General features: G+C 44.3%; 1 protein-coding gene and 1 pseudogene across 1 annotated transcript; both read left to right on the top strand.

Moving 5' to 3' along the window:
- The first annotated feature begins 1,051 nt into the window (after nucleotides 1–1,051).
- Nucleotides 1,052–11,451, top strand: LOC129378968 (la-related protein 4B-like). The gene is made up of 16 exons (XM_055059477.1): nucleotides 1,052–1,142; nucleotides 1,979–3,913; nucleotides 5,284–5,425; nucleotides 5,502–5,612; nucleotides 5,691–5,739; nucleotides 5,890–6,026; nucleotides 6,126–6,229; nucleotides 6,299–6,409; nucleotides 7,025–7,285; nucleotides 7,369–7,448; nucleotides 8,688–8,900; nucleotides 9,255–9,333; nucleotides 9,402–9,503; nucleotides 9,572–9,660; nucleotides 9,732–9,801; nucleotides 10,592–11,451. The coding sequence occupies exons 2-16, from the start codon at nucleotides 2,609–2,611 to the stop codon at nucleotides 10,718–10,720; spliced, it is 2,982 nt and encodes a 993-aa protein (XP_054915452.1). The 5' UTR covers nucleotides 1,052–1,142; nucleotides 1,979–2,608; the 3' UTR covers nucleotides 10,721–11,451.
- Nucleotides 11,452–12,977: 1,526 nt separating this feature from the next.
- LOC129378940 (disco-interacting protein 2 homolog C-like) lies at nucleotides 12,978–49,717 on the top strand (annotated as a pseudogene).
- The last annotated feature ends 22,372 nt before the right edge of the window (nucleotides 49,718–72,089 follow it).

The following is a 72,089-nucleotide window of genomic DNA, read 5'->3' on the forward strand; positions in this document are numbered from 1 at the left end:
AAACTGGGAATATGTTTTAAAATGTTTGTATGTAAAGGGCAGGGCACAGCAAGTTGGCTGGAAAGTGACGCAGCCGTTAAAAATCAGTTACTGAACTCCAGATTTGTGATCAGTTAAAAGCTTTTACACAGTTCCTGTTACATTTTTAAGGTTTATATGTTACTCAGCCAGCAAGATACTGCAGATTAAATAAAAAAAAAACGTTACAGATCATCTGCGCAAGTTAAATCTTCTGAAACTTGATCTTGGCTTTAGGTCAGTTCTTATGCAGATGTTTTAATGATTTCTATTGCTACTGTGTTTGTATTTTGTTTTTTCCAAACAGGTCTCTTGTCAATGAGTTTTATCTCACTCGTACAACTTGTATGAATAATGGTTAAATAAATCACAATAAATGAAAAAGTATTCCTGTCGCTGGTGGGTCTGGACCACGATCTGGACCATAATGCGGTCCAGATCGTAGTCCTGCAGCACCGGGCCTTTTCTCATTGGCTGGCAAAGAGTAGAGAATCACCCAGCAGGTCTTTATCTCTGCTTGCCAGTTTTCACTTTATCCAAAGATTTTCTGTTTTATAGTGAGCTGGACGTTTTCAGGTTTGGTGCGTTCAATGAAAAAAGAGAAAGGAGCTTCAACTTGGAAAAAAAACTCAAAAAAACTTAATTTCTGACATGTAATCAAATTTAAATTTTCAAACTCAATTTACTTATGTTTGTTTAAAATGATAACTTGATAAACATTACATATTGAATTACTTGTAACAAATTCACTTTTTTTAAGTGTAATTTATTTTTCCAATGGTCTAGAAAACACTGGAAAAAGTTCTCACAGGTATCAACAAGGCTGAGGCCTGGACTTTGACTGGACCATTGCAGCTTGATTCTTCGTGTTTCTTTCTTCTTTTTTTTCGCTATTTTATTGTTGGCCCAACCTGACGTCTCATTTTGAGTTCACATCCATGCTGAGTTAGCTAACTGCTGCTCTGCTCCCCCCAACAGTCTCCGTGGCGACCAGCAGCAGCAGCACTCGTCCCATTGAGCCGACGTCCTCCATGACGTCAGAAGTGAATCCGTTCTACCCAGCTGATCTAGAGGTGCAGCTGACGCTCGGAGAGCTGGTTCCTGGTTATTACTGTGTTTACCAGGTAAATCACCTCAGAGGGCCTGTCGGTGTTCAGAGGGGGGCTACAGACACATGATGCGTTTTCCTTCCAGTGCACTTTTACTCTCTGCTTGTGATTATTAAAGGAAATCTAGCTGTCACTGCAGCTTTCTGTCATGTTTCTAGAGCCGACTGACTCATAATTCAATTTGTTCAAAAAACAAACAAAAAACTCTGACTATGTCAAAAACAACATTTTATCCACACCAATTGCTTTTCATTTCTTTGTTTAAGGTGTATGGTTTTGCATGTTTTGTTAATGTCATGTTTTATCATTTTACATTATTATTGCTATTTCACTAGAAAAACCCATCTAGGGCGAAGTTTTGCACATTAGCTTGTGCTATTAGCATCATGATTCAGGCGTGGGACTGCTGCTTCATTCAAGTTGTCTGTTATTGTGTTTGTCCCTAACAAATAAAGCTAATGAGTAAAATCAAAAATAAAAGAAGGATCCTCTATGGACAGATTATCCTCACACATGGCAGGTTGAGAAGGGAAGGACCTGGAGGGGGGAGGGGGATTTCCTGGAAGAACCCAGCTCAGTGATTGGTGGGCTGTTGGATCATGTGACTCCTCTCTGTCTGTGCCCTAATTCAAACACATAGACCACCTTCCCTGGGTTGAGTGGCAGGGACATGTGAGCCCCTCACTCCGGCTATTCTGGGAAGGCCGGCGGGGGGGCGGGGCCGAAGGGGGAGCGTTCCTGTTCCCGCATGCGGGCCGGCGGCGGCGAGGAGCAGCTGCTGTGTTACTCTCATGTTGTTTGGCTCTTGGTGAGTGCGGCCGTAGCAGACTTGTGTTTTACTCTCCCTCCAGGCCGGAGAAGATGGGCTGCTGCTTTAGTAAGGAGCTCGGCCCCGAGCCGCAGACTGAGAGGAGCGTTCTGTTATCGCCGCCCCTCCAGGACGGGCTCAGCACGCTGACGGAGCAGGTCAGGAGGCAGGCTGAGGCCGTGGCCCACAGCGCCCGCCTGGAGGACCAGGAGCCGGCCAGGGAACAGGATCGGCCCGACCCGGACTGCACCCAGGTGGCTCTGTCTGGCGGTGAGGCAGAACCGCAGCAGCCCCACAAGAGCCCAGAGGCCGTCATCACCACAAATACACGCACAGATATCAGAGCAATGGCTACTGGGACGCGGGAGGCCAGTTCCGGCCGTGGGACGCCTCCCTACATGGAGGTGTCCACCCAGAGTCCGCTCGGCCCGGAGACCCTGGAGACCGCCACGCACCGGGCCGCGGGGTTCAGCGGGGCGCCGGAGCACGGCGAGCAGGGAGGGCCAGAGCCGGGTCCCCAATCGGGCCCCCAGGTCGCAGCAGGACTCCCGCTCAGCGCCGCAGCAACGCACCGCAGCTTCTACAGCATCTGCCCCATCGGAGCCGAGGAGCTGGAGCCCAGCTGGACCCAGACGGCTCTGCCCGGCACACCTGCAGCCAATCAGAGGCCAGCATGTTCAGGGACCATGCCCACGCAGGTATAGCCTGGTCACATGACCTGGAAGTCATATCTGCTGACAAACTGGATCCTGGCTCGGTTCTGGAGAAGGACGGAGTGTTCAATCAAAAGGGTGAGGCCGCCTTGAGCGGCGAGGACCCTCAGGCATCCACAGTGGACAACTATCAGCTGAAGGACTTCGGCGCCACCACAGAAGAAGAAAACATCCGCTTAAGGAAGAAAGAAGCAGAGCAAACCAGGGATGGGTCTGGGTTCAGAGCGGAGCAGGAAGTCCAGAACCGTCCGGGTTCAAAGACCATCGAGGTCCGAATGTTGCTCCAGGAGGAAGATGAGGATGACCTTCCTCTGCTGGAGGGGCCGACCCTCCGACTGCGCCACACAGAGGTCATCTGCAGGGTCATCAATGCTAGAGCGACCCCGACCCGACGTGGTCAGAACGCCACCCCGCTGGCTCCCGGGTCAGACTCCTTCCATCAGGAACCCAAAGAGCCGACAGGAAGCACTAAGGCAGCGCTCTGTGATGAAGCTTTGCAGGGGTCAGAGGTCATCATTCAGAGAAGCCTTGCAGAGGCTGGTGATGCTGCCTCTGGTGTACAGGAACCAGAGGGTTGGAACCGGATTGGACCTCAGAACCATGAAGGTATAAGCCACCATCTCCCCAGTCGCTCTGGGCCGCCACCTTCCTCTCCTGTTTCCTCCTCTTCCTCACACGAGGAGACGCGGTCTGACAGGTTTACTCCAGCGGGTCAGAGACCCCCCCCCAGCCCAGATCGGACCTCTGACTCGTCCTCAGACAGAAACAACATGGAGGAGATGAAGAGTTTACTTCCCGTTGCCCCAGACTGGATGGTTACTGATGCCAGCTGCCAGGAGAGTTCTGGTTCGGTGCCAGTGGACCCGGATCAGATCGATGTCTATGCCTCCACTCCGTCCTACGAGATTCACTTCCTGAACCAGGAAGTCCCAGCCGCTGAGGAAGAGAAGGAGGAAGAGGAAGAGGTGGAGAAGGAGGGCGGGATCAGGGACATGGTGTCGGAGCTGCTGGGAGAACTGGCCGAGGCGTCCATCTGCCGCCTGTACCCACAGCCCTGGATCCGGCTGAGCCCGGACCAGAACACCGACGCTCTGGCCCAGGGCGCGTCGGAGGTGGACAGGACGAAGGGCGAGGAAGAGGAGCAGATCCCGGCCCTGGTGTCAGAGCTGCAGCCCTCCATGGCCCTGCTGGGGGCCTTCCCCTACAGCACGGCGACGCCCCAGGGGCCCTGCGTCTGGGACTGGCACACCACTGGCTCCCAGGCTGTAAGTCTGGCTCCAGCTCTACTGCTCCATGTGTCACACACACACACACACACACACACACACACACACACACACACACACACACACACACACACACTGGGAGGAAAACATCTGGGATGTTCTAGGTTTGACACACAGTTTGAAGATTTTAGGTTTTATTGATAATCCAGGCTGGAGTTAACTTGGAGTCATGGTTTTCATTACATTCAGGTGATTGTGCTGACCTTTGACCCTAACAGCGATGTTTTCTATACTCTGAACCTGAACTGAGCTCTGAGAAGGATCAGTGAGCAGCCATGCTGTGTTTCATGTGTGCATCATAATCTGTCTGGAGCTGTGATGTACAAGTTATGATTTAGCAACTTTTCAATCTGAGGCGTTTTATTGAAAAACAGATTTGGAAGTCTGGAGCAGAGAAGATTCAGAGCAAAATATTAATTGGTAAGAAAAAAAATGATTGAATCGTGAAGGTGAGGAAGGTCTGAGGAGAAAACCAGACCAGGCTCTCGTCTCTCTGTCACATCATTTAGAAGATGATATGACGTTATGAAAACATGTCAGAATACAGCTGCACTTTGCTGATCTACGGTTCTCCTGACGCTTCAGCGCTTTGGGACAATTTGCCAGACAACTGCAAGTCCCACATCAACGATGGTTACATTTTCTGAATTCAGACAAAATGTAGTAATTTTGTCTGAATGTAATAATTTTGCTGATTTTTTTATTTTTTTTTAGGGGTTTCCATTTATTTCATTCTATAAAGTGAAACATTCTTTGGTCAAATTTCAGTTTTAATTAGAATTTAACTAAATTATAGCAGAGTTTAAATGTGACAATCAATCAGGTTTATTTATCCATCACATTTAAAAGCAAATTTCTGTTGATCAAAACTTCTTATGTAATCATGTAGAAACAATAAAATATAAAATAACTAAAATCACAAGATAAAACCATTGAACCAGAGAGTTAATAGCAGCTGAAACACTGCTGATCAGCACACTGGTTTCTGCCTCTGGTTCCCAGTCTGGAACTGGGAATCCTTATCAGTTTCTGGTTTGTGATGCTGTCAAAGTTCTGACTACTAAAGTTGCTCCAACCACTCAACCTGGAAAAAACAAGAAATAAACCTGTTGACTCATTTACCTACTGAAGTCTGAACATGAACAGATTCTGTTTTAACCTGAGTGAACTGAGAACTAGTTAAGGGTTTGATGAACTAGTTAAGCTGTTGTTAATCTGAGAAGTGGCTCAATATGCTGAACCAGAGTCTAAACTGAACTCAGGACATTCATCAGGATATGGATTTGTTTCCTGTCTGCTCACATCACCAGCAACTCTGAACATTCTGAGTTGAATGTTGTTTGTTTCAGGAAGCTGCTGCTGCTCCGTGTCTCAACCCTGAAGCTGAAGTATGGAACGACCCCAACCTGAGCTTCCACATCCCCGACCCAGACTACCAGCAGCTGCAGCAGCCGTGGCTGCAGCTCCCCGACAACCTGAACCACCAGGAAGGTGAGCCCAGGGTCCGACGCCTCACCGCATCACGCCATCCTCTTTACCTCACCTTCCCCTGTTGCCATCCCATCAGGGTTTGTGTCGGAGTTTGAAGGGAACGTGGGCCTGGCGGAGGCCGAGTATCTGACTCAAACGCCTGAAGCTCTGGCGGTGAACGGAGAGACCTCTGATCCTCCGGTTACAGGTAGGAGCTGGATTCACACGCTCTCCAGCAGCAACACTTCTCACATTGTTGGACTGAAAACATCTGTTCTGTTTCCAGATGAGATCCGAGAGGAACTGAGCAGAGCTCTGGAGTCCTGCCTGACCAGGTAACATATGGAACCAGAGCGGCCGGCGCAGCAGAAAGCTCCTTTACCCACCGTGTTTGCTCTCCATGTGTCTCTGAGCACAGAGAAATGTGTGTTTTGCTGTTTTCTGGATCTAATCTCTCCGTCAGCTTCTCCTGCTCTCCTTCTCAGGGATTATCTGAGCAGCGACCTGTACCTGAAGTCCCAGATGGACAACGACCAGTACGTCTCTATCGCCACGCTGGCCAGTCTGGACGGCATCAAGAACCTCACCACAGACCTGGAGCTCATCTCAGACATTCTCAAATGTGGCTCCTTGTTTTGGCTCCCACTAATATATCAATATTTCACTCTAAAAAACTTTAATCACCAGAATAAGCTCTAACATCCTGCTCTCTGGTCGGCAGCCATGCCTCTGGTCCAGGTGGCCCCATGCGGGCAGAAGGTCCGCCCCAGACAGAACCGCTGCGTTGTGATATTGCGAGAGATTCCTGACACCACGCCTGCAGAGGTGAGTCCCGCTGCTCCACCGATCCGCCTGCTGCTCTCTGCAGGCTTTACCACTCTGTATTCCCTGCAGGAGGTGGAGGCTCTGTTCGAAGGAGAGAACCTGCCCAAAGTCCTGAGCTGTGAGGTCGTCAACAACGACAACTGGTTCCTCACTTTTCAGTCAGAGGCTGACGCTCAGCAGGTACAACAGCTCCTGTCGAAGTCTTACTTGAGTTTCAAACCACAAAGCTGCTGGAGAGCTGGTCACCGATCCAGCTATCAAGTAATATTGAAGACATTCAGTTATCTTCCTGTTATGAACTTGAAGTTGTTGTTATCCATTCAGACGTCTGAGCTGCTGACGCTACAGCCTGGACATTTACAGCAAACAAAAGAAACCACTCCGGGAAGAATTACCAAAGGTTTTGCTGTTTGCTTCTCTGTTCGGTTTTTCTTTTAAAAATCAGTTAAACTGATCCAACATTATCACTCTTATTTAAACCTGGGCTTTGACTGGGCCATTCTGACATGAGTCTGCTTTGATCGGCGCTCCAGTCGTCCAGATCTGGTGTTCATCATCAGGTCTCTGCTGTAGTGATTTAGTCATAATCAGAGCTGTTCGTACAACACACCAGAACCAGAACCATACTCCATGTTCACAGAGGTCACCCTGCTGGAAGGTGAACTTTGACCCCAGTCTCAGGTCCTCTGCAGCCTCCAGCAGACCGTCTGCTCCCAGCAGCTTGGCTGTATTTCTGTCAGATCGTAATCCTATCAGTGAGTGGGATGCGACAGAGTAACATGGCCGGTCCTTCAGGCCTACAGGTACCTGAGAGAGGAGGTCCGGGTGTTTAAGGGGAAGCCCATCATGGCCCGGATCAAAGCTAAGACTATGGCCATCGCCTCCTTCGCCCCCAAGAACGGCTACAGGCCCGTCCAGTTGGACCAGTGCAGCAGCCGCTACAGCTCCTACTTCCCCCCCACCACGTTCAACCCGTCGTGCCTCCCTCAGCAGATGTTTGACCAGAACAACGAGGCATGGCCCGCCACCGCGGCCCAGTACCAGGAGAACGTGGAGGTGAGAGCAGAACAGGGTTTCCTGACCCGGACCTGGTTCCTTTTGTGGTTCCACTCAGTCATTAACTCTGATTCTCTCTGCAGCCTGAGCTGCTGATGAACAACCTGATGAACGAGTTTCCAGCAGCTTCTTCCTTCAAGCCGCACGCAGCTCACAGACAGAGGTACGACCACCACCCTGCTGCTGCCGGTCTTAAAGGGCCAGTGTCAAACTAATCCACTTTTATCAGCTCTACATCATCTTATAATGTCACTGTCTCCTTCAAGAGCAAAAGCCTCAATTCACTCATTCATGTTTGAGAAATCCTTTATTCCCCATGGCAACCATTTTACAGCTGGACCTAGCTCCTCCTTCGAGGCGAACCTCACAGAACAGCTCTCTCCCTCTCAGCTCCTTCAGACTAGCCTGCAGCAATTAGCAAACACCTGTTGGAGCTGCTAAGCTCATTGTAGGAGCTATTCGGAGCAATGCTGGTAAAAAAGCTGTTAAAGGGTTAATAGAGGAGCCATGTTCCATGTTCTTCCTGTAGGCAGAGCTTCAGAAATAATATGAGATTCTTAAAGAGACAGAAGCCCAATTTTATGGCCTTAAATTACAATGTTAAATTTCTTTTAAGTGATATTTCATATATAAAGGATTATGACAACTGAAGGTAACATAATCCTGTTTGGACCGTGTCTGAGCCGGTCCCGTCCTGTTTGGACCGTGTCTGAGCCGGTCCAAACCCGGTCCGTCCTGTTTGGACCGGGTCTGAGCCGGCCCCGTCCTGTTTGGACCGTGTCTGAGCCGGTCCAAACCCGGTCCGTCCTGTTTGGACCGTGTCTGAGCCGGTCCCGACCTGTTTGGACCGGGTCTGAGCCGGCCCCGTCCTGTTTGGACCGTGTCTGAGCCGGTCCCGACCTGTTTGGACCGGGTCTGAGCCGGCCCCGTCCTGTTTGGACCGGGTCTGAGCCGGCCCCGTCCTGTTTGGACCGTGTCTGAGCCGGTCCAAACCCGGTCCGTCCTGTTTGGACCGTGTCTGAGCCAGTCCAAACCGGTCCGACCTGTTTGGACCGGGTCTGAGCCGGTCCCGACCTGTTTGGACCGGGTCTGAGCCGGTCTCGTCCTGTTTGGACCGTGTCTGAGCCAGTCCAAACCCGGTCCCGTCGTGTTTGGACCGGGTCTGAGCTGGTCCCGTCCTGTTGGACCGGGTCTGAGCCGGTCCCGACCTGTTGGACCGGGTCTGAGCCAGTCCCGACCTGTTGGACCGGGTCTGAGCCGGTCCCGACCTGTTGGACCGGGTCTGAGCCAGTCCCGACCTGTTTGGACAGGGTCTGAGCCGGTCCCAACCTGTTGGACCGGGTCTGAGCCGGTCCCGACCTGTTTGGACCGGGTTGGGGCTGATTATGGTCTGTACCTGCAGGAGGGGCTCCAGGATGCTGAGCTGTGGCGACCGCTGGCAGACCCACCACTCGGACCTCTACCAGCCGTCGGAGCAGCCGTCTGCAGACCAATACTCCTCTCCCTCCCTGAGGGCCCGGCGGGGCCGGCTGAGGGGCGGCCTGCGCCGGCAGAGCCGGGGCGGAAGAACAGAATCCAACAAACAGGTTCTGGTGCCCCCCTCTGACCGGGGAAGGTAATGTATCTGTTCCTGTTGCAGAAGCACAGCTGCTGTATTCATGCTCAGCAGGCCTTCCTGTTCGCTTTGGTAAATACTAACCAAACCTTAGTAGACAACGTTTTGACTCAGATCGGCTGAATACAAATGCACTCTGCATTTTTCAGATTTTCTTTTTTGTTGTTTTTGTTGGAAGACCTATGCAAAATATTTTCTTCCACTTCACAGTTAATCCATACTTTTTCTTTGTCTTTCATAAAACCCCCAAAACACTGAAGTTTGACGTTAGTAAGCAATAAAACATGGAAAAGTTGAGTTTAGGTTTACGCTCTGCAACATGAGCATAAAACAGGTTTTGTTTTCCTGTCTCAGTTACAGCAGGAGGGGAACCTTCAGCCAGAAGAGGAGAGAGACCGAGAAATCCTTGGAGAGACCCAAACTGAACGCTGAGGTAAGAAAACACAGCAGAGGTCAGACTGTGGAAAGTGAACCACTCCCATTCTGTCTCCTCTTCATCAGCCTCCTCCTCCTCCTCTGGAGCTCAGCCTGTCCAGCTTCCCCCCCCTGTCTACTGCAAATGTTGCCACGGCGACGACACCTGCAGCTAACGACAGCGTCAAGGTAACACACTCTCACACACACCCACACCTGAATCAGTTCCAGTCTGACCTGTGTGTCTGAATCCTCAGAGTCCCACAAAAAGCAGCAGCTCAAACTCCTCGTCCTCATCCTCCTCATCATCACTTCCTCCAGTGGAGCCTCAGCCGGCGTCTCTGCTGTGAGTATCCAGCTGCTGCGGCTCTGCGACCAGAGCGGAGGCTTCACATGCAGCTGTGTTGTTGTGCACAGGAAAGACGGGGACAGCGGAGAGACGACGGTGGAGGACAAACCTGTCCAGCTGCCACTGGAACCAGCAGCAGTAAGACACATTCAGGACTCGGTTTATCACCCGGATCAGCCAGAGGGGAAATGTGGGTCATTACATGGTGCTGGTCTCTGGGTTCAGTTCAACGGGAGAAAAGAACAAAATGTTTCCAATTTTAACAACACAGAGCCTGGCAACAGCAGGCTGTTGCTCCCTGATTAGTCTCTTCAACATGAAACATTTCAACCTTTTATTTAAAACTGTCCCGGGACAAACCATCTCAAATAGTTGCTTTGTTCACCAATATACACTGAATCTCTTTTAAAGAGATTAAACTAATCAGGGATTCAAGATGAAAACCTTTTTCTGTAAATTTGTTGTTGATGTTGGGAGGATTTTATCTGCAGATTTATCGTTTTCTACAAGCGTTCACTGAAGGAACGATGACACTGCATTTTAGGCAATAAACTTCTTTCTTTAAAAGTAATTGAACACTGTTGATTTTCACTTTTTAATGTATTTCTAATATTGCATAAAAGACGTATATGAAAAATTATCAGAATATGCCAATTTCTTTTGTTAAAATAATCAGTTACTAAAATAGTTTTATCCGTTTTCTTTTGTCTGCGGGTTTTAATGCAGCTTATCGGGTCCATTGTGTGATGTCATTAATCGCATCACAGTCCGCTTTATGAAAACGTTGTGGGAAAACCCAGCTGTATTCGAAGTGAATTCATTTGTTGGTTTAAAAACAAACAGTGTTTGGTGTTTGTAAAGATGAATAATTGAAGCATGTCGGTGTTTCCGCCTCCTGACGCCCGGTTCTGTTCTTCACGTCCTTCAGGAGCTGAAGAAGCTGAGCTACGCTGAGATCTGCCAGAAGGCTTCGTCCAACGAGGCGTCGGCGCCGCTGGCTGACCCCGCCCCCTCCGTGGAGTACCAGGCATCCCAACAGCCTCTGCTGCCGCTGTGAGACAAAACCGGTCCGATGGGAATGTGTAGTTGTATAGCTGGCTGTATATTTATTATAAAGATTGATCAGTAAGTAAAGTACCAGCCTTTACAAGCTCAGGATTTTTAATCTTAGAACTATAAAAACTGCTGATGCTGAAGAGAAATTTTTAACACTTTCATTTTTTGGCAGGGAACTGTTAATAATCTGTAAATGTTTTGTAATTCTTTAGTTTTGTTTCTTGTCTTGTTGGGCTCAGAGGAATGAGAGCCAGGCATTATTTTCAGGTTTATTGTATTTGGCCGTCGGCTCTGGACAGGAAGTTCTGTCAGGATTCTGTTTTTTATTCTGAATTTTTAAGTCTGAAGTGGATCCTTCCTGTGTTTACAAGCCCAACAATTAATAACCAGATCTGTAAGCCTTCCTGTATGTTTGAAAGTACTGAATACCAACTCTTTATTGTTGCTCTGACTGTTTTATTTAATTTTAAACATGGATTCAGTTTTATTTGTGTTAAACTGGCCTGTTTTAGTTGTTGACTTATTTAACTTGCTGAGTTTTGACCGCTGAGCGTCCAAGAACAAACTGATTCAACTTGAAGAAATGTTTTTTCTTTTGATTGTAAAGAGACAAATGTTGTTTTCTGATGTGAAGTTTGAATGTAAAGCTGGCACCACTGTGACATATGTTGCTGTGTACAAATGTACAGAATGCTGAACAGAAATATATTAAAGAAGTGCCTTTACAAGGAACATGTTTAGATTTTATTGTATGAAGCTCTGAGTCGTTCAGCCTCTTGCAGATGTATTTCCTTCTCCTAACCAGCAGATGGCAGTAGAGCCACATCACAACTCTAATTACTTTGTTTGGCTCAGCATTTGTTTCATCAGCGGCCTAATGAATAGCATGCAGCATACTAATGAAATGATCCGTCCTGGGCCCAATTCATCACACTTTACTCAGATTAAACTGATCATTTCTGGATCTGCCAGAAATCACCAGTTTCACCAGAACCACACCAGAAGTACCCAATTTGGTCTGAACAGGTTCTGGTTTAGTAATAAATCCTGTCATTGATCCTTCAGGCCTGAGGTCCATTCAGAGGAGACCAGCACACTGAGTCGCAGGTGTCAAAGCCAGGCTCCCACATTTCTCCTGCTTCACAGCAAAGCAGTAAAAGTTTTAAAATGCAGGAAGCTGCTGTTTTTCCTGGCAGGACTCATTGCTCTCCTGGAATGAAAACGGGTCACAGGCTGCACTCAGACCCAACACTTTTTAATTCATTTCCCCTTCAGCTGCAGGTCATCACAGGGCAGAAACTGACATAAAGGGGACAGAAATAGAAACTTTGCCTTTTTTTCTTCATGGGATCTGTAATAAACTTCTCACCTGACAAATGTGGTTCAAATGATCAAATAAATTCAAGGAAATGAATTGTTAAACAGGTTTGAGTTTGGCTGATGACTCACATGTGCTGGTATTTTGTTACTGAGACTGTGCTGCAGAAAGGGTCACCTGCAAATAGGAATATTACAAAAGGTCTTAGATGCACAATGAAGACATAGCAGGGCAAAATCATAAAGATATGAAAGTGAAATAAAGTGCATCCAATCATGCATGCTCTCTTTTCATTTTAATTTCATTTGAAAGGGCTCAATTTATATAGTTTTAATGCAATATTGACATGAAATAAAATTTTTGGAAGGAGACATGAGGAAGAAACAAAATTCCTCAAGTCAGTCCAACACAATTATTTTTAAATGAAATAAATCAATACTGAAATTATTTTCAAGTAAGAATATTAACAGTTGAATTTCAAGAGTCTAAACCTGATACAAACTTTATTACACAGTGGAGCATTTTGTTTTTAAATATATCTTGTTTTGTTTTATGTTAAAATACATTTTAATGCAAGGATAAGATCAAATTAATAACTAATAAAATATTTAAACTGCTTATTTTATTGTATTATTAATTTATTTTTCCACAAACATAATAAACATGTTTATTATGTTTTTTTAAGTCATTAAACAAGCAAGACAGTAACTATTTAATTTATTAAAAACAGTTGGTTTAATTTAAAATTAAACATTTTGTTAAACATAAAATGACACTATTGTTACAGTGATATATTTTAGATATATTTTATTTTTGTAAAACAAGATAATTTAACAGTTTATTCATGAAAACAGTTTTTAGTTAATTACAACTTAATTTAATTCCATTTATTGGATGAAAAATAGTTCAGTCAGCTGAAGCTCTCTGGTGCTCGCTGCGCCCCCTACAGGTGATGAGTGTCACCACCTCTCTCTTTTTTACTCCGTACAGTCACGTGACAGCAGCAAGCTTCAAACGGCTGTGAGTGCGGTGCTGCGCGAGCCTCATCATCCTCATCACACCCGCCAACAGAACCTCTGCAGCGGCAGAGAGGAGAACCGAGCGAACCACCGGGGGTCTTCACCGAGCCAAGGAAGCGGCCAACATGGCGGGCCCCGTTAAAACCGGACCCAGATTTATCCTCTTTGTTCCACCCCGACGCCTCGCTGTCTCTACGCGCCTCCGCTGAGGAGGGGCCGCCGAGGAGAAGGAGAAGCGCTCCCCCCACCGCCTCCCAGCGAGCCAGGAGGAGCGGCTGAGCAGGGAGCTGTTCCCGCCGGAGAGCTGCTTGCTTCGGTACCAGCCGAATGGCGGATCGCGAGGCGTCGCCGATACCGTTGGAGATCCGAGCCCGGCTGGCGGAGCTGGAGCTGGAGCTGTCAGAGGGTAAGGAATTAATTAGAAATGGGGGAGGAAACGAGCGCAAGCCTCCCCCTCCTTCCTCCTCTCCTCCTCATCACCTTATCTCATCTCCATCCTCACCGGTTGTTCGCTACTAACGGAATCCGCGTTCATTCCTGCGGCCTCCTCCTCCTCCTCCTCTTCCTCTTCCTCCTCCCATCCAGATGTTTGTCAGCCGGAGGAACCGGCCTGGGCAGCCCCGTGAGGGCAGAGCGGGCTGCGAGGTCCGGCTGCGGGGTTCGGCCCTGGCTCTTTGTCTCGGCCGCGGAACACCGCGTTGTTCTGCCGGTTCCGATCCAGAAACAGAGCCGTGCTGTGACCTTGAGATGTTAACACAAGCAGCCTGGCCTACCTGACTGTGTGTGTGTGTGTGTGTGCGTGCGTGCGTGCGTGTGTGTGTGTGTGTGTGTGTGTGTGTGTGCTTGCGTGTGTGTGTGTGCGTGTGTAATAATAGCTTTGTGCTGCGTGACACGGCAGCGCACGGAGGCTCCGCGGCTCCGGCGCCCCTTCCTCTTTCTGCGTGTTTTTCTGGGCCTGCGAAGCGCAGGGTGAGGAGCAGGATGAGGAGCAGGGTGAGGAGCAGGATGAGGAGCAGGATGAGGAGCAGGATGAGGAGCAGGATGAGGAGCAGGGTGAGGAGCAGCCTGCTCCCTGATTGGGAGTTTAACCCACATCTGAGCTCAGTGTTTCTTCCTGACCGGCTTATATAATGAGAATCATATATTTGATTCACATGAAATCTGAAAGTCTTTTATTTTGGAGAAACATTCCTGACAGCAAACTGCAGCTAAATCTGCAGCTAAAACAATCTTTCCAATATGTTTGTTGGAAACTCTGGGATGAATGCTGAATTATTTATCATGTAAGTTTGACACACATTTTTGGGAGTGGACGTCCAGAACCAGCTCGGTCCAGACGCTCAGGTGTTTTCTGCTGCTGAGCGCTGAGGAGACTGAGCAATGGGTCACCAAATGGGATCAAGCTGTTTTAATACAGGGCAGCGTTTCAGAGGATTAACCAGAAGGCCGTGACTTTTTAAATAAATAATAAATGGTTTTATTTGAAAACTGTCTGGGCGGCCTGCCGGTTGCTCCTGATGTAAACAGGGTTGCTGTTTATGTTTCTTCATAAAATTAACTGGAAAAAATATATTTGAGTTCAACAAGCAGATATTGTGATTTTAAGCTCAGTTAAATGGCATATTTTATATTTTTATGACTAAATGTCAAGAAAACAAAGATCAGTGCTTGGCACTATAATTACTACTAAATAAAAAAGCTAACTAGAGCTATTTTAAAGCTTTTATAGTTTAACAAAACCAAGAAAAGAAGTAGCAATGCACCAAAAATGATTTCAGGATTGTCCATTAGCTAAAGAAGTGTTACAAATAGGAATGTTTCAACAGCAGCGTGTGTGTTAGTGGTACTATAATTACTGACACACAGTCACAACGATACACGAGCTAAAAAAGTTAGTAAATTAGTCTCCGCTTCACTTTTGCTATCAGAATACTAATACAAAATATTGTGATAAAGTCCTTATCACGTTATTATTATTGGTTGTTATTAACCAATAATAGTTTTTGGTTTCTAAAAGGCCAACAGTTACAAATCCAATTATTCCCAAACATCATTTAAATCAGGAGCAGAGGTGATGCAAAACCTTTCACTTCTTAAACTGCCTCTGATCACATAAAGCTCGGATTCTCGACTTGGTTGACTCACCTGTATGAAAAACTCCCAGAATTCCTCTGTTTTCCTGCAGTCAGGAAGACGTTCAGTGAGTTTCCCTGCAGGTTTCTGTGAAAACGTGGGAACTTTAGTCAGACTGAGCTGAGCAGATCTGAGTGCTGGTCTGCAGGAACCAGCACTCATGTTTACGTTCTGAGTTATCAGTTTTGATTCCTAACAGAAATCCAGAGCAGCGATCTGATCGTTAATCATTTTGAATGATTAAAGCCATCAGACTGACTCTGAAAAGCAGCGATCTGTATTTGTCTTTGGTTCAGGGTGGATAATATTAGAACCACACAGGAATGTGTGGATTGTAATACTTCAGATGCCGTTGATCTGCACCCTGCGCAGCTTTTACGGGCTCCACCAGTTCAACGGATTCCTGCGGCCCAGTTGGCCCAGTTGGTTAGACAGCAGCAGCTCAGCTGCTACAGAAAATACTCCAATCATTTGTTGTGTTTGAAGAGTTTTGTTGAATCTTTGGATGTTTAGATAAATATTCCCTCTGGTTTCAGACGCTGTGCAGCCGGAAGAAATTTAGCTTTTACTTTTTTACAACTGGAAGGAGCTGATTAGTATCTCAAAACTTCAAATCATACTTGAAGTACAACTTAAAATCCCAGAGACGTTGAAAAGGAGCAGAGAGGGAAGGAGGAAGTGCAAACCGTCTCTTCCCGACTCCAGCATCACTCTGACCAGACGACCAGATAGAGAATTAAAAAGCAAAGGAGGAGGATTAGCAGCGCTTGCTGCCACATGTTAAGCTGCTAGCATGTCAAGACAGTCGTACAGTCTTCAGTCAGAGGCCTCCTGAGATTTGTTGCAAGACTGACTGCTACTGGAGAACAGCTGTTTTTCCTAAAAAAAAATAAAAACATAAAAATGAAAATAAAATAGAAAAAATATTATAAAATAGAAAAAATATGTTATTTTATTATTTATTAATTAAATAATATTTTTATGGTTTTTAATAATAAAATTGATAGGTAAATAAAATTTATTATGAATGAAATTTCCAGTTTTTGAAGATTAAATTTTTAAAATCTGGACATTTCATCCTGGAGTTTTTGTAGTTCAGGGTGACGTAAACGCACCGCGGTGGCCATCTTGTTTCAAAAGCATTTTTACAGCTTGTCAACTCCCTGAAGGAATGGTTGAAGCAAAAGCCATTTTTTAAAGATCTTTTCTCTCATTTGAATTTTTTCAAGGAACAAAACGAGAAAATAGAACGGCAGATTTATTTGTTAAATGTCCATAGAGCTAAAGTTTGTCTCTGCTTATGCAGCTAAAGTAAAACGAGGCAAATAAAACTGATTAGTTTGTTTCGTAACACAGAGCAGAATCACCTTATCTCATCTGTAAGTCATGGAAAATATTTAACATTTTGTCACAATAACAGCCTGATACGACCGAAGTAAAAAGACTGAAAGGGAATCTGAAAACTGCCATTACACATTCGGATTAACTCAAAAATCACAACATAACTTTAATCTGAGTCGACACGGCAACCTGAACGCAGCTTTACTGTGTTTCAAACAGGAAAGCTCCAGATTAGCTGCCTGGATGCAGGTTTTTGATCAGTTTTAGTGTTTTATCTACTAACATCCAGCCTGCAGGAGATGAGAGCTGCAGATTGGTGCGGCTGTCTGTCAGATTTGATGGGTTGAGCTGCAGGGTTTGACTCCAGCCTGGCAGATAATCGGCACTCCACCTGTTTATTAGATAAACTGAGCAATTAGCTGACTCTCTGCCGCTGAATCCCATCTCCTCCAGCGCCTTTCTGTAACCTCCAGCCAGCTCTTCTTCAGTGTCTCAGAGCGTCTCGCTGCTGCTGCGCTCGCTACTCATCAGACCAAACTGTGTGCTCTCTGACATGTCCTACACACCTTGAAGTATCCGTTCCAGTTTTATGTGATGAAGCTCATAGACCTTCTGGAAGGTTTTTTCTTATTTGTCCCATAAATACCTGCAGCTCTCCAGGGAAACTCAGACCAGACAGAACAATAAGAAGATATAATCTAATATTTAATCAGTAAAGTGTGTGTATTTTATAACTGGACATTTAGGAGCGGTTTGTTGTTGATTCTGGTGTTTCACCTCTGACCTTCTGCAGATTGAGAGTTTTCTTCGTTAGAGTTGCAGCCCTGCTTTGCTCTGCATGTGGCCTGCAGCGGTGCGTTTCAGGTCAGCTGTGTTCTGTGGAGCTGAGATCATTTATGGCGTCTTTTATAATCCCGATTACTTCCTGTGTGACGTGGTTCTGTCAGCTGGCTGCTGGGGCTGGGAAGCAAATTCAACCAAAATAAACAACTTTTACAATAATTTTACAGCTGTTTGAAAAAGTTAGACTTTTTAATGTTGGTCTGAGGCGAAGCTGACAAACCTGACCCGGTTCTGCTGGCTTTGTCTGGAGGAATGGACCAGAACTCAGCAAACTGTCGGAGGTTTAAAGGCAACGCTGCCAAATACTGAGGAAATGTATGTAAACTTCTGATCTTGAAGATGTTAAATGAATCTTTTGTATGATCTTTCTATCGTTGTTGAGACTTTTAGCAAATAGAAGTACTTTTGGTCGTTCTGAGACGTTTGGTCTGAATTAACTGCATGTAAACATCTGGTTCATCTGTATGCTTAGATCATGAAACATTTTTCACTTTCATTAAATTGTGTAATGAAAATATTTGGGTTCAAATATTAAGATTTTTTTTTATTCTAGACTAAAGTATCTGCATTTCCATTGACCATAAAATTGCACAAATTGGAATTCCAAAATAAATTTGCTTAATTGAAAAATGACAATTTTGTAAACTCACATTTTTCTACTAATAAGTTTTTAGACGTATCAAAATTATTGTATTTCTCAAAACTGCAGCACAGACACTTTTTCACATGAAGAGTCATGTGATCAACAACCGGATGTAACTATTGGTGGAAAAAATGAGTAGAAAACAGGAAGTAGTTAGAAGACATTTTTTAAAATGACTTATTACATGAACAAATTTCACACAAGTGATTTTAGTTGCAAAACTGTGTTTTTCCGCATATTTAAAATATTTTGCAAGCATTTGCAGGTATTTTCACCAACACTGAAAAAAGAGTGCAGCTTAAACTTTAAAAACTTGATTCAATTAAAGTAATTCAGTTATTAACCTGGCAACTTAATAAATTAACTCTAATTTGATTACTTGTGAGAAATGAATGCAATATTTTTAAGTTGGATCACCTTTTGTCTTTTCTCTAAAAAATGATTCATTTTTTAACTACTTGAAGTAGCAAATATTCTCAATTTAGATAAAAACTGAAGAACTTTGACAAAATGAAACAAAACCTGCTGTTTGGTCCTCTGTTGTCTGTAATTTGCTGCTGCAGGGACGAAACGGTCAGCGGAGGCCGAACGTTCCTCCGTTAGCGGAGGAAGCCGCGGCGTGTTTGATCCGGTGACTGCTGGATGCGTCGGTGTGTTTTCAGAATGGAGATGCTATCAGCTGCGTCTGCCTCCGTCGCCTCGCTCCACACAAACACACACAGACACTGTGAGTTGTGTAACTTCACTCCTCATGATTCTGCTGACGGTCCTCCGTCAGAAAGTCCAGAACCGTGACAAGCCCGTCCACTCTGCTGAGATCAAGGACTTTAGAGCGGCGATGCTTTTCTTGCGTCCAGTTTGTGCAGCGTCACTTCAGCAGAACAAAGACGTCTGGCAGGAAATGTTTCTTCTTGTCAGCTTTTAAAGAGGCACACATCCTGGCCTCGGCTCAGATTAACAGATTCTCGATCCTCAGCATGCCCATCATCAAACCCCGATCATCCAAAAGATAATCAGGAGTTTGATCAAGAGATTGATCATATCTTCTGTTTCTCTTTGAGATCCAATAGAAAATTCTGATCCAAGCTAATTCATGCTCACTTTATTAATGAAATAACACAAAAAGGCTGAAAGATAAAAAAGTCCCAGTAATAAAACTCTAAATTACCATGGTGACATTTTGTTTTATTGTTTCACTGGCAGCTGAATAACTGCCTTTATTTTTGTTTTGATATTGTGGTACCGGAACATTTTCATGTATTGTTCAAAGTCCAAGTCTCTACAGCACAAGTCTAAGTCAGTCTGAAGCTTTACCCTACATGATTGTAGTGACATCATTTTTATCGTTTTAACTGACTAATGGATAACTGGTTTTATATTTCTGCCCAAGAAGAACCAAGTAATTCAGTGAATGTGATCAGAACTTGTGTTTGAGGATATAAATGTTTGTGTTGCTGTGAGATCTGCAGCGTTTCCTCCTGGTTTAATTGGGTCAGAGTGAAAAACGTGAGCGGAGCAGAGAGGCGTCACTCCTGCCGAAACATCCGTCTCTGTTTGGTACAGAGAGCAGCTTATGGGCTTTATTCACTCCTGATCAACTGATTGTTTATGATTGATTATGATGAGGCATTTGAGTCAGAAATCAGCAGAGCTTGTGATTAAATGAAAACGTTTCTTACTACTGAGATTAAAAACTGAAAACAAGAAGAACATTTTCTGGAGGCTCTTCAGGATCATCACAATGTTTCCGGCTAAATTTCTGCCTCTACTTCTCCGTTTAATTATGAACTTTGACCTTCTCCGAGACGTTTAAGGCCTGCAGAGCTTTAGATGTTCTCGATTCTTCTATGACTTCCTGAAAAATGGTTGATGTGCTGTTGAAGTAATTTTGCTCTGTGGAACTGGGTGAACTGGGTTAACTGGGTAATACGACTAACTGGGAATAATTTGGCTAATTAGTTGCGTCATTTTTTTGTGCTGCTGGTCATTCTGGGTCTGGTTCTGTAGAACTGGGCAGCCGATCCGCCTGCAGCCCAACACTCAGCACCAGGCGCTGACCAAGCCGCCACCGGTTGACCTTGACCCAGTGCTCCAACTGGGCGATCTGTTTCCTGTTCAGTGTTTGTTTACGGGCCGGGCCCAGACGGGCCCAGACGGGCCCAGACGGGCCGCAGAGCTACAGCACGGTGCACACGCGAGTGGACCGCCCGGGGTCGGCTGAGTGTGACACAGGCTGGGTGAGCCGGTCGCCGCAGAGACGATGCGATGCACTGACGACTCGTTTCATTTTTATCAAATATATCAAACTTCCACATCTGGATCCTGCAACTGCTTCTGCTTCCATGCTGTTCTTATTTTACTCTACAGAATAAAACATTCTGCAGAGAATCACAATTCTCTGAAATGTATTTTGTGCTTTACGCTCCGTCTGCCCACCAAGATGGTGGTTCAGTGGCGCAGATCAGACTTGTGTCATTTAAGTTATAGAAGCTGAAACATAAAAATATTTTTGACGCTTAAACACTTTAAGTATAAACTGATGTAATTTGAACAGTTAGAATAGTTTTAAATAAATGCTTTGTTTGTTTACGGTCTCTTCCTCTTGTCTCATCATTCAGACAGATTTTCTAGACCGTTTCTGAATCAGAAGCAAATCAAATTTCTAGACACTGAAAGATTCGTATCTCTGCTGATCCAAACATTTGGACTTTCCTCTGCTCCCAACACGGCCTCAGAAACATTTGGTCCTGCTTGCTGCTGTGGACTGAAGTCGGAGGATGGCTGAATAAGTCGCTCCATATGACCAGATGTGTTGCCGGTTTTCAGAATGTGACATTTTCAGCACATTCTGCTCCGACGCTGCGTATAATGAGCCATTTATTTTTACATTGCATGATAAATGTCAAGTTCCTGAGAATCAGAGCAGTTCCAGCATGTATTAGAGCTCCAGAAAACCCAACAAACGCAGCTTAAGAAGGAGAAAACCAGAGCTGAAATGAGGCTTTGGAGAAAAATCAAGCGGTCAGCTCTGTTTTCTTCCAGATGGCACTCAGCCATCTTTCTGGTAACAAGAATTATTTCCAATTCTTTGCTCTGTTTTGCTATTATCTGTCACACTTTGCGAAGCTTCTTGCTGCGCCACCAATGCTGAACCAAAGCCACATTATGATTTTGGCTGGACAGTTAACCAGGCAGTCGGGGGTTTGAGTGGGAAACACAAAATATTTAGTTTCTTAAATATTTATGTACATGCACAAAATGTCGATTCCCAAATTTTCACCTCAGTATCAGCTGTTGTACCTCATAACATCCAGAAGGATCTCCAGTAGCAGTCAGTACTGCTACAATTCTGAAGAAGCCTCTGACTGAAGACTTGCTATATGCTAATAGCTCAATAGCAGAGACAGTAACATTTTAGAGCTTATTTTGTAACTTTCTTTTTATTTTGTGTTAAGCATCATTTACTATAATAGGATTTATTTTGGTTATTTCAGGGTGATGAATATGTATTATTTCTAACAATGACTTATTGATCAGTTTATTTGCGTTAACGTTTACAAGGTTGAAGGATTTTTTGTCAGTGTTTTGTTCTCAGACCAGTCAGCTGTAAAAGTTGTGAGAAACACATTTAAATGTTTTATTTCAGTTTACCTGCTGTAGAAAGTAGATACTATCACGCATATTTTAGTAATTGATTAACCTGATGACTAATTAAGTTTAATTGAAAAAACTGATTAAAAATCATTCTGCAGATTTTTCATTTTAGCCTTTTTGTACAATATTAGAATACATTAAAAGATGTAAATAATAATTATAATATATAATATAAATATAATTATAGCTCTGAATATTATGGTTTTTCATTAATGGTGTTTTTTGAGTCTGTGTACTCCAGTTTATGATTAATTGATAACTATATTTGATGCCGATTATTTTATTAATAAATTCATCACGATCAATCTGATTAATCGTTTCAGCTCTAATCACAGGACATGATTAATAACAATGATAGATGATCATATAGTGAATATAATGGTGAACTGAAACTGGTTTTTAGTTAGTTGTGCAGTGTGGCGCTGGAAAAATTTGAAAACGTACTTTGAAAAGTTCTTGAATTTTCTGAACCATGAAAAATAAAAGTCTGGATGTGTAAAAATCTTCGTAGCAGTTTTCACCTTCACCTCTGTTTTTAAAAGGTTTGAGCAGATTTAGGAAGTGGCTTCAAACAGGCCGAGAGCGAGTTCAGGACCAGAAGGGTGCCTGTCCCTTTAAGATAGAGCCGAGCAGAAAATCAGGCCTGATGGGTTTGCTGCAGAGGAGCATCACACACAGGTGTGTGTTCAGCCCAACAAAAGCGTGTTCAGAGAGCGGCAGACCTTTCCACCGCTCCGCCGCAGAAAAACTTCAGTCTGTAGCTGCTGCCATTCCTCCTCTGCGCTGCACTGTGTCATTAAAATCACTGAGCAGGAGGAGGAATTAATTAGCCTGCGACAACACACACACACACACCCACACACACACACCCACACACACACACACACACACACACACACACACACACACACACACACACCCCCACACACACACACACACACACACACACCCACACACACACACTCACACACACACACACACACACACAGCCCAGATCCAGACATAGTCATCCACCTTGGCAGGTACCGTTTGAGCACCTCTCTCATCTGATGCTCCAAATCCAAGATGGCCATCTCAGGCCTTCTCCAAGAGAACCGTTGCTAGGCAACACCCTCCCAGCTCTGCTGCGCTGCGAGTGGAAGATGGCGTCTCCCCACGGACCTCGGGTGTGTTTGTAGGAGAGTAAAAAAGAGAACAGAGAATGTTGTTCCACTGCGGCTGATCAGAGAGGAGAAGAAGAAGCTGGAGGCCTCCGTCCGTTTTTACAGCACACAGACGAAGCTTACCGGCACCGATCTGCAGATTGGACCCAGATGTTCTGGCCGTTCTCCACCATCAGATTATCAACTCTTTATTTCCCTCTCTCTCCAAATTTGAGTTAAATCAATCCATTTGATTTGATTCTGGGTGATTAAAAAATCTGTTTTATTTTTTCTGTCGTCTGTGATTCAGCTGCAGACCGACACCTTTCACTCATCACAACCCTGCAGCGAATCCGCTTTATTTTCCCCTCATTCGGGTTTCTGCTCACACATCTCCTCCCTGCACGCCACAGACTCCCCACAGCTCAGCATACATTGTGCATGTAGTCAGCAGAGACGCTGCTCCAGGAGAAACCTGCTTCATCTGAGACGAATCTACAGGATTCGTCTCACATTCGGTCCGCTGAAGAGTTACGGCGTCTACAAAAGAAGCCCGAGAATCACGCCTCCCACACCGTGCTCAACAGATTGTGTGATGATCATTTCAGGATACATTGGCACCAGCCCTGTTTAGTCTGGTCCGTTTTGAAGGTCCGGTTTGTTTGGAGAGCTGTGAATGTGTAATCAAAGTGAAGTCCTACAAACCTCAGTCTGGGTTCATTTGAAGTGAACTCTGATGCGGTTTGAATGCATATACAAACAGCAAGCAAACCGCAGACCGCTTCAATAGCAGGAAGTGGACTACAGCACAGGGCATTCTGGGTAAACAACCAAAACCAACACACTAGCCTAGCGCTAACAGGAGAAACGGCTCGTGGTCTTTACCAAAAACAAAAAAGATATCCTCCAACTGCTGAAATCTGACGGCACTTCATTTTTATTTACATTTGGTGAAGGAGGAAGTTGCTCTTAGTGTCGTCAGAGGTTTTTGTGTAATTTCTTTCAGTGTTCTTGGTGCACCGCCCCCACAGGCGAGGAGGGGAACAGGTTGCTCAAATGGTTTGGTTTGTTTAACTCAGTGCAGCTGAAAATGTTAGAAATGTTGAGACTTTGGTGTAAAAATTCCTTAGTGATAGTTTTTCTCCTTTAAACCTTTCCAATCAGCCATACATGCTCATTCCTCTTCACCTCTCCTGTCAGAACGTTTAACCTGCCAACTGCAGAGTCTAAGATGGAGCTTGTGAGTTTTTTAGTTAACTCTGAGATCATGGTGGACTTACTGGGAAGATTTACAGCTGCAGAATGACGTCAAATAGTTTGGAAATGTGCTTAATCCTCCGTCCAAAAAACTGATGTCAAGCAGCAGTTTCTTCTCTTAAGCTCACTGCTGTTGTCTTTCTGGTTTGGCATTGAACTCTGCAGGCCAGCAAACTGGAAAAAGAGCAGCTTTGTGGACCCGTCCTACTGACGATCTGCAGCACCTGGTCACTGCTTTCCATAGTAAATGATACATCTTTGCATACAACTTGGGTCGGCAGGGTTTTTGTGAATCTTTAAAGTCTTAAACTCATAAAGAAAATGTATGTTATCTTGAATTTGTTAATCACACATGTTGAATGTTGCAGAACCATTTCATCTTGAGTTCTTCTGTGTAGTTGTTTTCTCACAGGACAGGTTAAACGTTGAGTGATGCGCAGACATCTTCACTGCGTTTGTGACTCAAGGCCATTGAAGCTACGCTAACTAGCTGCTGATATGCTATTGCTAGCTAGCTGTGTGGCGTCACCAGTCCTTCCTAGTCTGTCCAGGTCTCACATTTTCTTCATAACAGTCTTGGAAAGGTTTTGAAGTTGAGTTGGTGAAAGCTGTAAAACCCTGTTCAGGTCATAATGATGTATTTTTATTATTTGCTGAATCAGTGCTTTCTTGTCCTCATGTCTGTAAACTCTGCAGATGAAGAAGCTGTTATTGTTTGGTTGTGTTCAGGCTGACACACGCCTCCATTAGTCCTGCTGTCTGCAGAAAGATCCGACCCAGCAGTGATTTATTCTTGTTTTCTTTGTTCACCTGAACCCAGACGGATTGCCCTCCAGAACCCGTCCCAGTCTAGCGGCTGACATGTTCCTCCATTACTGGTTTGTTGGGTCGGGCTCCACATAAATCATCCCGCTGTAGGAAACACCCACTGCAGCTCTGGAGCAGGGCTGAAAATACTCCACACAGATGCTCTTTCTGCTCGGTTTAGCAACATTTGCTGAAGCTGTTTGTCTTGTTTAATTTTAGAAAACTGTGTGTCAAAACACCAGACATTCAAAAAGTTGAGGAGAAGTGAATGACCGCCTGAGTTCTGGTAGTTTGTCTGCATTTCAGGACTTAGAGAATAGCTTAGCGAGTGGAAAACATCCACCACTTCTCTGCAAGTACAAATTATTCCCCATTTTCTCCTGCTATTGGGAAAACTGTGAAGCATGAAGTTACGCATCTTCAGTTTAATCTCCCTGACCTTCCAACGAATAATCAATATTCAGCAACTGGAGAGGCAGTTTAACATTTAATAGGGACAAACCAGAAAGTGTCAGCAGATTTTAGCGGTGCTGTGCAGACCGGAGGATGTGATCGGTAGCTGGTGATTGTGTTGGTTTGGTGTAAGGTTGCCATGCCAGTGAAGACCCTCCACCTCTCCCAACCTCTGCGTCTGTCCACTGTCATGGCCGCCCTCGGTTTGATGACACGGCCGCTGATGTTGTTGTGTCTTCGGTTGCAGAGCGCCGTTTAGCTCATGTAGCTTCTTGGGTTTCCTCGCTAAGACTGATGGGGGAACTTCTGCTCTGAGGTAGTTAATCCTGGACCGAGTCACTCACGCGTCTCCACAATCCGTTGGAAAACCTGCCTGCCATCACCCTAATCGCCAGCTTTCTCCAGGTTCTCTAATCAAGTCCTGATTCGGACTGACAGGCTCGGAAATGTTAATATGATGTCCAGTCAGAAGGAAGATGTTGACAAAATGAATATAACTTTAAACAAACGTGGAAAAGCAGCATTCAGCTTCTACACGCCACAAATCTGGAACAAACTTCCAAAAAACTGCAAAACAGCTGAAACATTGAGAGCCTTTAAATATAGACTAAAAACCCACCTGGTCAGAGCTGCTTCTAAAAAGATTAACGATGAAACTAAATGTTTTGATTGTTGCCTATGAGTTTGTATCTCCTTGTATAAAAATCATTTTGGCAGGCCTTGTTGCTGAAATCTGCTCCACAGATGAAATTAGATCTTCTTTTAAATCTGCCAGAAGCAGGAATAATTTCACGCTCAACTGCTTGTTGTGCACAATATGCACAAGACCTTATGCAATGTCCTATAAATATGAAAATCTATTTATTCAAACAAACATAAAACTAAAATACTGACATTAACTCACGTTGGGGTCGTTGATGTTGAACGATGCCTGCAAACATCTGCAGGTTCTGGAAGAACCCGGAGCTCCGACAGCAGAACCAAAGACGTCCAAAGCTTTAGGTCTTTCCCCTTTAGATTTCACGGTTCCAGGAATCATGCCAAGTCGTTTAGGAACGAATCAACCACTGACCATCACACTGCCACCACCATGTTTCACTGTTGTGCTGCTTTATTTCCTGAAACTGTCAGTTTACAGAAACTGTAACCTGATCTACACCTTCGAGTCTCTGGGATCTTCAACATGATTTCTGGAAAGTGTTTATAATTCAGCAGCAGCTTCAGTTTTTGTTACCTCATGAACTGTAACATTAGTGACTTTTAGATGTGGTTCTGGGTTGTTTTGGGATTTGTTGGATCAGTTTTAGACGTTTTGCTGTAGTAAACTTTGCTGGTTTGCCATTCTCCACAAATCAGTTGATGGAAACATGTAGACTTTTTTAAAGTTCGCTCTAAATTCACATGATTTGGATGAAACATAGCTCACTTTGCTTTTGATCAGTTCTTAAATGTTGCTGCTAGATTCAGAACTGCTGTTGGTTCTGGGATATTTTAGCCTACTTCATGTCGTCAGACAGGCTCTGTTAAGTGATCTGTTGATCCTTTGCACAAAGCTTCAACCAGTTGTGGTTGTTTCTAGTGAAACTGGATCAGAACCATGCGGTTAATCACGTTTAAGTCATGATTAAGCTGAGGGGGGAACCATATTTCCACATTTATAGATAATTTATAAACTGCTATTTGTTTTTACTCAAGTTATCTTTGTTTGAATGAAAAATTGGTTTATTTCAGATAAGAGGATGGTGATTTGGTTATGATTTATGTCTTGTTTTTCCATTCTTCATTTTCATTATCATCCATCACATTTTGTTTTCTTTATGTTCACATTTTTCTCTTTGATTAACAGTCAGATAAAGCATTGAAGACTGGGAGAGACAGAAATGGCTGCGGTGATTTTCCTAAAACCAAAAGATGATCCTCTGTGCAACCAAAACATATCTGATGAAAGCAGCAGCGTCCCTCGCAGCCAGCACTGCCTCTCTCACTCTCTCTCTATCTATCTGTTCACAGGGGACATCACTCAGAAGGGTTATGAGAAGAAGAGGTCCAAGCTGATCAGGGCATATGCTGGAGGTAATTTAGCGACCTCTGACCCCCTCCACACACCCGCTCGGCCCACTCAGCTGAAATATTCCCATAGCGCTGCTGGAGTATCGATCTGCTATCAGGAGGAATACAGTAGTCTGAACACTGTACTCTATTGATGGAGTCTTCAGCCGCCATTAGTGATGTAGGTTAGGACTCCCTGGAGCTCAGCTTGGGCCTGCTCCTCTGAATCAGTCGCTGATCAGGCTGCAGTCGCTCCCTGCCTCTAAACACACACACATCACACACACCAGGGTGAGCTTTGGGTCGAGGGATGCTGAGAGATGTTCTGTTGCAGAGCAGAGATGCAAGAACTGCATGTTTCTGGTTTTATGTTGGTTATTTTGGGTTATGAAGTCAGAAAAATTAAATTTTTCTGCCGTTTCAAATCACCTCCATGTTTCTGTTTTTCCTTTTTTGCGCTCTTATCTGTTGCTTTCATGTGCATATACATGTTGTTCCTGTAAAACCCGTCCGTGTGTCCACAAGCTTTCTGCCTGCTTCTGTAGGTATGGAGGGGCCCATGTCTCATCGGGCCCCGCTCGGCCCCCCGGCCGCCGCCCGCTTCCACCGGCGGAGAACGTCCGGAACCAGAGACGAGCGCTACCGATCAGGTACGGGGATCCCGCCTGATCCACGCTGCATCGCAGAGAAACACCAGCTGCACCGTTTTATTGTGCTTTTCACAAACTGAGCAACACCTTGCAAATCTTTCACAGTCTGTCTGCAGTCACACGTCTCTGGGTTTCCCCCACAAATCCTGCTAAACCGGCTGGAAGAGGCGCTGAGGCGTTAAAAAATGTTAAAACTTTACAGAAAATATGAAAACATATGTTATAGGAAGAAATTATTGGCAATACTTAGATACCAACCAGCTTAAGAAAAAGCTAACACAGAAAAACACAATTAACATAAATAATTGCACTAATCAGCCAGTGAATGACATGTCAAAATTAAAAAGTAGGCTCAGGCTTTGCAGGTCACATCAGAAGACTTGGTCGCTTGAAAACGACAAACAGGTTAAAGGTGGTCCAGTGTGTCTGCAGACGTGTCACTTCCTGTCTCTGTTCCTCAGACGTCCACACAGAGGCGGTCCAGGCTGTGTTGGCGCGACACGTAGAGAGGAAGATGGCGGTGCCCATGCCTTCCAAACGGCGCTCCCTGGTGGTGCAGACCTCCATGGACGCCTACACGCCTCCAGGTGAACACGCACAACCTGCTCTCACTACTCCAGGTCATCTCCCAGGCGGACTCCAGGCTTTTCCCTGATCCACCTCTTACAGATACTAACGTTAGCTGTGATGTTAGCAGAACGAGTTGCTTCTCCTGACTCCACCAGAGAAGCAGCTCTGTGCTCAGACAGGATTCTCTGGTTTCTCAGACGGCTCTGACAGAGGAACGCTCATCCCACCCAAAACTGCAACCAGGCACATTCTCTGTGGCGAGTTGAACCCATGGAGGGATTCACAGAGAAACCGGCCATAGGAAGCTGTAAGAGCTGAACCCTGTCACCTTCTGCAGCATTTCTGCTGAGAGACGGGCCAGAAAAACGGACCAGTGCAGCTGACCTTTACCTCACACATCAGCTCATTAGATCATCCATAACCACAGTTGATGGAATAATTTTGGTGTTGATTGAATCTTAATGAAGGAAATATAATGTTTGTTCCTTTGTAATTTGCTCCTTAACCTTTGAGAACACGGCTAAGTGGAGCTGACGTGTCCCTGAACGCATCATGTTGTGTTTTTCCACCGTTCTGGCAACGCTTCGTTAAATGTCTGCACACAGCGGCGCTCACCGGGCCGTATCGGCTGCTCTCACAATTATCTGCTGTTCAGAGGAGGAAATTCAGCCGCCTCAGGCATGTTGGACCCAATTGGTTCTTGTGGCTGTTTCACTGACAAGCCACAAGATCCGATTCACTAATTACTGACATTTGGTGTCTCTGAGCTGCTGAGCTTTTCGCCTCAGTCACTGAAAGGTCACAGTTCTGCAGCGGCGAATTTATCTTATTGGAAATCTTTTTCTTTCTGGACTTTTGCATTAATAATCTCCATAGTTTAGATCATTATAAGTTAATTTCTTGTTTGGAAGCTCAAATGTTTTGTTTTCTGGCCCTGAACTGGTTGGTGTGGAGGGATATGAATTTTGTAATCAAACCCAGTTCTGGTCCATCTGTTTGGTTAAAGTGAACTCTGCTGCGGTTTGAATGCATATGTGAACAAAACGCAGAGTGGAGACCGCTCCAAAAGCAGGAAGCAAATGACAGCGCAAGGCATTCTGGGTAAATGCAACCAAAACAAGCTTCATTCTTGTGCATCTTAATCTGGGATGTGAACCTTGGACCAGCAGGAACATTATGTTTTATTTCCTGGGAACTGCCATCAGGAAAAGTTTGGTTTTTCTCATGAAGTTCTGCAGGAATGGAGGGATTTTCACCTCCATTTCTAGCGCTTCGTGTTCCCGCCTGCTCTGGAACAAACAGCCTGAGCTGCTGGGATCCAAGCACAGGAACAAAAATCCAAGACAAAACAGGACCAGAAACACCCAAAACGGCACCGAGCAGCAAATCAATAGCAGATTGTTTTTCCTCGTCGGATACACAGCAGAACTAAAACCACAGCACAAATAGAGATTGAACACCACATTTAAAAGCAATCAGCCCTTCTTTGTAGTCATTTTTATTAGTTACACTAACATTTTCCCATGACCCTCCAGGCCTGTCGCCGCTGTGCTCCGATTCGTCGTCGGGCTCAGAGGAGGCGGGGCCGGGCGAAGACATGACGGGCATGGAGCACTGGATGAGCCGGCCCTCCCAGCTCGGCCCCGCCCACCTGGGCTCCACCTCCTCGTCGTCCTCGTCCACGCAGAGCGGAGGCAGCGGGAACGCCGGGCGGCTGGCCGACTCGCTGGCGCACACGCACATCGCGCACCTGGCGCACCTGGGCCACCCTCACCTGGGCCAGTCGCACCACCAGCAGAGCCTGCTGTCACAGTCGCATCATGGTGAGAATGTCGCCCTGTGACCGGCTGAAAACTTTATCATACATATATATATAAAGCAGTATATTTCCGGCAAAATTAATCTCAGAAATATTCCAGAAAAACTTGGAGTTTCAAAAATCTGATTTTTTAAAAAACTTTTATGTTTTTATCTAAAGTTCATCTCGGTTCTTTGGTGGAAATTTACATCTTTTTTTCTGTTTGCAATGGCCCTAATTTCCCATTTTACTTTTAAGTAAGATGGCAAATAAATTAATTTTCTATATAATCAAATTTTTATTTTTTCAGCTTTATTTGGTTATAACTCATTGAGAAAGCACAAATTAAAACTGTTTTAATCAAAAGCCATAAAATAAAATGAAGAAAATTGAGAAAAATCCTGAGTATTCATTACAACAGTGTCTTTAGTCAGAGGCTTCCAGGAACCGCTGTAATACAGACTGCTACAGGAGTTCCTTCCTGCCCATTCTTCAGTAATGAGTTCCAACGTTTCATTTATTGAATAAAGTATTTTAACCTGGATATTAGGGTGACTAAAGCTCCGTGTCACAGCGTTTGTTCCTGCAGCATCTTGTGTTCTGACCCGGTTCTGACACCGCACCGTGTTTCTGCAGGAATCGGCCACCTGTCTCTGAAGAGGAAGGGCGCTCTGAGCGTGGCGGAGAACGGCGGCTCTCTGCGGCGGTCCTGTGAGTTTGGATCGGACATGCTGTGGCCGCCGCCTCTGGAGTCAGAGGGTAAGTCCGGACCGGGAAGGTCCAGTCCGCCCAAATCCAGCTTACAGAATGATCCACTAAAACGGATCCAAACTCCACAAAGACCTAAATTTAGTTTGTTTTTACCTTTTATTCAGTAAAACACCTTCAGGTGCTTTAACTCTTTAAATTGATTCTTTGTTTTCAACCTTTAATGAGTTTGATAATCAAACTGCTCAGTTTTGTAACAAAGTGCAACATAACATCTGATTAAAAGTCCAAATTTTGAAAACGTTATTTTCAGCTAAAGAGCGACATTTTCATCACTATCTGAAGTTAAATCAGGCTAAATTTGACTATTTTAGCAAATTACCAAAATTATTTCTGTTTGCTAAATGCCAGACAATTTAGCAGAATTTTTTTTGAGATTTTATTTTGTAATGTTTTTTGTTCTGTAACATTAATATGAGCAGGAAGTTAGTTTAACTCAGTGCTTCTCAATTATTTTCCGTTACGCCCCCCTAGCAAGAAGAAAACTATTCGCGCCCCCCACTCCCCACCGTGACTATCCATCTCTGCATAACATTTTTTCATTAACATTAAAGAAAAAGAAAGACATATGGTCAAACTTACAAAGAATAACTTTATTAAATCGTGTTTTAAGTCTGCAACAGAAAAGATTTTAAGTGCATCAATGCCTGAAATTAAAAATAAATAAATCCATGTCTACTGCTGCAGGCAATATCAGCTCCTCTGCTATGGTGTGGGGCTTTTTGCACTGCGCAATTTGGTACGCCACCTTATTGATGCTAGCAGCGCTCGATGGTTTACTGAAGTAGCCTTCACAAAGCGGGATGACTGTTGGCAATATTCAGCACGTTTTCGCTGAAAAAACTCTACCGGCTTATCGGCGTGATTTGGATGTAACGTATTTAAGTGACGCGCTAATTTATTTGGCTTCATGCTGTCCGCTGCGAGCATTGTTAGACACAGCAAACACACCGGTCTTTCCTCTTCTCCAACTGTAGTCACAGTGAAGCCAAGCGCTAAATAAGATTCGTCTTATTTCCTCTTCTTAGCTTTCGGTTGACTTTCTGTTGTCTCATTATCTTTGTCTCTCTCCGCTTTTCTTTTCATCCCTGTGAAAAACTTTTTCATGTTGGGGGTTGTTGAATAACGGAGGCCATAGACAGAACGCAGTCGGAGCTTTTTGTTGACTTAACACTGCCAACCAAGGCAAACCTGTTGTCTTGTAAGTCGTAAAATGTTGCACTGTCGCAAACGTGACAGAAGTAACAATGAGAGCGCCACTGCCGCCTACTGTGCGCAATTACACTTTATACTAGTTCGGCCAAAAAAAAGCCTGTTCCCCAGGATCACACGCGCCCCCCCAGGTATCGCACCGCGCCCCCCAAAGGGGGCCCGCCCCACTATTTGAGAAGCACTGGTTTAACTTGTCTGGATTGTTCCAATGAAATGATATTTATTATTCCTAATGACTTATTGATCAAATCAGTTTGGTTATTGAAATTGGGGAATGTGTTTTTTTAATTAAATTTGTGTTTTGTGAATAGATTGTGTTAAAAAAATGTTTGAAAATGTTATATTTTAGATTATCTTATCCTTCTGTAAGTTTAAAAACTTTCCCTGAACATTTTTTGAATTTAAAATCGAATGAATCCTGCTGAATGTGGACGGATTCACGTTGACTTAATAAGAACCTCATCAGTTTTTTATAGATGAAACTAGATTATGTGACAATGTTTGGAGAAGCTGCTCGCTTCACATCAGTGCTTACATGAACAAAACGCTGAGTCATGGAACAGCAGACTGCTGAGCGCAGCAGGATGTGACACAATGTGACGGTCAGACGGGTCTAATGGAGCGTAGCGCCAACAGGAAGTGGCACTGACTGACTGCTTCCTGTCCGTCCTCCTGCAGAGAACCATTCGGCGCCGCCGGACGTGACGGGATACTCGTCGGACTCGTCCCACTCTCACACCGAGCGGCACCACATGTCCAACATGGGCACCATCGCCAGGAGCACGCAGAAGTATGGCAACGCCGAGCGCATGGAGACGGGCGACGGTGAGCCGAGGGCGGGGCCAGAAGATCTGTAAACAGGAAGTGGGGGGCGGGGCCAGCAGATCTATGAACAGGAAGTGAGGGGCGGGCCTTTCCTTCTGTTTTAGTTCTTTGATCCCTTCCTTCCTCATTTCACTTCCTTTCTTCCTTCCTGGTATTTAACCTTTGACCTGAGCTGAAACAATGACTCCATAACAAATTTCTCTATTAGCCTTTTAAAGTTGCAGTTCTGGTTGCTCTGTTTTCTGGCCGTTTTGTTTCCAGCTCTGTTTTACAGGCCGTTTTGTTTCCAGCTCTGTTGTCTGGCCGTTTTGTTTCCAGCTCTGTTTTACAGGCCGTTTTGTTTCCAGCTCTGTTGTCTGGCCGTTTTGTTTCCAGCTCTGTTGTCTGGCCGTTTTGTTTCCAGCTCTGTTGTCTGGCCGTTTTGTTTCCAGCTCTGTTTTACAGGCCGTTTTGTTTCCAGCTCTGTTGTCTGGCCGTTTTGTTTCCAGCTCTGTTGTCTGGCCGTTTTGTTTCCAGCTCTGTTGTCTGGCCGTTTTGTTTCCAGCTCTGTTTTACAGGCCGTTTTGTTTCCAGCTCTGTTGTCTGGCCGTTTTGTTTCCAGCTCTGTTGTCTGGCCGTTTTGTTTCCAGCTCTGTTGTCTGGCCGTTTTGTTTCCAGCTCTGTTTTACAGGCCGTTTTGTTTCCAGCTCTGTTGTCTGGCCGTTTTGTTTCCAGCTCTGTTGTCTGGCCGTTTTGTTTCCAGCTCTGTTTTACAGGCCGTTTTGTTTCCAGCTCTGTTGTCCGGCCGTTTTGTTTCCAGCTCTGTTGTCCGGCCGTTTTGTTTCCAGCTCTGTTGTCCGGCCGTTTTGTTTCCAGCTCTGTTGTCCGGCCGTTTTGTTTCCAGCTCTGTTGTCCGGCCGTTTTGTTTCCAGCTTTGTTGTCTGGCCGTTTTGTTTCCAGCTCTGTTTTACAGGCCGTTTTGTTTCCAGCTCTGTTTTACAGGCCGTTTTGTTTCCAGCTCTGTTGTCCGGCCGTTTTGTTTCCAGCTCTGTTGTCTGGCCGTTTTGTTTCCAGCTCTGTTGTCCGGCCGTTTTGTTTCCAGCTCTGTTGTCTGGCCGTTTTGTTTCCAGCTCTGTTGTCCGGCCGTTTTGTTTCCAGCTCTGTTGTCTGGCCGTTTTGTTTCCAGCTCTGTTGTCTGGCCGTTTTGTTTCCAGCTCTGTTGTCCGGCCGTTTTGTTTCCAGCTCTGTTTTCCGGCCGTTTTGTTTCCAGCTCTGTTTTCCGGCCGTTTTGTTTCCAGCTCTGTTTTCCGGCCGTTTTGTTTCCAGCTCTGTTTTACAGGTCGTTTTGTTTCCAGCTCTGTTGTCCGGCCGTTTTGTTTCCAGCTCTGTTTTACAGGTCGTTTGTTTCCAGCTCTGTTGTCCGGCCGTTTTGTTTCCAGCTCTGTTGTCTGGCCGTTTTGTTTCCAGCTCTGTTTTCCAGTTGTTTTGTTTCCAGCTCTGTTGTCTGGCCGTTTTGTTTCCAGCTCTGTTTTCTGGTCGTTTTGTTTCCAGCTCTGTTTTCTGGTCGTTTTGTTTCCAGCTCTGTTTTACAGTTGTTTTGTTTCCAGCTCTGTTGTCTGGCCGTTTTGTTTCCAGCTCTGTTGTCTGGCCGTTTTGTTTCCAGCTCTGTTTGTCTGGCCGTTTTGTTTCCAGCTCTGTTGTCCGGCCGTTTTGTTTCCAGCTCTGTTGTCTGGCCGTTTTGTTTCCAGCTCTGTTGTCCGGCCGTTTTGTTTCCAGCTTTGTTGTCTGGCCGTTTTGTTTCCAGCTCTGTTTTCCAGCCGTTTTGTTTCCAGCTCTGTTTTCCGGCCGTTTTGTTTCCAGCTCTGTTTTCCAGTTGTTTGGTTTCCAGCTCTGTTGTCTGGCCGTTTTGTTTCCAGCTCTGTTTTACAGGCCGTTTTGTTTCCAGCTCTGTTGTCCGGCCGTTCTCAGCCTGCTGTCTCTGCTGGGTTCTTCCAGGTGTTCCGGTCAGCAGTCGAGTGTCGGCGAAGATCCAGCAGCTCGTCAACACGCTGAAGCAGCCCCGCAGGCCGCCGCTGCGCGAGTTCTTCGTCGACGACTTCGATGAGCTTTTGGAGGGTTAGACGCCGCCGTTATGTCTGCATCACTTCCTGCCTGTCGGTCCTTCCTCACTTTTTACTCTCAGTTCAGCTGCAACGTGTTTCATTTCCAGGAGAGTTATTACTAAAAAAAGTCTAATTTTATTCCCGACTTCTGGCTCCTTCTGACAGAATCCAGACTCGCTCCCAGTCGAGATGAGATGAAGTCAGATCGCTGTTCTCTGTTAATGCCGAGTCGTGATTCTTAAACTTCTGCACGGTTTTCTATGAGTTTCCGTGGTGAATAGTTGCCATAGAAACATTTATGTCATCGCGAGAACCTTAAAGCTGCAGACGAAAATACAAATATGGAAAGATTTAATTCCTTCCTTAGATCCTTACTAACTTCCTTCCTCATTCCACTTCTTTGATTCCTTCGTATCCTTTATTTCTCTTTTGTTCATTCCTTTTCTTCCATGTTTCCTTCTATGATTCCTTCCTTCTTTCTTCCCATCCTTTTCCTCGTTCTTGTGTGTTTTTTCATCTGTTCCTTGTCTTTTCTCCTTTATGTTCTTTCTCTCCATTCCTTCCTTTTGCACCTCTTTCTGTCCTTGCTTCTTTCTCCTCCACTTCTTTCCTTCCTTGTTTCATTTCCTTCCTTGTGTCCTTTCTTCATTGCTTGTCTGGTTCATTTTTCTCCTTGTACTCTCTCTTCCCCTTCTCTCCATTTCTTTTTTCTGTTTTTTTTATATTTGTGTTTTTTTTTTCATCTCCTTCCTTCTTCCCTTCCTGCGATCCTCCTTCCTCTTTCTCTCTTCCATCCTTCCTTCCTTGTTTCCTTTAAGACGTTCTCGTCTGTCAGAGTTTATTTTAAAGTTTTCTGTCTGCAGAGATTCATAATGAACTTTAATGTTTTACAAATGAACATGAAGGAGTCATGTGAGGGAATAAAAACCCCGACGTTCTGGCAGAACGGCGATCGTTCATAAAGTTTCACTCATGGTTGATATTAATATCAAACTTTATGGTTGATATTATGTTTTTACATCTTCCTGGAGAATTTTTTGGTTTAATTTCCTTCTAAAAATCCACAATGAATGCGTCTCCATACAGTTAATGAAGGTCAGAAAGCCGTAGATGGAGACTAAATGTTAACAGAACATCAGAGATGAAGATGACCTTTGACCTGTGCCACTCTGAGGCGTAATGCTCGGTTTGCTCAGACTTCACCATCTGTCCTGCTTGTCCATTTTCAGTCAGCAGCCATTGACTGTCTTCCAGTTCCTCATTTATACAAGAAGGATCCAAATACATGAAGCAATGAAACAAATTAATCAATTATTGAAATAACCATCAACCGGTTTAGTAATCGATTAATCATTAACTGAAATATCCAGACTCTTGAAAGACCATTTAAGAATAGATTTTGTGCAAAGAATGTTTAAACTTTAGATTTCAGAGAAGAAAAACTTTATCTGTAAATATGTTTATGTTGTGTTTAATTTGTAAACCAGGAATAATTTTCTTTCCACTTCAAAATGATTTCAAATGAAATTGAAATCCATTAAAATCTGCTTCGCCTCGTTGCCGTCAGTAACTGCAGCCATGTTGGTTTTGCAGCAGCGAAACGTTACGACACTCAGAGCGTCTCTGCTTCCCCTCCAGTCCAGCAGCCGGACCCCAACCAGCCGCGGCCGGAGGGGCGGAGATGATGCCGGTGAGGGGGGAGCCGCTGGGCGTGGTCACCAACTGGCCTCCGTCCCTGGAGGCGGCGCTGCAGCGCTGGGGCACCATCTCCCCCAAAGCGCCCTGCCTCACCAGCCTGGACACGGCGGGGAAACCCCTCTACGTCCTCACATACGGTGAGCCGACGCTCTGCGGGCCTGGCGCTCACAGCCACGCTGCAAAACCACGAAATCTAAAATACCTTAATATACCTGAAAGAGGACTAAATTAACTTACAGCTTAATTTGTGGGAATATGTCATATTGTTTATTAAGTATCATAAAAAAAAACCTTTCATAATTAGAATTTTGATTAATCGTTGTCTTGATGAATTTCAGTTGAAGCAATTTTTTCTAACTTTTACAAAAATATGTTTTTCTTCCATATTTGTTTCAACTGTCACCAAGTGATGACAGTTTATGAGACGGATAATCTGTGAAAGCGTTGATCTCCTCCACCTTCTGGCTGAGCTACTGCTGCAGTCTGAAGACCGGAAACAGCCAGTCAGCGTCAGGAGGCGGGTCTTATCGCTGCCAATCATCGGCTAGATTTGCTAAGGATGCTGATTATATCACCCAATCCTACTTATCAGTAACTTTTCAGCAAAGATTGAGAGCTTATTGTTATTTAAAGTCAGTAATTTTCTAATACTGATGAAAAGTGCCGGTTCTCCAAACCTGGGTTTTGTTTTTTGACCAAACATCTTTAATTTGGCTTCATGTGTCAAAATGTTGCAGCAGCAGCTGGTTGGACTTGATGATTATCAAATAATCAGGATCATTTAGTCTTATAAATGGCATTAAGCATTGAGGGTGTTCTTAGTTTCTCCCGGCTGACGCTCTATCAGTCTATTAGGAGCTGAATCAATCGATGGCACTTTCTTCTTCCAGACCTTTTTTAGAGAACAAAGATTCTCATTCTGACTTCCTGTGGACCTTTTCCAACTCCTACTCTCTGTGCTGCCCCCTGCAGGGAAGCTGTGGTCGCGCAGCATCAAGCTGGCCTACAACATCCTCCACAAACTGGGCAGCAAACAGGAGCCCATGGTGCGGCCGGGCGATCGGGTGAGTCACCTCCGACCCCTCGCAGCTTCCTCTTTCTGCCTGTCAGACACCGGCTCCTTCATGAAATCTGCTCATCAGACGTCATCTGACATATTGGCTTCTATAAAAATACATCTACGATCCGTTCAGCCAGATCGACTCGCTGTTCTGTTGACCTAAGTAACACCGTCTGTAAGACAAGAAATAAAGCAAATGTGAAACTGAGTGCAGACAGAATCTCATCGGTTCAATCTGACTAAAAAAGACTTTTAAAGTTCAAATGTTTTCATGTCCTTTAAACCTTTGGACTTCCATTTATTCTGGGGTGTTTTGACGTAAATTTAGCAAAGATCAGAAGAGAAGAGTGGCAGCCATGTGTATTATTTACAAAATAGAATAGGCTGATCACGTTTAGTGACTGTGCAGATGTTTGAGGTAGAACTAGGCTTTGACTAGGCCATTCCAACAAATGCTTTGATTTAAACAATTCTTATTTCCTTCAGTATTTTCCTTCCAGTATTTTTGTCTGGTTTCTAGAGCAAATGAAACAAAACCAATAACTTACCAATAACATGGAATCTTGTTTCAGGTCAATAATTCCTTTATTGATGGAAAAAGTTTTAATTCCACTGGTGGATTATTTCACTTATAACATGAAAAAACGTCTTTACGAAATAAAGTTTCACAAGACAGAAATACTTGAGAATATTTTGTGTTTTTGCAGTTTTGGTTTCGTCTGTTTGCGTTGCTGGTTAAACCAGGCCTCTCTGCTGTTCTCTGTGTCCTGCAGGTGGCGTTGGTGTTTCCTAACAACGACCCGGTGGCCTTCATGGTGGCCTTCTACGGCTGCCTGCTGGCTGAGGTGGTTCCTGTTCCCATCGAGGTGCCGCTGAGTCGCAAAGTAAGTCAGCCAGCCAATCAGAGACGCTCCTTCTTCTTCTTCTTCTTGGCTCTTTGAGCTCCTCGTTTTGCTCCCAGCTGGAGGTCAGGTGATGTGTGACGTTAATCCCCTCCGACTCGTCCTGTCAGCGTTTCACCTCTGACCTCCTGCTGGATGTGTTTCTGTCCTGTCGGTGATGATGGGAAAACTACTTCGGATCGTCGGTCTTATCTGCTTTTGGCAACGAGTATTCCTGAGAAGTTAATCCGGTCTGAACCGGGAGCAGCGGGAGGAGAAACATGTGTCTGTTCGCCCCCCGCCTGTTTTGGGACACGGGTCATGTAGTTGACCTCTGAGGTGTGAACCGGTTTGAGGCCTGTCTGTCCTCTGACAGCAGCTTCTATCTGGAAACATGTCCGTTCTGCCGGTTTACTGAGTCTCCAGCTGCCAGCCGTGCTTCGGCACGCCGAGTCCTCTAATCTGGGAGCCAACACCGAGACGTGCTGCCTGTCACGGTTGGCATGGTTACACTCTGATTACTTGCTGCAGTAAGAAATGTCTTGCTGCGCGCTGTCCACCCTCTCTTAACCCCCAGCCAGCAGCCTGTGTTTCTGCTGCAGGGTTTAAGATGTCGTTGCAGCTCAAGCATCAGTTTATTTGCACACTGTAGATAAATTTATAACGCACAAATCTGGCTTTTCCTCCTCATGTCCATTTAGTTTCCTTTGAGATCAGATCTGATGAGTCCAGTTATGATTGAAACAAAAGAGAAGAAAATATCCTATAGACGTTTTCATGCAACATTTACAATCAGATTTATTGACGACACTGCAAAAACACAAAGTCTTCTCAACTAGTTTGTCTCGTTTCTAGTTTGCAGATTTTCTAGAAAACACAAAACTAACTTATACATAACTTTACAGCAAGATAAAGGAGCTTTTTTAAAAGTTATTAATTTCTTAATATTGTTGGAGAACTTCTAGTTCCACTGGCAGATTATTTCACTGAGAACATAGAAAATAAATGTCTTATTATCAGTGGAATAATCTGCACAACCAGACCAAAAATATTTGGTAAGATTTTGTGTTTTTACAGTGTAAGATTGTGCAAACAAGAAACATTAGGTACAAATATGTAATTTCATAACATTTATTTATTTTGCAAATGGTGCTCTGCAGCGCTGACTTTTACTTTAAGCATGTCCAGCATGTGTAGGGTCTGCAGAGATGTCAGCTGCTCTGTTTTGTGACCCTAAATTTGGATGAAGGGAAGGTCAGCCCTGACTTCTCTCTCCCAGTTGGAGGTCAGGTGACCTGATGGATGATTTGAGTTCAGCAGAAAATAAAGGAATTTTAAGATTATTCCTGGAACTGGACAGCACGTCCTGGATGACATCATCAGCTGTTAGCTAGCTGCTAATCCTCCTCCTTTGTTTTTGCTGCGCCTCATTAAATCTGTCTGGCCGTTTGGTTAGAATGACGGATGGTTTGAACTTCCTTCTTTTCAGCTCCGTGGGATTTGGGGTCGTAGTTCAGGAGCTAGTTGAGCTTTTGAGATGCTAATCAGCGGCTCCCAGTTTGTGAAACAATGCCTCGTTGCCATGGTTACCCATCATAAAAACTGTCTGAAAGTAAAAACGTAAGATCAGGAATCCTTCCAGCTTCACAGCGTCCAAACCCAGAGGGAATAATTGTCCAAACATTTAATGATCCAACATGAAAAATGATGAATAAAAGAAAAAAGAATAAATCAGAGCAAATGTAGCAGATTTGCTGCCAAAGAGCCGCGCTGTTCTAGAAATGTCGGACATTTTACTTTTTATCCTCAAATGAACTGGAAAACATGTCATATTTTCTGTATTTGTGAGGGGAAATCAGTTTATTCTGGTCTCCAACCGACTGATTGGTGCGTCTCCAAAAGCATTCAGACCCTTTATCTCACACATAAGTTGTTGATTTAAATGGTGACTGTCGTTTCCTGCTTCCCTCTGTCGTCCAATAGGATGCCGGCAGCCAGCAGATCGGGTTTTTATTGGGCAGCTGCGGCGTTACTGTGGCGCTGACCAGCGATGCCTGTCATAAGGTCTCCCAAAGAGCGCAACAGGAGAGATCCCGCAGTTCAAAGGTTGGAGTGCAGGTCATTAATCATGGCTGACACTGCGCTCAGCAGGAATTTACATGTTAGCGCCCCCTGCAGGATGGCCCAAGCTGCTGTGGTTCGTAACAGAGTCCAAGCATCTGTCCAAGCCTCCCAGAGACTGGTTCCCCCACATCAAGGACGCAAACAACGACACGGCGTACATAGAGGTGAGCTTCCAGACGGACCTGGGTCAGAACCGGCAGCTCCCTGTTTGGGTCAGAACCGGCAGCTCCCTGTTTGGGTCAGAACCGGCAGCTCCCTGGTTGGGTCAGAACCGGCAGCTCCCTGGTTGGGTCAGAACCGGCAGCTCCCTGTTCGGGTCAGAACCGGCTGTCCTCTGTCAGATGCAATGAAACCTGCACAGCTTCAAGTTTTATAGTAATTCAATATTTAATAAAAAACCAACAAAAAAAATGTATGGCACTAATTCAGTTAAAGAGTGTCACGTTATGCATCTTAAATACACACAGTGATAAAAGAAACTAATAGAAAAAGCTTTTACTGTTTTAAAATTTCACAGAAGCTCGTTATGGAATTCTGTTTGCCAACGGGAGATAAATCCCCAAGCAATCCTGTGGAAAGTTTAGTTGAAGGAAGATCTGTGGTAGAAAAAAGATGCACAAACAACAAAAAATAACCACAAATTGGATAGAGCTAGGAAGCAAAACCCATTTAAGAGTCTGAGGGAGATTCACAAAACAACATTCACAGATCATTTCACCTAAAACATGTGAAACTGTCTTTCTATACATGGAATAATCTGGAATAGAACGAGTCCTGAGGAATTACTGATTTGCGAGGATTTCCGGATAAGAATGAAACATTTCTGACAGAAGATCTACAGCAGAATGAAGGACACATTCATCTGATTTACATTTAAACTGCGTGACGTTTCAGATTAAAGCTAAAGATTTTGCTAGCTTGTCGCTGAAAGCTCCGTCTGCTGTTTCCCTGTCAGTATAAAACCTGTAAGGACGGCAGCGTTCTGGGCGTCACCGTAACGAGGATCGCTCTGCTAACACACTGCCAGGCTCTCACCCAGTCCTGCAGCTACACCGAGGGTATCCTCACACACACACACACACACACACACACACACACACACACACACACACACACACACACACACACACACAGCAGTTCCTCCTGCTCTGATGGAGGGTTAACCCTTTCTCCTCCTCTGTCCAGCTGAAACCATAGTGAACGTCTTGGACTTTAAGAAGGACGTGGGCTTGTGGCACGGCATCCTGACGGTGAGAACACACACCAGACGGTTTTCTGTTCCTCTCAGAAATACTTCCAACATGAAGCAGAATGTGAAAACATCAGAAATCTTACATTTACTGCATGTATTGTCCAGACATGTATATATATTTATATAACGAACTGTTTAATTGTAATTAGAGGGGATGAACAATCATTATTTTTTTAAATTCACCAAATCACACCAACAATAATTGATTATTGCTATTATATATCGTATCCAACAATAATCACTAATCATGTGATGGTTTGTCCAGTTTTATGGTTCCACACTCTGACTCCACTTACTAATGCAAAAACTTTATTCTAGCAGTTCTTAATTTGCATGTTTTAAACTTTGACTCACATATAAATATGTTTTATTCTTTTCCAGTAATTGTTTATTTTTGGTTTTGTAAAGTATTGGAGCTTCTGTAGTTTCACTGACAATTTGAATTATTTAGATTTTACAAACCGTGTTTCTGCATGTCCCATCGTACGGATTACGATTATTGCTCTTAATGCCTGTAGTGTAGTTTCTGTAACTATTACCCTGGATTAGAATAGAGTGAGATTAATGATCAGCAGAGTAATGTGATGTAATCTGTGACCGAGCTGGATTTGTTGAACAGGTGCTTTGGACGTACCTGTTGTGGTTTCCAGTTGAGTTTATTGTCAATAATGACGCTGAGAAATTTGTCTAGAAGTTTATCTTAGAAATCTTAAATTGCGTATTTAGCTAGGAAATAAGCAGGAGCTGGTGTGTGTGTGTGTGTGTGTGTGTGTGTGTGTGTGTGTGTGTGTGTGTGTGTGTGTGTGTGTGTGTGTGTTTGCAGAGTGTGATGAACATGATGCATGTGATCAGCGTGCCGTACTCCCTGATGAAGGTCAACCCTCTGTCGTGGATTCAGAAGGTCTGCCAGTACAAAGGTCAGCCTCCGTCTCCCGGCTCTCCTCTCCTTCCTGTCAGGCAGATTTAGACGTTAACTCCCTGCATGTGCGCTTCCACCTGCAGCCAAGGTGGCCTGCGTCAAGTCCAGAGACATGCACTGGGCTCTGGTGGCCCACAAGGACCAGAAAGACATCAACCTGAGCTCGCTGCGGATGCTGCTGGTGGCCGACGGTTCCAATCCCTGTAAGCTGCTGCTCTGCTTCTCTGCTGCTGGGAGATGGAGGAAGCGGGTCAGGACAGAACGTCTCTGTGTGGACAAGTCAAGTCTGAGAACCTGGAGGAAGAAACAGAAATCAGATCAACAAACATCTGGTTAAAAATGAGACATAAAATCTGTGATTATCTTAAACTGGAGCTGCAGCAACAATAGTTTTAGTAAAAAGTTATTTTAGTGAACAAATATTCAGACGGTTTATGATATTCTAGTAATTTATTGATTATAGAATAATCGGTTAGTCTGCCGATTAATTGGTTCGTCTGATTAATTGATTATTTTGATGATTAATCTGTTGTCCAATGATTAATCAGTTAGTTTGCTGATTACTAAATTATTATGATGATTAATTGATTATTCTGACTATTAATTGATTAGCCTGGCAATTAACGGTTTAGTCTGAGGCTTAATGGATTTTTTGATTAATTGATTAGTTTTATAATTAGTTAATTAGCCTGACGATTAATCAACGATTGATCTGATAAAAATAGATCAAAATAGGTTTTGATTCAAATTGATGCAGAATTCATGTGTCTTTGTTTTTATTTTTCTCTGAGTGTTTGTGGATGATCCTGTGTTTTAGGGTCCATCTCCTCCTGTGACGCCTTCCTCAACGTTTCAGACCAAAGGGCTGAGGGCAGAGGTCATCTGTCCCTGCGCCAGCTCGCCTGAGGCCTTGACGGTCGCCATCAGGAGGTAAACACGCTGCGTCGGGAATCTGAACACATGAAGCTTGCTTCACGTTCCTCTGGCATGCAAACACATCCACAGACTGAAAACCTGGTGAAGAAGGCAGAGTTTTCCAGATTTTGTACTACAGTTGATCATTTTCAAATAATCTGAAAATATCAGGAAGATTGCGCTGCAAAAACACAGAATCGTCCAGAATCGTCTAGTTTATAATGTAAATGTCTTCATACAATTGAAATAAGAACAACTTAGAAGCAACTTTTCAGCAAGAGATAGGAGCTTATTATGAGTAAATAATTCCTTACAATTGATTTAAAAAAACAACTAGATCCACTGAGATGTTATTTCACTTATAACTAGTTCTTTTCATCGACATTAAGGAATTATTCATTTAAGCAAACTACTATATATTGATGAAAGTAATTTAGTTTAGTCTGTTTCCAAATGTCCTAAAATATTTGCACTAGAAACTAGACAAAAACATTTGGAAAGGTTTTGTGTTTTTGCAGTGTGAATAAAAATGTACTCCACACTTTTCAGCTTTTTATTTGACCAGTCTTTTAAATTTTGCAATCAAACACGTTTATGCTGAACGGCTGCATTCAGCCAGCAGCTGATGGGTGTGTATGTGTCTGTGTGTGTGTGTGTGTCTGGGTGTGCGTGTGTGTGCATGCGGTGTGTGTGTGTGTGTGCATGCGGTGTGTGTGTGTGTGTGCATGCGGTGTGTGTGTGTGTGTGCATGCGGTGTGTGTGTGTGTGTGCATGCGGTGTGTGTGTGTGCATGCGGTGTGTGTGTGTGTGCAGGCCGGTGGAGGACAGCAGCCAGCCTCCGGGCCGCGGCGTCCTGTCCATGCAGGGTCTGAGCTACGGCGTGGTGCGGGTGGACACGGAGGAGCGTCTGTCTGTCCTCACCGTTCAGGACGTCGGCACCGTCACACCAGGAGGTAACGGCTTCCTGCTGCTTTCTTTCCATTTATCCTTCCTGCTTTTCCTTCTTTGTTATAGTTTTTTTTGTATCATTAGTTCTTTCTGTTTCCTTCTATGTTTTTTCCTTCTTGCTTTGTGATTCCTTCCTTTTGTCCTTCTTTTATTCCTTCCTGGTTTCCTTCCCTCTTTTGTTTCATCCTTCTCTCCTTCTTTCCTTTCTTGTGTGTTTTAATTCCTTCCTTTTCTATCTCCTTGTTTCCTTCCTTGTTCCTCTCTTGCATCCTTCATCCTTCCTTCTCTCAGCCTCCATTTCATTCAAGAAACTCCAGATTCATAGAAAACTTTACTGATTTATTTTCTCTTACTTTGTTTGTTGTCCTTCACAAAATGTTCATGTTTAGATGCAAAAATATCTTTGGAAAGTTTTGGGATTGTCTTGTAAACTCTAATATTAATGCTGACTGGATTACTGTAACTTTTTTATGTTAATAAATGTGAAGCAGCAGAATCTGAGCCGTGTGAAGAGTTAAACTATCAGCTGTCAGAGTTTCATGCTCTGCAGGGCAGAGAATCCATTAAGTCCATTAAACTGTTGAATTAGTCGGAGGGCGTATGAATGTGTGGCCTCTCCTCTTAATCATTGTCCATTTTTCTGGGGCTCGCTCTCTCCACTCATCACTGCTCTCCCTGTGGAAGTTCAGAAAAACGCAGAAACCAGAGTTAATCAAAGCTGCCATCCGTCCTGAGCAGCAGGCTTCACTCTCTGGGTTTTACCTGATGAACAGTTCATCTTCTGAGTCATTATGGCTGAACAGCAACACGGATTGATTCAGGTTCTTCTAAATAATAAAGAAAAATGTGCAGCAGTCATTTGTTGAGACCCAAACATCAGACTGGAGACCAGGTTCGGTAGAAAGAGAGAAAAGAAAAACTATAAATCATGCAAATGGAAATTATTGAGCTTGTTTTAGCTTAATTGATTTATTGTGACAGGAAACTTCTGTCCAATCAGAACGTCTCAGGGGTCTTCAACATGCGGCTCTGGAGCCACCTGTGGCTCGTTGGTCCTTCCATGACAAACAGGACTAATTCCACTGGCAGATTATTTCATCTATAATGAGACACTTTTCCTTTGTTAATCTGAAATAATGTGGCATTTTCATTAATATTAAGAAATGATTTACTTAAAACAAACTACTACATTTTCCTGAAGTTTCATCTGATTTCAATCAGTATTTCAAAATATTTTGTGTTTTTGCATTAAAAGTACAATAATCACTCTTTCCATTAACCAGCAAGTGAATAATATTAATCTTTCATTTGATTAAAGCCTCTCTGGGTCTTGCGTGATGCTGATCGCTCTCAGCTTTAACTCAGTTCTGGTTCTGTTGGTACACAGACATCAGCCTTAACTCAGACTAGAACGGCCTATTAAAGCTGCTGCAGGCTGCAGACGCCTGGTCCACTTTCAGAACCAGGTGCTGGCCGTTAACCGCTGGCCGTGTGTCCTCATTCCCGTCCCAGGCCTGGTGTGCGTGGTGAAGCCCGAGGGCGTCCCTCAGCTCTGCCAGACGGACGAGATCGGTGAACTCTGCGTCTGCTCCGTCGCCACTGGAACGTCCTACTACGGCCTGACGGAATGACCAAGAACACCTTCGAGGTGAGGCGCTGCAGGACGCAGCTCTGCACAAACCCAAACCTGCTGCAGGTGTTCAACCTGCAGAAGGAAGCACTGGATGTTCATATTTCATAAAACAACGTTTGAGGAAACAAACTCAGAATTTAAACAGATCTGATGTCCGATTTTAATCTTTCTTGCTCTCTTTTCTAAATAACAGAATTCAAAACGTGTCTTTTATTCCAGCCGTCGTCTGTGACGAAGTATTAAGGCCTGAATACAAGAGACAATATTACCAGAAAACTAGTTTTTAATGAAAGATGACTGGAATAATATTTTTTTTGTTTTGTTTTATTATAAAATTTCCACTTAGTTTTGCTGATATTACAACTTTATTTTTGTAATATTATGATTTTATTCTGGTAATAAAAAACTTAACCTGGCTGTTGTATTTCATTGTGTAGTTGATCTGAATTCAAATGTAAGTAATTATAAGCTGTAAAAATCCAGATTTTCCTAAAAATAAATCTTCAAACACCAAAAATCAATGAATCAATAAAACTGATTTATTTATTATATTTATTTATTGGCCACTAAGAATCAAAAGTTTCAGTTTTGATATTTTAGACCTTGAAAATGTTGGTTGTTGATTAGAAATGATTAAACCTGACGTCTGGTTTCAGGCTCCCTGCTTTTCCACCAGCAGTTTGAATTTTTTCTGCTCTCCGCCTCCGGGCTGCACACCTGGCTGGTTGCCACGGTGACGCTGTCTCCTGTACCCGCAGGTGTACCCGGCGAGCGCCGGCGGCGGCCTCATCAGCGAGTACGCCTTCGTGCGGACCGGCCTGCTGGGCTTCATCGGACCCGGCGGCCTGGCCTTCATCACGGGGAAAATGGACGGCCTCATCATGGTGAGCGGGCGGCGGCACAACGCCGACGACATCGTCGCCACGGCGCTGGCGGTGGAGCCCATGAAGTTCGTCTACAGGGGCCGGTGAGTGGAGCCCCCACCCGGAGCGCCGTCACTCCCTGCTGTCGCGGTGATGAATGAGCCGCGCCCGCCGCATTATGAATCTAATGAAGTCGAGCGACGGCGGATGAATCGGGACGCAGCAAAACGGAGAAACTTAATTGCATCCAAAGCCGCTGAGCAGGAAATTCATCTTTTACCCGACAGGCTGTGATGAGGCTCACTGCAGCGATTCCACGTTTCAGCTGCAGGAACCCACAGTTGGTCCGCATTAACTTGGGCTCAAACAATTAATCGTGATTAATCTATATAATATTGAACTTTTATAGTTATGAGTTAATGATAACTGGAGCATAGAAACTCTAAAAAAGCTTTTATTTCACTCAGCAGATCAGAATCAACGTAAAGTCAAGCAGATTTCAACATGTTGGTGTTAGGAAGATATTTCTAACGCAGATGAATCTTCTGATGATCACTAAAGGAATATTGCTGCATTTAGGCTCAGTGTTTATTTTCCTAGTATTTTTTATGTTTAATATTGAATAAAAAGCCTTAGTGATTAAATACAGCTTGCAGAATACGGCAGTTTTTATTAGTTTATCGTTAGACTAATCAATAATTATAATAATGTCATAATAATTAATTGTCAGTAGAATATTTGATTGTCAGATGAATTGATTGTTCGTGAGAATAATTGATAAATTAATAGATTAATCATACAAATCAATTAATCATCAGAATAATTGTCAGAAAAATTGATTAATCGTTATAATAATTAATTAACTATCCAAGAAGTGTTTAGAAACTCCTTCATCTGGACTCATTTTTTAATGCAATTATGCTTTTCTATATTTATTGTTACATAAGTTGAATAATTTGGCACATGAAGCCAAACGATGCTTTAAATAGGAGCTGCAAAAACAAATGAGATGGATTATCCGTGCCGACACCTGATGGTTTCGTCCAGGACAATATGAACTACTGCTGATGTCGGTGACTGGTCCTGGAGGTCCGTCCTGACCTCTGACCCGATGCTTCGGTCCGGCGCCGACCGTGTTTGCGTTCTCTGCAGGATCGCCGTGTTCTCCGTGACGGTGCTGAGAGACGAGCGCATCGTGGTGGTGGCCGAGCAGAGGCCCGACTCCACGGAGGAGGACAGCTTCCAGTGGATGAGCCGGGTGCTGCAGGTATGGGACGCCTGCACTGCCAAAACTAAATGTTAACAACTCCTTTGCTCTAGTTTCTACTGCAAATAGAAAACAAAACTAACATAAAAATAACTTTCCAACAATATAAATAAGCTTATTTTCAGTCAGTCTATGAATATAGATGCAAAAAGGACAAGATTATTTCACTTAGCAGAAAAAATGATTAGCCAAGTGATCTGCCTGTGGAATTAGCAGCTCTTTATCCATACTAGAAATTACAGATTTAAAATAAGCTCCTACATCTTGGTATTTGCAAGACTGGAAACTAGAAACAGTGTGGTTTGCACGGATCTTTCAGAACTTCAGAAACTGTCAGTGACGGTTCAGTTTTTTATGTCGGGTTGCCAGAGCAACAGTGAGGCCTACTCGTCTGTTATTCATCGCTCCTCAGAATTGGAGGTAATAAGTTTTATTGATAGGAAATGGATTGAAACGACAGATTTTGTGGGATCTGCTCCTCTTCAGGCCATCGACAGCATTCACGGCGTAGGCGTGTTCTGCCTGGCTCTGGTTCCGGCCAACACGCTCCCCAAGACGCCGCTGGGCGGCATCCACCTGTCGGAGATCAAGCAGCTGTACCTGGAGGGGGGCTGCACCCCTGCAACGTCCTGATGTGCCCCCACACCTGCGTCACCAACCTGCCCAAACCGCGGCAGAAGCAGCCAGGTGAGACTCGCCTGTTCCCGGTCGGGCCGGTTCAAAAAAGCCGGAGCCGATCCGGGTCGTGATCCCGGTTCCGTCCGTGTGCCGCAGAGATCGGACCCGCCTCCGTGATGGTGGGGAACCTGGTGTCGGGGAAGAGGATAGCCCAGGCCAGCGGTAGAGACCTGGGGCAGACCGACGACAACGACCAGGTGAGAAGATCCAAACCTGGAAACATTCGGATCCATTCAGGAAAACTTCGTTTCAGTTCCAGCAAATATTGAAGAAAAACTTTCTGCCGGTTCCTCGATAAATAAAAATCACATTTCAGCCGACCTCCATCTCTACTGAAAAAACATCAGGAGAAAGTTTAACAGATTTATTATTGAAAAAACTGCTAATGACTCCACAAATACAGAAAAACCTTCCAGGTTCAGCAGTTAAAAGTGAGCACTTTATTTGTACTAAAAACCTCCCGTGTTTTATAGATTCTAGCATTTCTTTTATTTATTCTGTTGTTATGAAACTGGAGCTGCAGGATGTCATTACATGTTGCCTCTGCATGAGCTTCAGGTTTTCTGTCATGACGATCTGCATCAGCTTTTCGCTTAAAGTCCATTTATTTATTTTAGGCTAAAAATATCACTGGCATGTAAAGCCTGGTTCCTTATTATTAAAGCCTCAGACATTTCAGCCATATTTTTACTAAAACAAGATGAAATGCATCAAAAATCTTGTTTGGCAGCAGAAAAATGATGCAGTTTTGCTGAATCAGTCCACCTTGATGAACTGATTGATGAACGTGTGATTGAGATTTCTGCAGATCAGATGCTAAACGTTCTGCTGTGCTGGTTTTGTTTCTGCCTTTCTGAGCCGTCGGACAAAAGTTCAGAACTGCTTTTCTTCTGTTTCTGACTGAATCACTTGAATTTCAGGACAACTAGGAGTCCATCAGATTCAACACCCTGATGTATTGATTAGTGTCAGCAGCTCTGGTGACTCAGGCTCCATTTGAGACTGAGATGTGTTTAAAGACGCCCTGCAGTCCTGCTCCGGTGCTTTATGGCTCCTGTTAAACGCTGATGCTCCAATAATTAGACAGAAATGCTCAGTTCTGCATCTCTGCTGCAGTTTGAACAGGAAATGCTGAAGAACTTCAGTTTTGGTCTCGTTGAACTCGTCTGATGTTGGTCTTTGTTTCCAGTTTCTGTTCCTGTCAGAAATCCTGCAGTGGCGAGCCCAGACCACCCCGGACCACGTCCTCTACACCCTGCTCAGCTCCCGGGTAACTGCCCTCTACCCTCAGATCAACACATCCAGCCGCAGATTGTGTTACGGTGGACATTCAGTCCGGTTGTCTCATCTTTTGCTCCCCAGGGGGCGGTGTCGAGCTCCCTCACCTGTCTGCAGCTGCACAAGCGGGCGGAGCGAGTCGCAGCTCTGCTGATGGAGAGGGGAGGCCTGCAGGAGGGAGACCATGTGGCTCTGGTTTACCCACCAGGTCAGACCGGATGCACTGGCCTGATCAATGAGTCGCCATTAATCGATTACTAAAATAATCGTCAGCTAATTTACTAATCGATTCAATGGCAAAATATGTCAATGCTGGAAGAGCAACACAGTATGTCCAGCAATTGAGCCAAAACTGTACAGAAAAATATACATTTTGAATATAAGATGGAAAAAAACTTCATCCGTGAATTTGCTCTTCACCTGGTTCACATTCCGTTAAAAAATCTATTAATCAGGTTTTTAATCCAATTATTGACCAACTAATCAGAAATAATCACCACGTCATCCTGCTGAGTATTTATTGAGGTCGTTTTTAGCTGCATCCTTTGCTACCTGTGCTAAAGGAATGCTGTTATTGCATTTCACACAATATGATGTTTATTTTTATTAAAAATGTATTAAATTATTTGTGTCTTTAAATGTATTTTTAATATTGCATAAAAAAGACTAAAATAAAACATCTTCAGAATTTCTCTGTTTAATCAGTTAATCTTCTGAATAACTGATAAATTAATAGGTGAATAATAATAGATCAATTATTAGCTCCAGCTTCATTTCTTCAGGTTTCTCCTCTCTGCTCCGCCTGCAGGCATCGATCTGATCGCGGCGTTCTACGGCTGCCTGTACGCCGGCTGCGTTCCCATCACGGTGCGGCCGCCTCACCCCCAGAACATCTCCACCACGCTGCCCACCGTCAAGATGATCGTCGAGGTTCGCCGCCGCACCATCAGCGCTGCCGCTTCCATCAGCGCTGAAAACGCAAACCAACATGTCTGCCTCCTCCCCGCAGGTCAGCCATTCGGCCTGCGTCATGACGACGGCCGTCATCTGCAAGCTGCTGCGCTCCAAGGAGGCCACGGCCACCGTGGACATCAGGAACTGGCCTCCGGTTCTGGACACCGGTACAAACGTCTTCTGTTTTAATCAATCAGAAATATTTTAATGGTCAGAAAAAGAGAAAGAAAAATACATCCTTCCTATCATCCTGGGTTTCTTTCTATCCAAAATGTATTTCATAAATTTAACTTTTAGTCGTTTACTAGGAAGGAATTTAAATCTTGAAAAATTAATTCTTTATTTCTGACATAAAAACATGTAAAACCCAGAAAAAGTAAAATCAGTCTGAACTGCAGCTGCTCTCATTTCTGCTGATTCTCCCCCTGCTGGCCCAGAGAGGCACTGCAGGGAGAAAACAATAATAATATAAATTAAAGCTGCAAGCAGCCTCGAACGGCCCTCGCAGCCAAGCGCCGCTCCGGCCTATTGCCACCGCGGGGTACGAGCAACCGCCGCCTCACGCCAGCCACCACAGAAGCTCTCACGCAGTTTTCAGCGCCTCCGCCCGCACCGCGGAAGCTGTTGCTCAGTTTAAACTTCTCCAACTCCGGTCCAACAGAGCCTTCTTGCTCAAAAGCGTGGTTCGGATTAGCAACTCCAAAATCCAAGCAAAATGTTGAGCGTAGTCCAGTTCTGTGGCTCCAAAGAGCAGGCAAAATGTTCAGGAAAACTTCGCAGCTCCAGCTGTCGCCGGCTGACTGTTATTACGTAGCGTCGATCTGTTTTCTCATTGATGGAGTACCACTGCCTCCTGCTGGGGCAATACTGGTATTGCACTAGCAGTACCAGTATATCGCCACAAGGTGCCAGTGGTACTCCATCAACACTGACCCCAGTGTGTTCTTACTTCGCTGTGTCATAAATTTTGCTGAATGACTTTGTTTGTATTATTTCTAGCAAAAATGAATGAATGTTTGTACTTTAACCCACAAAATAAACTTATATATATATAAAAAGTTATAATAATGTATATTTAAATAATTAATAAAACACATAACCTATGGGCTGCTGTTTTCTAGGGGGCGCTATAGAGAAATTAGGCCACGCCCTCCAAATATTGTGATGGATTCCTGTCGGGGAGTTGATGGGAATCCATCCTTGTGAGTTTGGAGCAGCTGTGCCCAAAAATGTGGAATTGAGAGCCAAACGTATGGCGATGGCGTTACAGGTCACTTTGCCATGCCGCCACGCCCACCTGCTCCATCGTAGCTGGTCGGGATTAGAATCCTCAACACACCAACATGTCTTCTGTGTCTGGGCACAGTTTCATGTTGATGAGGTCAAAGGGGTCAGATAGCGACCATTGACAGTAAAACATTACACTTCCTGTTCTCAGGGGGCGTGGCCTAAGTGATGTCATCATTCGACCATAGGGTATTGTCGGGCAGCCGATGATGATCAATCACAGTAACTTTGGTGCCTCTGTGAATTTGTGTGTAGGAAATATAGCAGTTCATGTTTTTATGGCGTGTAGGTGAACTTTGACCCCTGCTAACCCCCCTTCAGCATTCTCAAAAACTCACCGTTTGATAACTTTAGATGGGACATGCCTTATGAACAGACTGACCGAGTTTGAAGCCGATAAATCGAAATCCCTAGGAGGAGTTCGATCAAATACCAAGGCTGTAAATGGCAAAAATGGGGTCAAAATTTGAACTTCAATCTAAAATGGCCGACTTCCTGTGGGGTTTAGACCATGGCACCAAGAGACTTTTTTGTAAGTCCTGACATGGTACACATGTGTACAAAGTTTCGTAATTGTAGGTTAAAGCATGGCTTGGGGCTGATCATTTAAAGTTTTCTAGGGGCGCTATAGAGAAATTAGGCCACACCCACCAAATATTGTGATGGATTCCTGTCGGGGAGTTGATGGGGATCCATCTTTGTGAGTTTGGAGCAGCTGGGCCTCAAAATGTGGAATTGAGAGCCAAACGTATGGCGATGGCGTTAGAGGTCACTTCGCCACGCCGCCACGCCCACCTGCTCCATCAAAGCAGGTCGGGGTTGGAATCCTCAATACACCAACATGTCTTCTGTGTCTGGGCACAGTTTCATGTTGATGAGGTCAAAGGGGTCAGATAACGACCATTGACAGTAAAACATGACACTTCCTCTTCTCAGGGGGCGTGGCCTAAGTGATGTCATCATTCGACCATAGGGTATTGTAGTAGACCCGATGATGATCAATCATAGAAACTTTGGTGCCTCTGTGAGTTTCTGTGTAGGAGATATAGCAGTTTATTTTTTTACGGCGAGTAGGTGAACTTTGACCCCTGCTAACCCCCCTTCAGCATACTCAAAAACTCACCGTTTTGATAACTTTAGATGGGACATGCCTTATGAACAGACTGACCGAGTTTGAAGCCGATCAATCGAAATCCCTAGGAGGAGTTTGATCAAATACGGAGGCTGTAAATGGCAAAAATGGCCTCAAAATTGGACCTTCAATCCAAAATGGCTGACTTCCTGTGATACTTGCACTATGACATTAATTGTAAATTTTGAGTATCTTGGGGAGCTCTACAAGTGTACCAAATTTCATGTCTCTAGGATAAAGTAAGTGAATAGCAAAGGGTCCTTTGAAAATTTCTAGGTGGCGCTATTGAGCCATTTCTTGTGGGATTTTTGTGATGACCTTAAAAATCAAAATTTTTAAACAGGCTTAAGGCCTCCGCCAAGTTTGGTGAGTTTTCCAATATGATAAGGCCCCCAAAAAGCCCCCCAAAGAGGTGGGAAGAAAAATAATAATAATAATTAAAGCTGCAAGCAGCCTCGAACGGCCCTCGCAGCCAAGCGCCGCTCCGGCCTATTGCCACCGCGGGGTATGAGCAACCGCCGCCTCACGCCAGCCACCACAGAAGCTCTCACGCAGTTTTCAGTACCTCCGCCTGCACCACGGAAGCAGTTGCTCAGTTTCCATCAACGCTGCGCACGTGCTAAGACAGAAGTTGTTGCGCAGTTTCCGCGCCCGTCCTCCAGGCGGTACGCATCTATGCGTTCGGCGGCTATCCTTCAAGATGCAAAAAAATGTGGTATAGATTCATTGGTTTAGCGAGGAAATACAGCTGGCGGATTAATGTAGGGGCGCAGTGGAGTCAAAATACATTTCAATGCTGTTTTGCTCTTTAGAGGTCAACAAAGGTCATACGTTTTCAATTTGGCGCCAGTCCGATGATCCACGTGTCATTTAGAGCCGATCATATGCACGTGGCGAAGTAATGCATTTCGTCATTTCTACACCCCAATGCGGTTCGGTCAGCAGCCAGCATTCATAGAGTTCATCATGTTATCGTTTTTAGTCAGTATTCACATGATGAAACCCATATAAATTATAGAATAACAGTAAAACATACAGCAGAAAAAACATGTGACTGCCTCTTAAAAGTGGGCGGGGCTACAGTGAGGTCATCAAGTGACCATGGAAATGTGTTCAGGGCTGTTCTCTAGAAAGACAGAGGAAGTGTGATGATGCAGCTGTGATCTTGCATTTGGAAATCATTTAATGTTGATGTTTCATGGTAAATAGTGAAAGTTTTACACTAAGCCACACCCACATGCTTGATGTTAACTACAACTGAGATGTAAATGCAGTGCAACTTTAACGTTATCGTGAAATGAGTCAGGAAAATGGTGAAGGTTAAGATGTATCAGTTTAATAAACCGCACTGTTCAGTAATAAACCAAGGGCAATGCACAATAACAGAGCACAGTTAACTTTCAGCACTTTAGAACAATAGCACAGGCTCAATCCCACCCATTAATTAGGTATTAATCACAGGAAGTGCTGCAACTAAATATTACAACCCCAATGGATCTGTAAAAAGATACTTAGCATTTTCTCAGAGCTCTTTCAAACGACATTTTAAACATCTTCTATACATAATAACAAACAACTCTGAATGTATGAAACTGGATGTATCAAACACACTATTCAGTTTATTGAATTAGTCAAGCGCTTCGTTAGCATTAAAAACGTTGCAGGCCTCAGGCATTGGGTTAGCATCCTCCTCAGAATAACTGTTCCAAACATGACGGCTTCCAGAACCAGCAGGAAGGAATAAATTACTCACCGCACCGCGAGTTACGACTGTTTAAACGAACAGCAATGGGCTCTTTGCACCTGCCGCGCTGACGTCACAACTGTATACCCGAATGCGGCTCTTTTTTCCACTTTCAGAAACTATGACTGCTATAAAAGACAAAGTCGTACTTAAGACACAAATAAAACAATACTATGTACTTTGTTTAAGTTTTCATGGATTTCCAAGCCATCCTCAATTAAGACAGCTTGTAAATATTCGTTGCTACAAGTTAAAGCTACCACTTGAAGCTAACGCCATACACACCGCTCTAAACACCGTCTTAATGAGCCATTCACAACAAGCATGCAAAAGTAATAAAACGAAATAACACAGAAACCTTAAGCAACACGGCCATATTTTTCTAAAAGTAATAACTGAATCTGAACAGTCAGCTGAACTAGAACTCCGATACCAGAGTAAGCTCTGTGCTCGTTTTTCTTCGTCATAATTCAAGCAAAAAGTCTGAACTGTAATCTGCCCCCCACCCTCCCCGCTGCTTTATTGTCGTTAACAATAAACACACGTAATATGCTTGAAAATAAGGCACAAACAGTGTCCGTTAGAATGGCTGAGAAATCTTTAGATAATTAAATAGCAGATTTTTACTAGAAAGCTAGCAGGCTTGTGCTAGCAGTTTAAAGAAAATAACTCACCTTCATATCTGTGAATGTATAAAGAGGCGAACATCTTAAAACCTTTCTTTGCCTTACTTGTTGGGGTTTCGGATCGATGTACATTACTAATTGTTACCTTGGAAAAACATTTCAGCCGTGTTTCCCGAACGTGTAAGCTGAGGTGCAAAGAGCCCATTAAACTTCTCCAACTCCGGTCCAACAGAGCCTTCTTGCTCCAAAGCGTGGTTCGTATTTGCAACTCCAAAATCCAAGCAAAATGTTGAGCGTAGTCCAGTTCTGTGGCTCCAAAAAGCAAGCAAAATGTTCAGGAAAACTTTGCAGCTCCAGCTGTCGCCGGCTGACTGTTATTACGTAGCGTCGATCTGTTTTCTCATTGATGGAGTACCACTGCCTCCTGCTGTCGCAATACTGGTATTGCACTAGCAGTACCAGTATTTCTCCACGAGGTGCCAGTGGTACTCCATCAACACTGACCCCAGTGTGTTCTTACTTCGCTGTGTCATAAGTTTTGCTGAATGACTTTTTTTCAGCAAAAATGAATGAATGTTTGTACTTTAACCCACAAAATAAACTTATATATATATAAAAAGTTATAATAATGTATATTTAAATAATTAATAACAACATAACCTATGGGCTGCTGTTTTCTAGGGGCGCTATAGAGAAATTAGGCCACGCCCTACAAATATTGTGATGGATTCCAGTCGGGGAGTGGATAAATATTCATCCTTGTGAGTTTGCAGCAGCTGAGCCCGAAAATGTGGTATTGAGAGCCAAACGTATGGCGATGGCGTTACAGGTAACTTCGCCACGCCGCCATGCCCACCTGCTCTATCGTAGCTGGTCGGGGTTGGAATCCTCAATACACCAACATGTTCTCTGTGTCTGGGCACAGTTTCATGTTGATGAGGTCAAAGGGGTCAGATAGCGACAGTTCACAGTAAAACATTACACTTCCTGTTCTCAGGGGGCGTGGCCTAAGTGATGTCATCATTCGACCATAGGGTATTGCAGAAGACCCGATGATGATCAATCACAGAAACTTTGATGCTTCTGTGAGTTTCTGTGTAGGAGATATAGCAGTTTATTTTTTTACGGCGAGTAGGTGAACTTTGACCCCTGCTAACCCCCCTTCAGCATACTCAAAAACTCACCGTTTAGATAACTTTAGATGGGACATGCCTTATGAACAGACTGACCGAGTTTGAAGTCGATCAATCAAAATCCCTAGGAGGAGATAGATCAAATACAAAGGCTGTAAAAGGCAAAAATCGGCAAAAATGGGGTCAAAATGGGAACTTCAATCAAAAATGGCTGACTTCCTGTGATACTTGCACTATGACATTAATTGTAAATTTTGAGCGTCTTGGGGAGTTCTACAAGTGTACCAAATTTCATGTGTCTATGATAAAGTAAGTGAATAGCAGAGGGTAAAAAAGGGTGTTTTTCCAATTTCTAGGTGGCGCCGTAGAGACATTTCTGTTGCAATTTTTGCTACGACTTTAAAATACGTAAATTTTAAACAGGCTTAAGGCCTCCGCCAAGTTTGGTGAGTTTTTGAATATGATAAAGCCCCCAAAAAGCCAATTCATTTGGGTGGAAGAATAATAATAATTAAAGCTGCAAGCAGCCTCGAACGGCCCTCGCAGCCAAGCGCCGCTCCGGCCTATTACCACCGCGGGGTACGAGCAACCGCCGCCTCACGCCAGCCACCACAGAACCTCTCACGCAGTTTCAGCGCCTCCGTCCGCACCGCGGAAGCTGTTGCTCAGTTTAAACTTCTCCAACTCCGGTCCAACAGAGCCTTCTTGCTCAAAAGCGTGGTTCGGATTTGCAACTCCAAAATCCAAGCAAAATGTTGAGCGTAGTCCAGTTCTGTGGCTCCAAAAAGCAGGCAAAATGTTCAGGAAAACTTCGCAGCTCCAGCTGTCGCCGGCTGACTGTTATTACGTAGCGTCGATCTGTTTTCTCATTGATGGAGTACCACTGCCTCCTGCTGGGGCAATACTGGTATTGCACTAGCAGTACCAGTATATCGCCACAAGGTGCCAGTAGTACTCCATCAACACTGACCCCAGTGTGTTCTTACTTCGCTGTGTCATAAGTTTTGCTGAATGACATTGTTTGTATTATTTCTAGCAAAAATGAATGAATGTTTGTACTTTAACCCACAAAATAAACTTATATATATAAAAAGTTATAATAATGTATATTTAAATAATTAATAACAACATAACCTATGGGCTGCTGTTTTCTAGGGGGCGCTATAGAGAAATTAGGCCACGCCCACCAAATATTTGTGATGGATTCCTGTCGGGGAGTTGATGGGAATCCATCCTTGTGAGTTTGGAGCAGCTGGGCCCAAAAATGTGGAATTGAGAGCCAAACGTATGGCGATGGCGTTACAGGTCACTTCGCCACGCCGCCACGCCCACCTGCTCCATCGTAGCTGGTCGGGGTTGAAATCCTCAATACACCAACATCTCTTCGGTGTCTGGTCACAGTTTCATGTTGATGAGGTCAAAAGGTTCAGATAGCGACCGTTCACAGTAAAACATGACACTTCCTGTTCTCAGGGGCGTGGCCTAAGTGATGTCATCACTCAACCATAGGATGTTGTAGGACACCCGATGATGATCAATCACTGAAACTTTGGTGCCTTTGTGAGATTCTGTGTAGGAGATATAGCAGTTTATTTTTTATGGGGAGTAGGTGAACTTTGACCCCTGCCAACTCCCCTTCAGCATACTGAAAAACTCACCGTTTTGATAACTTTAGATGGGACATGCCTTCTGAACAGACTGACCGAGTTTGAAGCCGATCAATCGAAATCCCTAGGAGGAGATAGATCAAATACTAAGGCTGCAAACTGCAAAAATGGGTAAAAATCCGAACTTCAATCCAAAATGGCCGACTTCCTGTGGGGTTTAGACCATGGCTCCAAGAGACTTTTTTGTAAGTCCTGACAAGGTACACACGTGTACAAAGTTTCGTAATTGTAGGTTAAAGCATGGCTTGGGGCTGATCATTTAAAGTTTTCTAGGGGGCGCTATAGAGAAATTAGGCCACGCCCACCAAATATTGTGATGGATTCCTGTCGGGGAGTGGATGAGGATCCATCTTTGTGAAATTGGGGCAGCTGGGCCCAAAAATGTGGAATTGAGAGCCAAACGTATGGCGATGGCGTTACAGGTCACTTCGCCACGCCGCCACCCCACCTGCTCAATCGAAGCTTGTCGGGGTTGGAATCCTCAATACACCAACATGTCTTCTGTGTCTGGGCACAGTTTCATGTTGATGAGGTCAAAGGGGTCAGATAGCGACTGTCCACAGTAAAACATTACACTTCCTGTTCTCAGGGGGCGTGGCCTAAGTGATGTCATCATTCGACCATAGGGTATTGTAGGGCAGCCGATGATGATCAATCACAGTAACTTTGGTGCCTCTGTGCATTTCTGTGTAGGAGATATAGCAGTTTATTTTTTATGGCGAGTAGGTGAACTTTGACCCCTGCTAACCCCCCTTCAGCATACTCAAAAACTCACAGTTTTGATAACTTTAGATGGGACATGCCTTATGAACAGACTGACCGAGTTTGAAGCCGATCAATCGAAATCCCTAGGAGGAGTTCGATCAAATACGAAGGCTGTAAACGGCAAAAATGGGGTGAAAATTTGACCTTCAATCCAAAATGGCTGACTTCCTGTGATACTTGCACTATGACATTAATTGTAAATTTTGAGCATCTTGGGGAGCTCTACAAGTGTACCAAATTTCATGTCTCTACGATGAAGTAAGTGAATAGCAAAGGGTCCTTTGAAAATTTCTAGGTGGCGCTATTGAGCCATTTCTTGTGGAATTTTTGCGACGACTTTAAAATACGTAAATTTGAAACAGGCTTAAGGCCTCCGCCAAGTTTGGTGAGTTTTTGAATATGATAAAGCCCCCAAAAAGCCAATTCATTTGGAGGGAGAATCGTAATAATAATAATAATAATAATAATTAAAGCTGCAAGCAGCCTCGAACGGCCCTCGCAGCCAAGCGCCGCTCCGGCCTATTGCCACCGCGGGGTACGAGCAACCGCCGCCTCACGCCAGCCACCACAGAAGCTCTCACGCAGTTTTCAGCTCCTCCGCCCGCACCGCGGAAGCTGTTGCTCAGATTCCATCAACGCTGGCCACGTGCTAACACAGAAGTTGTTGCGCAGTTTCCGCGCCCGTCCACCAGGCGGTACGCACTGATGCGTTCGGAGGCGCTCCTTGACGATGCAAAAAATGTGGTGCAGATTCATTGGTTTAGCGAGGAAATATAGCTGGCGGATTAATGTAGGACGCGCAGTGGAGTCAAAATATATTTCAATGCTGTTGTTCTCTTTAGAGGTCAACAAAGGTCATACGTATCCAATTTGGCGTCAGTCGGATGATCCACGTGTCATTTACAGCCGATCATATGCACATGGCGAAGTACTACAGTTCGTCATTTTTCATCATTTTCAGCTGTGTTTCTAAAGCACTCTATTTCATTGTTGGAGTAATACTTACTCAGAGTGGCGAATTACTGAAATGTTTTGTAAGAAGTAAGAAAACGCTACATTTACTGCATGATTTAATTCAACAAAAATTATCTGAGACATTTATATCCTTTTAGAAATGTCACGGCAACGCTCTCACAAAGTTTTCACGCTCATCCGCCCGTGGATTGGTGGAGGAACACTGACACCTACTGGCGAAATATTGATATTGTTCTTCATCCTGTTTATCTGCTGTTTCATTTGTGGAGCAATACTGACCCCAAGTGGCGAATTACTGAAATGGTTTATAAACGCCAAAAATGGGGTCAAAATTTGAACTTCAATCTAAAATGGCCGACTTCCTGTGGGGTTTAGACCATGGCTCCAAGAGACTTTTTTGTAAGTCCTGACAAGGTACACATGTGTACAACGTTTCGTAATTGTAGGTTAAAGCATGGCTTGGGGCAGATCATTTAAAGATTTCTAGGGGGCGCTATAGAGAAATTAGGCCACGCCCACCAAATATTGTGATGGATTCCTGTCGGGGAGTGGATGAGGATCCATCCTTGTGAGTTTGGAGTAATTGGGCCCGAAAATGTGGAATTGAGAGCCAAACGTATGGCGATGGCGTTAGAGGTCACTTCGCCACGCCGCCACGCCCACCTACCCCATCGTAGCTGGCGGGGATTAGAATCCTCAATACACCAACATGTGTTCTGTGTCTGGGCACAGTTTCATGTTGATGAGGTCAAAGGGGTCAGATAGCGACCGTCCACAGTAAAACATTACACTTCCTGTTCTCATGGGGCGTGGCCTAAGTGATGTCATCATTCGACCATAGGGTATTGTAGGACACCCGATGATGATCAATCACAGAAACTTTGGTGCCTCTGTGAGTTTCTGTGTAGGAGATATAGCAGTTTATTTTTTATGGGGAGTAGGTGAACTTTGACCCCTGCCAACCCCCCTTCAGCATACTCAAAAACTCACCGTTTTGATAACTTTAGATGAGACATGCCTTATGAACAGACTGACCGAGTTTGAAGCCGATCAATCGAAATCCCTGGGAGGAGTTCGATCAAATACGAAGGCTGCAAACTGCAAAAATGGGTCAAAATCCGAACTTCAATCCAAAATGGCCGACTTCCTGTGGGGTTTAGACCATGGCTCCAAGAGACTTTTTTGTAAGTCCTGACAAGGTACACACGTGTACAAAGTTTCGTAATTGTAGGTTAAAGCATGGCTTGGGGCTGATCATTTAAAGTTTTCTAGGGGGCGCTATAGAGAAATTAGGCCAGCCCACCAAATATTGTGATGGATTCCTGTCCGGGAGTAAATGACTGTCCATCCTTGTGAATGTGGAGCAGCTGCGCCCGAAAATGTGGAATTGAGAGCCAAACGTATGGCGATGGCGTTACAGGTCACTTCGCCACGCCGCCACGCCCACCTGCTCCATCGAAGCTGGTCGGTTGGAATCCTCAATACACCAACATGTTTTTCTGTGTCTTGGCACAGTTTCATGTTGATGAGGTCATAGGGGTCAGATAGTGACAGTTCACAGTAAAACATTACACTTCCTGTTCTCAGGGGGCGTGGCCTAAGTGATGTCATCATTCGACCATAGGGTATTGTAGGGCAGCCGATGATGATCAATCACAGTAACTTTGGTGCCTCTGTGAGTTTCTGTGTAGGAGATATAGCAGTTTATTTTTTTACGGCGAGTAGGTGAACTTTGACCCCTGCTAACCCCCCTTCAGCATTCTCAAAAACTCACAGTTTTGATAACTTTAGATGGGACATGCCTTATGAACAGACTGACCGAGTTTGAAGCCGGTCAATGGAAATCCCTAGGAGGAGTTCGATCAAATATGAAGGCTGTAAACGGCAAAAATGGGCTCAAAATTGGACATTCAATCCAAAATGGCCGACTTCCTGTGATACTTGCACTATGACATTAATTGTAAATTGTGAGCATCTTGGGGAGCTCTACAAGTGTACCAAATTTCATGTCTCTAGGATAAAGTAAGTGAATAGCAAAGGGTCCCTAGAAAATTTCTAGGTGGCGCTATTGAGCCATTTCTTATGGGATTTTTGCATTGACCTTAAAATACAAAATTTTGAAACTCCTTTACGCGTCCGCCAAGTTTGGTGAGTTTTTGAATATGATAAAGCCCTCAAAAAGCCAATTAATTTGGGTGGAAGAATAATAATAATAATAATAATAATAATAATTAAAGCTGCAAGCAGCCTCGAACGGCCCTCGCAGCAAAGCGCCGCTCCGGCCTATTGCCACCGCGGGGTACGAGCAACCGCCGCCTCACGCCAGCCACCACAGAAGCTCTCACGCAGTTTTCAGCGCCTCCGCCCGCACCGCGGAAGCTGTTGCTCAGTTTCCATCAACGCTGCGCACGTGCTAAGACAGAAGTTTGTTGCGCAGTTTCCGCGCCCGTCCACCAGGCGGTACGCATCTATGTGTTCGGCGGCTATCCTTCACGATGCAAAAAAATGTGGTATATATTCATTGGTTTAGCGAGGAAATATAGCTGGCGGATTAATGTAGGGGGCGCAGTGGAGCCAAAATACATTTCAATGCTGTTTTACTCTTTAGAGGTCAACAAAGGTCATACGTATCCAATTTGGCGCCAGTCCGATGATCCACGTGTCATTTAGAGCCGATCATATGCACATGGCGAAGTAATGCATTTCGTCATTTCTTCACCCCAATGCGGTTCAGTCAGCAGCCAGCATTCATAGAGTTCATCATGTTATCGTTTTTAGTCAGTATTCACATGATGAAACCCATAAATTATAGAATAACAGTAAAACATACAGCAGAAAAAACATGTGACTGCCTCTTAAAAGTGGGCGGGCTACAGTGAGGTCATCAAGTGACCATGGAAATGTGTTCAGGGCTGTTCTCTAGAAAGACAGAGGAAGTGTGATGCAGCTGTGATCTTGCATTTGGAAGTCATTTAATGTTGATCTTTCATGGTAAATAGTGAAAGTTTTACACTAAGCCACACCCACATGCTTGATGTTAACTACAACTGAGATCTAAATGCATGCAACTTTGACGTTATCGTGAAATGAGTCAGGAAAATGGTGAAGGTTAAGATGTATCAGTTTAATAAACCGCACTGTTCAGTAATAAACCAAGGGCAATGCACAATAACAGAGCACAGTTAACTTTCAGCACATTAGAACAATAGCACAGGCTGAATCCCATCCATTAATTAGGTATTAATCACAGGAAGTGCTGCAACTAAATATTACAACCCCAATGGATCGGTAAAAAGATACTTAGCATTTTTTCAGAGCTCTTTCAAACGACATTTTAAACATCTTCTATACATAATAACAAACAACTCTCAATGTATGAAACTGGATGTATCACACACACTATTCAGTTTATTGAATTAGTAAAGCGCTTCGTTAGCATTAAAAACGTTGCAGGCCTCAGGCATTGGTTAGCATCCTCCTCAGAATAACTGTTCCAAACATGACGCTTCCAGAACCAGCAGGAAGGAATAAATTACTCACCGCACCGCGAGTTACGACTGTTTAAACGAACAGCAATGGGCTCTTTGCACCTGCCGCGCTGACGTCACAACTGTATACCCGAATGCGGCTCTTTATTCCACTTTCAGAAACTATGACTGCTATAAAAGACAAAGTCGTACTTAAGACACAAATAAACAATACTATGTACTTTGTTTAGGTTTTCATGGATTTCCAAGCCATCCTCAATGAAGACAGCTTGTAAATATTCGTTGCTACAAGTTAAAGCTACCACTTGAAGCTAACGCCTTACACACCGCTCTAAACACCGTCTTAATGAGCCATTCACAACAAGCATGCAAAAGTAATAAAACGAAATAACACAGAAATCTTAAGCAACACGGCCATATTTTTCTAAAAGTAATAACTCTGAATCTGAACAGTCAGCTGAACTAGAACTCCGATACCAGAGTAAGCTCTGTGCTCGTTTTTCTTCGTCATACTTCAAGCAAAAACTCTGGACTGTAATCTGCCCCCCCCCCCCTCCCCGCTGCTTTATTGTCGTTAACAATAAACACACGTAATATGCTTGAAAATAAGGCACAAACAGTGTCCGTTAGAATGGCTGAGAAATCTTTAGATAATTAAATAGCAGATTTTTACAAGACAAATGTCCGAAAATAATCCCTGCTAGCACAAGCTAGCAGGCTTGTGCTAGCAGTTTAAAGAAAATAAAACTCACCTTCATATCTGTGAATGTATAACGAGGCGAACATCTTAAAACTTATCTCCGGCTTACTTGTTTGGGCTTCGGATCGACGTACATTATTATTGTTACCTTGGAAAAACATTTGAGCCGTAACGCGGAAGCTGAGGTGCAAAGAGCCCATTAAACTGCTCCAACTCCGGTCCAACAGAGCCTTCTTGCTCAAAAGCGTGGTTCGGATTTGCAACTCCAAAATCCAAGCAAAATGTTGAGCGTAGTCCAGTTCTGTGGCTCCAAAAAGCAGGCAAAATGTTCAGGAAAACTTTGCAGCTCCAGCTGTCGCCGGCTGACTGTTATTACATAGCCTCAATCTGTTTTCTCATTGATGGAGTACCACTGCCTCCTGCTGGTGCAATACTGGTATTGCACCAGCTGTACCAGTATTTTGTCACAAGGGGCCAGTAGTACTCCATCAACACTGATCCCAGTGTGTTTTTACTTCGCTGTTTCATAAGTTTTGCTGAATGACTTTTTTGTATTATTTCTAGCAAAAATTAATGAATGTTTGTACTTTAACCCACAAAATAAACATATATCTATAAAAAGTTATAATAATGTATATTTAAATAATTAATAACAACATAACCTATGGGCTGCTGTTTTCTAGGGGGAGCTATAGAGAATTAGGCCACACCCTACAAATATTGTGATGGATTCCTGTCGGGGAGTGGATGAAGATCCATCCTTGTGAGTTTGGAGCAGCTGCGCCCAAAAATGTGGAATTGAGAGCCAAACGTATGGCGATGGCGTTACAGGTCACTTCGCCACGCCGCCACGCCCAGCTGCTCCATCGAAGCTGGTCGGGGTTGGAATCCTCACACCAACATGTCTTCTGTGTCTGGGCACAGTTTCATGTTGATGAGGTCAAAGGGGTCAGATAGCGACCATTCAGAGTAAAACATCACACTTCCTTTTCTCAGGGGGCGTGGCCTAAGTGATGTCATCATTCGACCATAGGGTATTGTAGGACACCCGATGATGATCAATCACAGAAACTTTGGTGCCTCTGTGAGTTTCTGTGTAGGAGATATAGCAGTTTATTTTTTATGGGGAGTAGGTGAACTTTGACCCCTGCTAACCCCCCTTCAGCATACTCAAAAACTCACCGTTTTGATAACTTTAGATGGGACATGCCTTATGAGCAGACTGACCGAGTTTGAAGCCGATCAATCAAAATCCCTAGGAGGAGTTCGATCAAATACGGAGGCTGTAAACGGCAAAAATGGGTCAAAATCCAAACTTCAATCCAAAATGGCTGACTTCCTGTGGGGTTTAGACAATGGCTCCAAGAGACTTTTTTGTAAGTCCTGACAAGGTACACACGTGTACAAAGTTTCGTAATTGTAGGTTAAAGCATGGCTTGGGGCTGATCATTTAAAGTGTTCTAGGGGGCGCTATAGAGAAATTAGGCCACACCCACCAAATATTGTGATGGATTCCTGTCGGGGAGTAGACGAGGGTCCATCTTTGTGAAATTGGAGCAGCTGGGCCCAAAAATGTGGAATTGAGAGCCAAACGTATGGCGATGGCGTTACAGGTCACTTCGCCACGCCGCCACGCCCACCTGCTCCATCGTAGCTGGTCGGGGTTGGAATCCTCAATACACCAACATGTTTTCTGTGTCTGGGCACAGTTTCATGTTGATGAGGTCAAAGGGGTCAGATAGCGACCGTTCACAGTAAAACATTACACTTCCTGTTCTCAGGGGGCGTGGCCTAAGTGATGTCATCATTCGACCATAGGGTATTGTAGGGCAGCCGATGATGATCAATCACAGTAACTTTGGTGCCTCTGTGAGTTCTGTGTAGGAGATATAGCAGTTTATTTTTTTACGGCGAGTAGGTGAAATTTGACCCCTGCTAACCCCCCTTCAGCATACTCAAAAACTCACCGTTTTGATAACTTTAGATGGAACATGCCTTATGAACAGACTGACCGAGTTTGAAGCCGGTCAATGGAAATCCCTAGGAGGAGTTCGATCAAATATGAAGGCTGTAAACGGCAAAAATGGGCTCAAAATTGGACATTCAATCCAAAATGGCCGACTTTCTGTGATACTTGCACTATGACATTAATTGTAAATTTTGAGCGTCTTGGGGAGCTCTACAAGTGTACCAAATTTCATGTCTCTAGGATAAAGTAAGTGAATAGCAAAAGGGTCCTTTGAAAATTTCTAGGTGGCGCTATTGAGCCATTTCTTGTGGGATTTTTGTGATGACCTTAAAAATCAAAATTTTTAAACAGGGTTAAGGCCTCCGCCAAGTTTGGTGAGTTTTTGAATATGATAAAGCCCCCAAAAAGCCAATTCATTTGGAGGGAGAATCGTAATAATAATAATAATAAGAAACAGTACAGAAACAATAGGCCTTCGCAGCGCTTAGCTGCTCGGGCCTAATTAAAGCTGCAAGCAGCCTCGAACGGCCCTCGCAGCCAAGCGCCGCTCCGGCCTATTTCCACCGCGGGGTACTAGCAACCGTCGCCTCACGCCAGCCACCACAGAAGCTCTCACGCAGTTTTCAACGCCTCCGCCTACACCGCGGTAGCTGTTGCTGAGTTTCCATCAACGCTTCACACGTTCCAACACAGAAGTTGTTGCGCAGTTTCCGCGCCCGTCCACCAGGCGGTACGCATCGATGCGTTCGGCGGCGCTCCTTGACGATGCTAAAAAATGTGGTGCAGAGTCATTGGTTCAGCGAGGAAATATAGCTGGCGGATTAATGTAGGGGGCGCAGTGGAGTCAAAATACATTTCAATACTGTTTTGCTCTTTAGAGGTCAACAAAGTTCATACATATTCAATTTGGCGCCAGTCGAATGATCCGCGTGTCATTTACAGCCGATCGTATGCACATGGCGAAGTACTGCAGTTCGTCATTGTTCATCATCTTCAGCTGTGTTTCTAAAGAACTCTATTTCATTGTTGGAGTAATACTTACTCAGAGTGGGAATTACTGAAATGGTTTGTAAGAAGTAAAATGCTACATTTACTACATGATTTAATTCAACAGAAATTATCTGAGACATTTCTATCCTTTTAGAAATTTCACGGCAACGTTCACAAAGTTTTCATGCCCATCCGCCCATGGATCTGTCATTGGTGGAGGAACACTGACACCAACTGGCGAAATACTGATATTGTTCTTCATCCTGTTTATCTGCTGTTTCATTTGTGGAGCAATACTGACCCCAAGTGGCGAATTACTGAAATGGTTTATAAACGCCAAAAATGGGGTCAAAATCTGAACTTCAATCTAAAATGGCGGACTTCCTGTGGGGTTTAGACCATGGCTCCAAGAGACTTTTTTGTAAGTCCTGACATGGTACACATGTGTACAAAGTTTCGTAATTGTAGGTTAAAGCATGGCTTTGGGGCTGATCATTTAAAAGTTTCTAGGGCGCTATAGAGAATTAGGCCACGCCCACCAAATATTCTGATGGATTCCTGTCAGGGAGTGGATGAGGATCCATCCTTGTGAGTGTGGAGCAGCTGGGCCTAAAAATGTGGAATTGAGAGCCAAACGTATGGCGATGGCGTTACAGGTCACTTCGCCACGCCGCCACGCCCAGCTGCTCCATTGAAGCTGGTCGGGGTTGGAATCCTCAATACACCAACATGTCTTCTGTGTCTGGGCACAGTTTCATGTTGATGAGGTCAAAGGGGTGAGATAGCGACCGTTAACAGTAAAACATTACACTTCCTGTTATCAGGGGGCGTGGCCTAAGTGATGTCATCATCCGACCATAGGGTGTTGTAGGAGAGCCGATGATGATCAATCACAGTAACTTTGGTGCCTCTGTGAGTTTCTGTATAGGAGATATAGCAGTTTATTTTTTATGGGGAGTAGGTGAACTTTGACCCCTGCTAACCCCCCTTCAGCATACTCAAAAACTCACCGTTTTGATAACTTTAGATGGGACATGCCTTATGAACAGACTGACGGAGTTTGAAGCCGATCAATCGAAATCCCTAGGAGGAGTTCGATCAAATACGAAGGCTGTAAACGGCAAAAATGGGTCAAAATCCAAACTTTAATCCAAAATGGCTGACTTCCTGTGGGGTTTAGACCATGGCTCCAAGAGACTTTTTTGTAAGTCCTGACAAGGTACACACGTGTACAAAGTTTCGTAATTGTAGGTTAAAGCATGGCTTGGGGCTGATCATTTAAAGTGTTCTAGGGGGCGCTATAGAGAAATTAGGCCACACCCTACAAATATTGTGATGGATTCCTGTAGAGGAGTGGATGAAGATCCATCCTTGTGAGTTTGGAGCAGCTGTGCCCAAAAATGTGGAATTGAGAGCCAAACGTATGGCGATGGCGTTACAGGTAACTTCGCCACGCCGCCACGCCCAGCTGCTCCATCGAAGCTGGTCGGGGTTGGAATCCTTAACACACCAACATGTCTTCTGTGTCTGGGCACAGTTTCATGTTGATGTCAAAGGGGTCAGATAGCGACCATTGACAGTAAAACATTACACTTCCTGTTCTCAGGGGGCGTGGCCTAAGTGATGTCATCATTTGACCATAGGGTATTGTAGGACACCCGATGATCAATCCCAGAAACTTTGGTGCCTCTGTGAGTTTCTGTGTAGGAGATATAGCAGTTTATTTTTTTACGGTGAGTAGGTGAACTTTGACCCCTGCTAACCCCCCTTCAGCATTCTCAAAAACTCACCGTTTTGATAACTTTAGATGGGACATGCCTTATGAACAGACTGACCGAGTTTGAAGCCGATCAATCGAAATCTCTAGGAGGAGTTCGATCAAATAGGAAGGCTGTAAACGGCAAAAATGGGGTCAAAATCTGAACTTCAATCCAAAATGGCTGACTTCCTGTGGGGTTTAGACCATGGCTCCAAGAGACTTTCTTTTAAGTCCTGACATGATACAAATGTGTACAAAGTTTCGTAATTGTAGGTTAAAGCATGGCTTGGGGCTGATCATTTAAAGTTTTCTAGGGGCGCTATAGAAAAATTAGGCCACGCCCACCAAATATTGTGATGGATTCCTGTAGGGGAGTAGATGAGGGACCATCCTTGTGAGTTTGGAGCAGCTGGGCCTGAAAATGTGGAATTGAGAGCCAAACGTATGGCGATGGCGTTACAGGTCACTTCGCCACGCCGCCACGCCCATCTGCTCCATCAAAGCTGGTCGGGGTTGGAATCGTCAACACACCAACATGTTCTCTGTGTCTTGGCACAGTTTCATGTTGATGAGGTCAAAGGGGTCAGATAGCGACCGTTCTCAGTAAAACATGACGCTTCCTGTTCTCAGGGGGCGTGGTCTAAGTGATGTCATCATTCGACCACAGGGTATTGTAGGGCAGCCAATGATGATTAATCACAGTAACTCTGGTGCCTCTGTGAGTTTCTGTGTAGGAGATATAACAGTTTATGTTTTTATGGCGAGTAGGTGAACTTTGACCCCTGCTAAACCCTTCAGCATACTCAAAAACTCACAGTTTTGATAACTTTAGATGGGACATGCCTTATGAACAGACTGACCGAATTTGAAGCCGATCAATCGAAATCCCTAGGAGGAGTTCGATCAAATACGAAGGCTGTAAACGGCAAAAATGGCCTCAAAATTGGACCTTCAATCCAAAATGGCCGACTTCCTGTGATACTTGCACTATGACATTAATTGTAAATTTTGAGCGTCCTGGGGAGCTCTAGAAGTACCAAATTTCATGTCTCTAGGATAAAGTAAGTGAATAGCAAAGGGTCCTTTGAAAATTTCTAGGTGGCGCTATTGAGTCATTTCTTATGGGATTTTTGCAATGACCTTAAAATACAAAATTTTGAAACTCCCTTTACGCGTCCGCCAAGTTTGGTGAGTTTTTGAATATGATAAAGCCCTCAAAAAGCCAATTCATTTGGGTGGAAGAATAATAATAATAATAATAATAATAATTAAAGCTGCAAGCAGCCTCGAACGGCCCTCGCAGCCAAGCGCCGCTCCGGCCTATTGTCCACCGCGGGGTACGAGCAACCGCCGCCTCACGCCAGCCACCACAGAAGCTCTCACGCAGTTTTCAGCTCCTCCGCCCGCACCGCAGAAGCTGTTGCTCAGTTTCCATCAACGCTGGCCACGTGCTAAGACAGAAGTTGTTGCGCAGTTTCCGCGCCCGTCCTCCAGGCGGTACGCATCGATACGTTCGGCGGCGCTCCTTGACGATGCAAAAAATGTGGTGCAGATTCATTGGTTTAGCGAGGAAATATAGCTGGCGGATTAATGTAGGGGCGCAGTGGAGTCAAAATACATTTAAATGCTGTTTTGCTCTGTAGAGGTCAACAAAGGTCATACGTATCCAATTTTGCGCCAGTAGGATTATCCACGTGTCATTTACAGCCGATCATACGCACATGGCGAAGTACTACAGTTCGTCATTTTTCATCATTTTCAGCTGTGTTTCTAAAGCACTCTATTTCATTGTTGGAGTAATACTTACTCAGAGTGGCGAATTACTGAAATGGTTTGGAAGAAGTAAGAAAACGCTACATTTACTGCATGATTTAATTCCACAAAATTATCTGAGACATTTCTATCCTTTTAGAAATTTCATGGCAACGCTCTCACAAAGTTTTCGCGCCCATCCGCCCGTGGATCTGTTTATCATTGGTGGAGAACACTGACACCTACTGGCGAAATACTGATATTGTTCTTCATCCTGTTTATCTGCTGTTTCATTTGTGGAGCAATACTGACCCCAAGTGGCGAATTACTGAAATGGTTTATAAACGCCA

This window comes from Poeciliopsis prolifica, unplaced genomic scaffold (assembly GCF_027474105.1).
Source record: "Poeciliopsis prolifica strain line A6 unplaced genomic scaffold, Auburn_PproV2 SCAFFOLD054, whole genome shotgun sequence".
Taxonomy (NCBI): Eukaryota; Metazoa; Chordata; class Actinopteri; order Cyprinodontiformes; family Poeciliidae; genus Poeciliopsis; species Poeciliopsis prolifica.

Coding starts and splice junctions, on each gene's coding strand:
- LOC129378968 (XM_055059477.1), top strand. CDS start 2,609: ATGTTCAGGGACCATGCCCACGCAGGTATAGCCTGGTCACATGACCTG. Junction 3,914..5,283: donor ACACCACTGGCTCCCAGGCT/GTAAGTCTGGCT, acceptor TGTTTGTTTCAG/GAAGCTGCTGCTGCTCCGTG. Junction 5,740..5,889: donor CTGGAGTCCTGCCTGACCAG/GTAACATATGGA, acceptor TCTCCTTCTCAG/GGATTATCTGAGCAGCGACC.